Consider the following 60948-nt stretch of genomic DNA (forward strand, 5'->3'; position numbering starts at 1 on the left):
CTTAGACCGAACGAACCGTAAGCCCGTTTGGCAGGGGGCGAAGAAAATCCATTGCAACGCCACCTCGCACCGGGCAGGAATTCCGGAAGGCGGAAGCGTAGGACGCTTAATGTAGGTTCCGCCTTCCAGAGTACCTAAGAGACCTAATTTCACTACCAAACACACACCGCAACAACAGTAGCAACAACAGCAGCAGGTGGCGTTGCATCGATCCCCCTCCCGGGGCTCGGTTTGGAAGCGCTTCGAATCGGGTTGCCCCAAACGCGCCACGCAAGTGTCCAATTAATTGATCAATTCGGCAAATCTGGTGACCGCGAAGCGACCATACTTTTCGGTGATTTCCCTCCCGAACCACCGGATATCGGGGTTCGGGTTTCACGGATAAAAAAGCCGGCCCCTCTGATGGTGGCGCAGTCTAATCAAGCGCAGCTGTCGCGCTTACTGGGCCTTGTTTTGGGCGGCGGATTTAGCACTTTGGTTGTTGCGGTGTGGCCCGTGGTGGCGGAAGCAGCATTAAATGGCATTACACACCCACGCGCGGTTAGGCGATATTGGCAATAATAAAGATAACCCATTTCAACAAGTGCTCCGTGTGGCATTTGGTGGTGCTTTGACGATATAATATCCGGTATGCTGATGATGATGGTGGCCCACCATTGGCAACATTAGCCCTTGTGGGGTGTGAAAACCCGGTTACGTAACCCTGGAGAAGAACCGGACCGAGAGCGCTCGAGAGCGTGTAGTGAAAGGAATTTTTCACCGAACGGAACGGAACGGATTGCCAGTGGCAGTAAATCAAATAATAACATAAATCAAACACCGGCCAGCAGCCAAACGTGCAGTGTTCTGCTGCTGATGCTGCTGTTACTGCCGCTGGCCAGCTTTTCATTCCGTCGAATCGAAATCGGAGATTTTCTTTTTGCCAATTTTCTCCAACACTGCCCCGTTGCATACTACATGCTGGTGCCGCGGACTTTTAATTGCACCCATTTTTGATTGATATTAATTTTGTGCGTTTGTTTGGCCAGCATTGTTGTGTGGGTGTTGGTGTGTGTGTACATAAAATGAAATTGCATATTGCACCATTGTTTTTTGCTTCGCGGACTCGATGGTGGTCGGGCCTTTTTATCATGCCCCGGAGACATACGCTCCGGAGCGGATTAATTAGCGAAATGATTCGTTGAACCGAAGAACGATTCTTTCGACGGCGACGGCCGATCGATTCCGGCCATTAAAATTAGCATAACTTGTACCGTTTCTCCTTATTCAGCTCTCATTACTGGTGCACGGCGGTTCCACAGTTCGGCGATGTTAATTGTTCGATTCTCTTCCCAACGCAGACTCCCTTCGGCACTGCGGGCTGGCATAGGTCTGTTACATTGCAGACCTTCCAAAAAGGTTACGTAAAGAACCCGTTTCAACAATCAGCAATTGAAGCATTAAACCCAGGGCACCCTCCGTCGTACTTCACAGTGGCCGCACTCTAAACACAAGAGGGCCTCGGCGCGTTGTGCAAGAGTCACCGGCTGTTGTCGTTAATGAAGCCTCCTGCTCGATCCGCGTCCGATGGTCATCCACGTTGTTTGAGGCTGCTCCAAAGAGCACCATCGGACTATGCAAAGAGTGTGGGCGCTGCTGACAAAAACGTGTGGAACCGCGAGGAAAACCTGGACCACGGACCACCTGTGAATAATCTCAAATCAACAATAAATTCATTTCCGATGCGTCTCGGCATCGGCAAACCATAAAGCATAACCCGCGGGCGAAGACGCTCGCGGCACTTTCTCCGCATCGTTTTGGGAATAGAGGCCAATTTTTTCGGGTGGGGCTTGTTTTGATTCATCACTTCGGAACCAGATGTTTTCAGACGCGATGCGAGATGCGCATAAGATACCGGTTTTTGTGGTGATATTGGTCCGGACCTCCGAACAATCCACACACCGAATTTTCACGACACCGCTGGGCATCGATTTCCGGTCTCTGGGCTTTCGTAACGCCAAATTGGCCCGCCAGGCCAGGCCAGTCTTTTACAATGGTATCTCGGGCCGAAAAAATCACACACCACCAGAAAAAGGGGATAAGGAGGTTGGCGTAACACTTTCCCAGACGCGCCGGGCCCGGGAGAGTTTTCCAGGCGACCACATCCCAGACCATCATCATTGTTTTCGCTTGTTGTTGTTGGTTGGAGAGGTAGCGGAGAAGATGGCCCGTGAAGATGACTTTACGGGCGATAAATGGCAAGCGCCAAACTTTCCAAAACCCGAGTCGGAAAAGGTTAACCTGGTCCCGGGTTGAGAAACACCGAAAAACAACATGCATATGAGCTGGGCGTGCTGCAGTCGATTGTTTTGCAGGCTTCGCTTCGTCGGTTTCGGATCGGTTCCGGATGGAGTGCACTCGGCGGAAGTGTTTGACCGAGAATGCTTGGCTGGGCCCTTCCCGATGGGAAAGGAAGCTTGAGTCGAACTGTGTCTTTTCCGAGCCCATTTTTCCGACTCCTGTTTCAATTTCACTTCTTCGACCTCACTGAATCTGACTTATTTATTCCATATAACTTGAACCTGTGTTCCAACTTCAACCTGATTTAAATTCGTCCTCGCGGTTTCGGATAACGTTTTGACGGCCTCACAGCCTTTCGCCTAGCAACTGAAAGTAGATTAAATATTGTATCGCAAAACATTCATTCGGGCGTGGTGGTTTGTGCCGACCAAAATCCACCACAGAGAGTCAAACAATTTATTAATATGTTTGGCCCCCGGTTCCCATGCGGTCACGGGAACCAAATACTGGCTTCCCGATCGATCGGTCCTAGACTAGATTTTATTCGGCCCACCACGACGCCACTCATCCAATCAATCTCGGTCCCCTCGGTGGTCAATAAAAAACGGAAATATTTTACCATAACATAGATAACCTCACTCGAAGCCGCGTGTTTCTAAGCCAAAGCCAACCAAGCGGAAAACGCCGAGAGGTCCGCCACGGTCCGAGAGGTCCAAAAATCAATTACAATCAATGTTTGTCCACGCGAACTGTCAAAACTGGAACTGGAAGTGCATTCACCCTTGCACAGCGAGCAACGCACAAAAAAACGCGCTGGCTTGGGCTCGCCCGAGACCGAAATTTAAATGCATAACTGGGAAGGACCATAAAAGCATAAAAAATCAAATTTCGGTAGTGCACTTTTGTGCACCGACCGACGAACGGTGTGCCAGGTTCCCGGGGGCCGGGGCCGAAACCTAACACAAATAAAATCACACTTTTGTCACAACACCCTCAGGTGGCCAAAACATGGGCCCCATAACTCCTGCAACTCCTTTTTCACTCCGCGAATCCCCCAGAAAAAAAGCACTCTGCCCTAATCAATACCCGGCGCAACCGGGGGTCGTTCGGGACGAGCCACAAAAAGGTGGCCGGAAAAGCCCCAGTGGGGTGGGTGTGGAAATTTAACATTTCCGCCCCACAGTGCCGGCCATAAATATAGGCGCGCCGCAGGCAGAAGAAGATGGCATCCCACGGTACACCCGCCTTAACACTGCGGAAACATATTTCAGGTTATGTGACAAAGCCCGCGCCCTCGCAGTCGCCCGGACCACCGTTTAGCCGGAGCCTCTAAACAAACACTCCCACTGCCGGGCGGCGGGTGGACGGAAAACAATGGCCCACAACGCGCGAGGCGATGAATCGCTTCGGAAAATGCGTCAATCAGATCAGACGTCAAGGGCGCACTGCTCCTCCTCGGCCACCTGGGCCACCACCGGGCTGGCCGGCAATGTAACACATTGATAGTGAAAGCCCATTGTGCCGTCGGCCGTCGGCTGACGAGAAGCATCGGGGCAGCTCTCCGAGGATGAGACGTCGCAAAAAAAAAACGGAACGACTCATCGGCCCCAAATGCGTCAGAAAATACGATGTGACGATTCTCGCGAAGGCTGCACGGTGCGGAACAATGGAGTGGAGCCCCACAAGCAAGCAATAGAACAAGAACGAGAGTGAATGTGTGCCAACACACCGCACAGCCTTCACCTTGACAGCGGCGGAGCCATAAATCCGTTCGCGGTGCCGCGGTGGCGGTTGATTGATTTATGGAACCCATTTTTTCGATTTTCTCTCCCTCTCTCTCTCTTTCTGTTGCTTTCTCACCGCACTCTCACCACCTCATAGGGGGGGCTCATTTGCACATACACGCGGCATGGCGCATCGTTTCTTGCGTAGAGCCACATCAAATACAGCGATCAAATTCGCACCACCCGACCGCCCGACGGTTCAGGGCGTTTGGTTCGGCCCCAGAGAGACCCTGAAGAGACCCCGCTGGTGAGGCTAGAAAGAAACAAACATTGGGACGCACCAACAAACAAACCAAAAAAACGGCGGCGGCGGCGGCGAAAGAAAAACAAACCTGAAACCACCCGAACGGCCGTGCGTGCCGTGTCGGGTGCAGGAAAAATGCATCCCAACGCAAAAACAAACATGAATGACGACAGGTTGTTTGTGGGCGGTGTTTTTGCGTCCGCCCTTGTGCCCTGCACCTGCGATGAAACCCGTTCGCCCGCTCGGCTCGGGGAACAATGGAACCGCCGCGGCGATGGCGGCGGTCCTAAGCCCTAAACGTCCGCGTGGGGATTTTTCTCGTCAACCGCGGCGACATTATCGATTGCGAGGGTTTGATCGTCCGCCCGCCCGATCGGCTTTGTGGTGGATTTTTGGCTCGGTCGGGAAAGCGGCGGCAAGATGGCGATGGGGATTCGGGGATCGACCGGGTATTGGATTGACTTTTTCGAACTCTTTGCGATTCCATCATTCACCGTATCCGGTAACTTTTTGAGCAATAGAGTCATCTAAAAATGGAGAACAAACAGACTTTACAGATATTATTATCAAAAACCATCATAAAATTCACCATATTTCAACGAACCATCGACTGAGGCGGACGGCAAACTCTTTGTCACAACTTGTTTGTAGTTGGCAATGGCTACTGAGGTTGGTGAGCGTTGAAGAGCGTATCCTCAGAACGCTGCATCGGCGCTGCCTGGGGAAAAAATTAGAGACAACTTGGAAAGTATTAATTTCACATTGTCAATTTCTTTTAAAAATTGAAATGTAATTAACGAAGAAAAACGTAAATGTCTCTCCAGCTAGTCTATAGTTAGAAAGTATGGGACCTTCTTATATGAAGATCAAAGTTCTCTACAGAAAATGTCAAGATTAGAGGAGTTTGTTGCGTTCATTCGTTGTCCGTTCATCTCAGCAGGCTGTCCTTAGTTCTGATTCAATTTTCACAATGGACAACATCTACCATCTGTGCCTTAAAATATGCGTCAATTTAACCGAATATTCCATTGCTTCAACCTTACCGCCCAATCTATCAGTATTGTTGCCAAAAAGTGATGGGAACCTCTTGTATCTTATTACCTTGGTTTGGTACATTATAAACTATTTCAAAACAGTTCAAACTGCCAACAAAGAAGATTATTTGAGGGTTGTGCGTCGTTTGCGGAATGCTGTCAGTCAATCCAGACCTGATTTGTGGAGAGACGATTCTTGGTTCAACTTCCTCGTGATGCTTTTGCATCACATATTCGTGATCATCTCGACACAAACTTGACCCATATCGTGATGTGACTCCGAGGACACCTTTTACAGTCAGCAGTTGAGAGAGGAGCCTGATCGAAGAATGTGTTGAAGGCGATTCCTAAAAAGAAATGCAGACAGAGATGTATTAAATAGTGTCAGATTTTAAAGGTAATGACATAGATTCCGATACTTTCTGACCGCAGTAGTATATTGCCAAAGTTTGCTTTAAGGAGACTTTCTCCTGTGCCTCTTATGGCTAACGCCAACAATGTGTCAACAATGCCCCATTTTGCACAACAGATCGCTTTGATACTCGTTTTAAAATAGAGCCAACGTTTAGTGTCTTTCCGGGCACGGGTAAGGTAAACTGTCGCCCATAAAGTGTACTCCAAAACGGGGTACCACCCCCCCTCCGGCAAAGGTCGCCTAGTTTGGCCGGATGGTTAAGTGCCGGAAAACGGCGAACACACGCCCGGTGGTAGGGATCGTATGACGGTTTCCCTTTTGTTCGCGGGCTGCATTGTTCCGGAGGCGGCCACAAGCTATGCGTGGCTGGGCTCTCTCATTCCCTTTCGCCCGCGCCCTGTGTGCCGATTTTCCCTAACACCCCAAAAACACCACACCGTCGGCTCCGGCTCACTTACACCGGGTAACGAGCTGCATTTTCCCGACCGGCTGGCTCTTAAACGGTGCGTAACCGTAACATCCCCGAGAGAGACGCTGCTCAGACGCCGCAGCAGACGAGACACTTCCCGGCACTTCGTTTCGGTTTTCCAGCCACCCTGTCAGTTTCGCTTTCTCGTTCAGTCCCAGTCCGTTTCCCGGTTTCATTTCCAATCTGTCCACGGCGTGGGGTGTGTCGCGGGGCCAATCGGGTTTTAAAGGTGTGCTCCGGTTCCGTGCGAAAAGTCCGTCGGCGGATCTTCGCGACGCCACGGCACATTAACACGGCGCGCCCCTCGATCGCAGGTGATTTCCCTCGGTTCCGGCTTTTCCACCGGCTTTATCCATCATCTGGCGTACGAGGTCACAAATTATCACAAAACTCGGCCATTTCGCTCGTTTTGGAGCTGTTCGCCCGTTGATCGTTGGCAGACCCGGCACCCAGCCCAAAAGATGAACCAATTTTCACCAGTTTTTTTTTACTGTTTTGCTGCAAAGAGCCTTCAAACGAGCCTCGGCCAAATCGGCACCGCGGTGGCAGGAGAAAACGGCCGACCGACCGGCAATTGGGTCATGTTTTCTGTGTTAAGTTCGAAGCATCGGAAAAGTGCGTTCCGAGCGCGGCCGCTCTCTCTCTCTCTCTGTTCGCATTCCCGTTCGTCACTCTTGTTTTCGCCATTTTCTTACCCCATCGCCAGAAGTGAACCGCCATCCGTCGAAAATGGTGCACTAAGCGTCAGCCACTTTGCTGCCACCACCGTCGTCGTCTGTCCGTCGAGGGCCACAGTTCTATTTCCGATTGCTTCGTGAGTCGCAGACAGTAAACCGCTGGTCATCTTCACGTGGCGCGCCAGACGACGAGTGTCCCAGCACAACCCATCGCGGCGCCGCGCACCTGAGTGGCGTTGATGAAGATGGTGATAATGGGCCCTCACTTCTGGTCACCGTTGTGTGCCCGAGGCGGGCCGCTAAGGAAAAGAAACGCTAAGAAAATGAAAAACGATCCCATTCTCTTGTCCCAGGATCTCAGAATGAAGTGGACCACGCCGGGGGCCACGAAAATGGGACCCGGAATCGTGTCACCGCCGAGGCGAGCGCAGTTGTTTCGGTGGTAATTGTTCGTACGGTTCGTAAGTAAGTCGCGCTCGGACCCCTCTTTCTGAGGGAGATTTATGAGAGTCAGAGTCCCATTTGGAGCAACCTGCTGTAAGCTTGCTGACTTTAGGATGTGCAATAAAACGCCCCTGTGGAGACTTGCGCCGCCGGGAAGTGTGTGAAAAACGTCGGTCGCCGGTCTGTGGTCCACTTCGAACGAGATTTACACCTGTTACGACCCGAATGCGCCCGGGGTGGACCTTCCGCAACAACGAGCCGAGTTAAGCGTTGTGAGAAAAACCACCGCTGCCGTGTTTCCCCTTGTTCCAGTCGTGATAACCAACTGCCGTAATTGAATGTCACTCCAGTGTCTCTCGCCTCTCGTCCAACGGAAGCTTCGGAGCGCTGGTTTCATAACCCCGTTACGCGATCGCGACATTTGGGAACTCGCCTTTCTGGACGCTGTGGGCAAATGTGGGTCATCGTTAGCATAAAACTCGGCTCTCGGCTCGGAGTTCCGGGGGCTTCCGGGAACGTTTTGCGAAATTCCCCCGGGGGCCAGCCCAGAATTTAAGGCAGTACTTTCTAAACGCCGTGCGCGCTCCACTTTCATTATTACGTCCACAGCTTGCGGCTCACTGGCTTGGCTAATCAAATGTTTTGACAATTGCCTCGTGCCATTTTGGAATGCAGTCGGACTTTGGGTTGGAGTGGTGAAGCAACCCCAAAACAGCTCCACTCCGCAACCGAGCGCTGTGGGAAGGGCCTTTATCAGATTTCTAGTGCAATGGCCCCCGCAGCTGGTGACTCAAGATGGTGGCAACCGCCGGCGAAATATAAACATCTGAAACATTGAACCGCGGGCCACGCAATCGGTGACCAATCATCTCACTCTCTGGCCTGGCTTGGCGTAACCTTATCAGCGAACTCACTGAGCCCGTAACTCGCTGATGATTGATTTGTGTGTAGGATTCGGTTCGGGGCCACCGGATTTAGTGGCCATTCCGACGTCATAATCCGCGTGGCGCTCGATCGCCAGTCGCCAGTTTATCGTAAAGTCGGGCCAATAAATCGGGCCCTAGAATCGAACCGGGCAGTCGAACAGGTTATAACGTAGAATGAGTCACGGAGTGCCCACGATGGCCTCGACCACGTCTAGACATCCGGTGGCTTGTTTTTCTCCCTTCGCCGAAAGTACCGGCGCCCAAGGGTCCAAGATGTTGACGGCTTTCAACGGTTTCAAAATTGATTACTTGTGGTGCGACGCCACTTTAATGAGGTGTTTTATGGTGCTACCGTTTAATTCCGTGAAAAGCTCATTATAAAAAGTTTACCATTTTCCTCAACTCGATCAACCTGAAACACGAGGAAACGATTGTTTGCTTTACCCCAAGGGGTTTCCAACAAGAAGCCTACCCAAAGTGCCTTAGAGTTAAGGTATGCCAGCTAGAATTTCAACCGGGGCACGATCTTAGTAGCCTCAGGCATCCAGCGAAACTGTCGCGCAGCCATCTTAATTACGTTGTTTGTAAGAAGCCAAGCAAACCATGGAATCCTAACGCATCCGTCATCCTGGGGATGTTCTTATTTGTTTTACGAGTGCCGTTTTTAAATAAGTTCCAGGGCTTTCGAATTGCTGTGACCCGCGGCATGAAACGCGTAAATCAGTTTCCAATCAGCAGCCGGCGGAGCGCAACAGCAGAGGAAGCAGCGCCTGTTTCCCATGCCCACAGCTTATCAGCTTGACCACCGTCGTGTGTGGACGGCCATCACACGTTGTCCGTCGACCGTCCAAACATCCGGCCCCGGGAGATCAAACATTGGCCGGGGCTGCCTGGCTGCTCCTGCTGCTCGTTTTGCAATTTTGCAACTCTGCAAACGAGCGCCTGCCTTTCACCCAAACAGGCTGTGTCTGTGGCCGATGTCGTGACCGATGCCATCGCCCTCCGCCGTATGTAAAGTCAACAATTTCTGGTGGGGCTGTTATCTTCAGTAGCCCCTCGGGAGAGGTGACCTAGGCCAGTTATGAGTCTTGTTTTAACTCGTTAACGGTCACCACCCAACAGAAACTTCAGCAACAGCAACTTACTGACTTCGCTGGAACGGCCCCTAGGCAATCACCCCACCGCCCCGTGTTGCTCCATCTTTTCGGTGACCCCGGGGGCCGGGGGCGGGCTACAAAATCTTAAAAATTGTTTTCCCAACACATCATCACCTTGTACACGGCCATCACGAGCCGCCTGTTAATGTCTGTGTGTGTGTGTGTGGAGACATAATTTCCTCCCGGTCCGGGCCCCCCGGTGATGGGGTGGTCTGGGAGGTGTTTTGGTGTTGCCCCTTACGCCACAACCTTTGACTAAGCGAAGCAAAAACTTCCACTCCGAAGTTCCCGCTACTTCCCGGACCAAACGGTTCCTCCGGAGGTTCCCCGATCACGCGGGGCGGGACGGGGCGGCTGCATGAGAATTAGGTATGTGATGGGGTCGCCGGAAAATTGAATCAAAACACTTCCTAGACCCGAGAGCCATTAGAAAGCCGCCGCACCCGCCGATTCGAGGAACTATTTTTCCTAACCACTTAACAACAACCGTCGGCGTCGCGTCGGTGTGTGGCGGTCGGAAGGTTTTGTTTGAAATTTATGTTATTTTTCATGCCGGCCATGCACCCGGTTCGAGCCCCCGAGGCCCAGCGATGCAAACTCGGCGGAAATTGGCCTCCGTCTAGTCAGGGCGGGGCGTGTCCGGTCCAGACCGTGGTGGTTCCTAAAAGAAAAGAACGGAGCGCTCCGTGAGCCTCATCGCGCTTGGGTTGTGGTGATAATTAGACGGTCTTGGTGCAGTGGTTCATCTTACGCTGCGTTGATGGCTGCTGTCGATTGCTCACTGATCTGGTTTACCTGAACCGGGAGCGCGCAGCCAAGGGCGGTCCCTCTGTATCCCGGGTTCAAATCAAATTGTAAAATTACTACGCTCGTAACTGCAGCTCTTCGGTCGGGGTTCCCGAAACCGATCGCGGTCGCTTACGTAAGGCTACCCGCCCGAAGATCGGGGCTAGATCTTCGCGCTCGTTTGCTAGACCCGGTTCCAACCGGCAGATAGACGATCTTTCTCTCTCTCTCTCTCGATCCCTCGTAACAACTGGAGCGAACAATAAAACCATAGGGGTTAGGTGCTCCCTCTTTTCGGTTCGCTGCAGGTGATGCAGGCTGTAAAATGATAAATTTTTCTTCCAAACGATACCGATCGGGACCGGGCCGGGCGTGCTGTGAACCTCCGGTATGTAAATTAACCCCCCGCGGGGGAAAGCGGTCTTTTTGGGGCCAACGGATGTTCTGGGAGATCTTCACCGGGACAACATACTAACCACATTATGCTCGACTTCACCTTTGGATGGAGCCATCCTAAGCCGCTTACTGTCCCGAAGCACACATTACCTAAAAATGGTCCGCAATAGAACAAGATCCAAAACAATCGTTATAATTACCCAACAATTCCCGTGGTGGCGAGGAAACACGGCAACCCGCTGCAACCGCTCCGGTTAATCCGTTAATTAATGGCTCCGTGGTGCTCCGTATGATTACGGCGGGCTTGTTCTAGCGTGTTCCTGTACCCGTTAGTACACACGGGGCTCCTGGGAGCTTTTCGCCCTATTCTCGCACCCTGCAATAAAGATGGATCGATAAGTTTGTGAACTCTCATTTATAGGCCATGCGCACAATCACCGCGCAGAAAGAAAACCGAAACCGCTCAAGAAGCGTTTGATGAGCATCTTCATCTTCGTTCGCTTGTGCCTTCGTTCGTTCGTTCGTTCGTAATGCTTTGGTCCACTGCGCGGCCAAAGGGAACTCTACGATCGGTTCTGATACTCCTCGCATTGCTGGCACTGTAATGATCGTTTCGGCCATCATCATCAGCACCGTCATCGCGATCCCGTCCCGGACCGAAGACTTTCGGTGGCCCCGTGCTTTACAGAAAGTGATCCACTTCTGTGATCTCCTGCGGCCCGTGACGATCGGGCCGTGATTTTTGGGAAGCTCTTCTGCCCGGTTCGGACGCAACAGTATTTATTTGCCTTTTTTTCATGATGCTTAATTTTTCTTCGCTTCGCTTTGAGATTCCCGCCCCGGGCCGTGTTGTGTAATGTGGTCAGCGAAGCCTCCAAGCGCTTCATAGCGGGTTTAATTCGTGGCTCTAACGGCTCACGGGGGGAGCCTAGTGATCACTTCCGATCGACGCGGGATCCGTTACCTAGAATTATTGGGGCTCTTTCGTTTGCTCGATCAGATAACAGCCCCCCGATAAAGCCGAACGGTTAGCGAACCACAAGCGAGCAGCAAATATTTGTACGTTTTCCGCCGTTGTTTACTTCGCATCTCAATTATGAGCTGTTCCGAGCGGGGTCTGCTTCTTTGCACAGCGCCCCCGCCCGGTGTTAAGATCAGATCAATTTTCGCCAAGAAGCTGTTTACCCGGGTTCTGTGTCGCACCCAATGTTTGCCGCCAGACACTTGTGTCGCAACCGGGCTTTCCCTGAACTAATCGGTGGGACAGGGGACGCGGGTCTCCGGGTCTCTGACGTCCGATTCGTTTTGTAGCGACCATTTCCGGCCATTTGCCTCCGGCCTCCCCTATGAGCGCCGTTTCCGTTACAGTTTAAACGACCCCCGCGACTCCGACGGACCGTTTCTAGCATATGTTTGTTTTCTGGTCTCTCTCTCTCTCTCTCTGTCCTTTTATGGGCCTCTCACCCCGTTGGGTATGCACTTCGTGATGATGATCGACAGGGCCGGTGGCCGGATCACCACCCGTGTGTGTGTGTGTGTGTGTTTATTGCAATTGACCGCCCGCGGTTGGTTGCGCATGATTTGCGGTAACCCTGTTGGATGTCAATTTCGGTGAGGTTCCCGTGGTCACGTCGAGCCGAGATCAGTAAATGTGGGTCGTACGGGGTCCGCTTGACATACTGAACTTCGGGTGATGTCTGGACATGTTTTGATGTTTTGAGTCTTAGCGAATGAAGCTTCAACTTTTAGTTTACATTTCATTAAATTGGAGTTCGATGCCGGCTTCCTTCCACTATCCAACCTGAAAAGTGCCAAAAATAATTTAAGGGTCCAATTTAAGAGGCCGGCAGTTTTGAGAACGTCACCTGAGAGTAGCTTCATCCCGGTACTCTTTATTTTTTTAAATAATAGTGTTCTTTATTGAAGAACTAGGTGTGTCCAGTCCCCCGATACACGTTCCTTTTCAGGCAACCCAGGAGGCCTGGACCCTTACGCAAATCCGGTACTCTTTATCGCCAGAGTGTTTTTGCAGCCAACTTCCGTCCGTCGGCCATTTGTGGCGGGCTTAGGAAAGCGATTCCTCGTGCGTCAGTTGCCACCTCTCCCTTTTTGTGTCTGGGAGCAGCATTAGCTGTCATGTTCCGCAGGTTTTTTGTTCCTGTTCTGGATGATTTGATGTTAACATAACTCGCGAGACTGGGTCACACACATGCAGATAGAAATTACAATCACAATCCGAACACACAAATACACGATTCACGGGAGCAGGAGGAAGCCGATCCGAAACGTAATAACCGCAATCAACGAAATGTGGATGCGGAGGGCCCCCAACAACAACAACAACGGCTCGCTCATCACGCACAACAGAGGCCCGCTGCTCCAGGGTCGGTGATAAATAGAGGCATATATGATTTGCTGTGCTGTGCAACAACCGTGTGGTGCTCACGGCAAGCGGGAATCGGGAGCCCGGGAGCCCAAAAAGTGGAAAAAATTAATCCCTTCTCCACGGAGCAGCAGAAAGTGTGTAGTGCTCGAGCTCTTATATGGGTCAACCCGTAATTATCTGCTAACGCGCATCCTAACGCCGCCGAGCACACATTCTCATCATCAGACCCTCCCGTCATTAGCATGATGAAGAACGATACGATCATGCGTGCCCGCGTGTGTGTGTGCTTAGCCTTGTTCTTGTAATCACTCCCTTTCTCTTTCTCCGCTAACGGCACCATCGCTGGCGCCAGGCAGAACGGCACATGATTTTGATTAAATTTCCTTTTCTGCTAATTACAGATTCCACCCACACTAAAAGTAGCACTTGACGAGCGCATCGAGAACTTGCGAAAAGTGAGACAAACGCAGAAAGAGTGAGAGAGGGCCCAGCTTTATCTCACCTGGGCACAGCAGCAGGTGCCTCCGAGCGAGGTGCCGTGCGCTGTGTGTGCGTGTGGTGCGTTCCGACGCACCGGCACTGGCCAGCAGCTGATTCGGCCATACCACGACTAGCGCGCACCTCACAGCATCTCACTCGCAGAGGCCCGAAAAAGAGCCTCGGCCAGAAAACGTCACCAGCGCCGCTTGGGGCTTACGAAGTGCGCCGTGAGCCATCTTCAGCCGCGCATCTCACTCTTTCTCACTCCGTCTCTCTCACGCCCGCGAGAGCGCGCACGAGTGAGCGCGGTGGCCGCGTGCGCCACGGAACATCGGAGCGCAGCCACCGAACGCCGACGGCGCGCCAGTATCGGATCGGGTTTTGCCCGAAACGCGTCGCGCGCGAGATCGCAAACTGTGGCCGCGGAGGAATTTCGGTCCGCACTGAACAAGAGACGATCACAAACGACAACGAGTGTCAAGTGTTTGACGAACCACCACACGAGCTGCTAATTCGCCAACTTTTTGCGTAGTGACGACCCCGCGCACAAGGTTATGTAAATTCGGACTCTCGGAATCGATTCTTATCAAGCTTCATTGCGAAGCGATCGCGCACCGCACGGCATCGGTCGGTCCGTGCGTTGGTGGTCGTCTGCCCGGCTACGTGGTGTACGTGTGTGGTGTGTCTTCTCCGGAGCCGCGGCCGCTGAGTGTGAGTGACGGACGACCCGTGGCTGCTCCGGTGCGGCTGCTGACGGTGCTGGGGCGGTGGTGAAAATGCTGAGTCTGTCGAAAAACAAGCGACCACGCCACTGTAAACAGCTTGCCCGACGGGAGCTAGCGACTAGCGACGAGGTGCTGCAGGAGTTCGCCTCAGTCTCACAGTTTCAGTAGTGCACCGGGCACCGGGACGGTGGAACACTCTCGGTTGGCGACAGCAATCGCAGCGTGTTTTAATCTCCCAACAGCGAATCGTAATCAGCGCGTGAGGATCACCTGAGGGCCGATCGGACGGTGAGATCGATCGATTCCCGGCCCGATCAGTTGCTGGTTCACCGTCGTCGGGCAAGTGACAGGTTTCCTTCCCGCAGGCAATCGTGGCGTCTACCGGCACCGGAAGTGGCACCCGCACCATGTACTGGTTCCGCTCGAAGAAGCTCAAGGAGCGGTTGGCGCTCGGGTTCGGCGCTTCGCTCGTGCTCTTCACGCTGCTCCTCGTGATCGATCTGCAGATGGATTTGGGTGTATCGCGCGGCGAATTTATCCCGTCACACGCCCGGGTGCGGTACGCGAACCAGGAGGACCGGAGCGGGATCTACAACGAGTTCCACCGGAAGTATCTGGCCAAGAGCAATGCATCCGGCTCGAAGGAGTATCTTACGACGAACGCCCACAACACCGCACACCGGGGCCACACGGACACGTCGGGTCCGGGGTTTCCGGCCAAGGCGGCCACAACGGCGCCACCACCACACGATCGGTTTAAGGATCTAACGGCCCTGGTGGTGGCCCCCCGAAACCGGCGGCGCCCGGAGGCGTACGAAAAGATCATCGTGAAGGAGGATCTGTATGCGGCCACGGAGCCGGACGGCGGAGAGTCGAACCCGACGCTCGGCGATGTGCTTGACCTGAAGCCCGGCCCGAACGCGTCCAACCTGGAGCGCTTCCAGTTGCGCATTTCGAAGCGCGAACTGTACCGGAAGGGTGACCAGCTGGTGAACGCCGTCGTGGACGATATGGTGCGGCTCCCGATCCTGCACGTGGTGCAGAAGGAGGGTGGCACGCAGCTGAAACTGATCATCGACTACCCGAACGAAATCCACGCGCTCTTCAAACCGATGCGGTTCCCGCGGGAACAGCAAACGCTGCCGAATCACTTCTACTTCACCGACTACGAGCGGCACACGGCCGAAATCGCGGCATTCCACCTTGACCGGTTGATGGACTTTCGGCGCGCCATGCCCGTGACCGGGCGCATCCTGAACATCACGACCGAGATCTACCAGGTGGGCGATGAGGTGCTGCTGAAGACGTTCTTCGTGTCACCGTCGAACAATCTGTGTTTCCACGGGAAGTGCTCGTACTACTGCGACACGTCGCACGCGATCTGCGGCAGCCCGGACACGCTCGAGGGTTCGTTCGCCGCGTTCCTGCCGACGCAGGACGACACACAGCGGAAGGTGTGGCGCCACCCGTGGCGCCGGTCGTACCACAAGCGCAGGAAGGCCCAGTGGGAGACGGACTCCGATTACTGCACGATGGTGCGCGACATTCCGCCGTACGACGAGGGCCGCCGGTTGCTCGATCTGATGGATATGGCCGTGTTCGACTTCCTGACGGGCAACATGGATCGGCACCACTACGAGACGTTCAAGATCTTCGGCAACGACACGTTCCCGATCCACCTGGACCACGGCCGGGGTTTCGGCCGGCCGTTCCACGATGAGCTCTCGATCCTGGCGCCGGTCCTGCAGTGCTGTCTGCTGCGGGCGTCCACCCTCGAGACGCTGCTCAAGTTCCACAACGGCCCAAAGCCGCTGTCGGAAGCGATGCGCGACTCGATGGCGAGCGATCCGATCGTGCCGGTCCTGTGGGAACCGCATCTGGCGGCGCTCGATCGGCGTGTCGCTGTTGTGCTGCAGGCCATCCGGGATTGTGTGCGAAAGGCGTCGCAGGACGACGGTGACCTGGCCGACCATCACCACGACACGAACGTGCTCGGCGAGGACAGTGGGGCTGCGGCCCGACACGGTTTCTATCGGTCCTAGCGGCGGCAGCCCGAAGCGGAGGATAGTCGTCATCCCCGGCGTCGGATCTTCGACGCACGGGACTTTCGATCGCGCAGTCCCGCACTCAGTAGGCTGCTTGCGGCGAGCCGAACGTTGTACATAGTCAGATAGACACAGATAGGGCAACTCTTAGAGACGGACACGCTGGCCAGAGCTTTAGGGGGGGTGGTGGCGAAAGGATGCCCCGGAGATCGTTTTCAGCCGGGATCAGCCATCTCGCGCGCGTGAATGTGGTGTGAATGATCGGTGCGAGTTTCTGTTGTTAGTGCGACCAAGGTTAAGGTTACGTTAAACGTGCGACACTTCTTGAGGTTCCTAAGACGACCGAACGATGACCGAATCGAGACCGAAGTATAGATTATGATGTGTCCACCCAAACCCAAAGGGGTGGGAATGGGCGCCACGTTGCGCCACAAACGACGCTGGTTGTTGAATAGTGTTAACTCCGGAAAAAGCCGGATCGAATGTGACAAGTGTTGTACAGTGTGTGTGGGCACATAAGTTTACGACTTTTTCGTTAAGTTTCCGTTGTGTCCTTGGTCAGCCGGGGGGGGGCGGGGCGCTAGCAGAGCACCCGCGCCCACCCGTTTTATTCTTTACGCCGTGCACAACACGCGGTAGCTGTGAGGCCAAAGTTTTTCCACATAACCACTAGAGCAACTCGGGAAACTAGTTCCCGACGGCAAGGCGAGACGAGAAAAAGGAACCTTTTCCTTGTGAGTAGGAAGGAAGTGTAAGCGCGGAACCGTTAGCAAGGGACGAGCCTTTCTATTGATCGCCCTACCCGGCCCTATTTCCATTTTTCTAATCTGTTGTTAAGTTTTGTACTTTCGGGCCCCGCCCGGAGTAGCGACCCGGAGTAGCCAACGGTGTAAATTATTGATGTAGAGTTTTTAATATGTAAATTTGGGACCCCTGACCCCACAGCCGTTTTCTCAGCAGCCGTTTTTACCACCACCACACGTTGGACGTTGGACATTCTCTTCCCGCTTCCGATTCCCGACCGGTTGTAACTAGGTTTTAGGAGCAGGGAAAACTGTGCGAAAATAGTTAGCAACGCGAAAGGAATAGATATGTAGCTAAATGGACCCGCGCGATCGCGTACCCTCTACGACTGCGACTCTAACAAAGTAAAGTGATATGATAGACAAGCGGAAAAAACGAGGCAAATAAACGGCAAACCCCCGACAGGGACCGGCGGGCGTAGCCACGCCGCGCTGAAATCAGAAATCGGTTTTTAATCGCACCCCAATTCCTCCCATTAAACCGCCCGAACCGTCGGTGTACCGATATTAATTGTACCCCATCAGGCATGTAACTGGCGCGCGTTGTGTGCGATAGCATAAACAAGTCCCAAGAGCCCTTGACGTGGTGTGTGGCGGGGAGCAGCAATTTCACAAATCACCACCAACAAATATTACATTAAAACCCCAGCTGCTGGGCCGCGGGTGAACTATGCTTCTCCGCCCGCGAGGCAGCAAGTACAAACCGCGTGCGATCGCGCGAGAAAAGGGCCCCTCGGAGGAGAATTGAATGCACACCGCACCGCACCGGGCACCGCAGAGCATAGCTCTTTTCCCAGCACATACGCCCATCTGCTGCTCCCGCGTGAGGCGAGTAGCGTCTAATGAGGTTGCATCAGCATAAGCAATGATGATGCACCACATCGAGTGAGGGGCGCAAACAAAACCGGGTGGGAATGGGCTAAAAACTCACGAAGAAACTCTCACCCAAGCCAACAAAAACAAATGCCGCACAATGAAAGTTACTGTCTGTGAGTGTGTGCGGGCAGTGCAATGGCCAAAAAACCCGATATCGAAACCCGACAAAAATAATCACAAAAAACAAAAATGGTAAATGAAATAATCTTACAACAATAACACGATAATAATGATAGTAGCAAGACGCGAAGCAAGAATATTAAAAATTATAGCAATACAGCCCTCGCGTGTGGGAAGCGAGGCCGCCGCACCCGTTCGCCCCCCGTGTCGTATCCATTCCTTTCCGCATCCGCTAGAATAACAACACCCGGCAACGCGGCCGGTTGTTGAAAACACAGTTCCTCTGCTATCGTTTGTTTGTTGCTCCACGCGAGAGGAGATGCTCCACGAGAGAGGGATCGGTGAATATGATCGATCCGAAAGATGCCAAAAATAAAGCTCAAAAACAAGAAGGAAACAGCATACAAAAGCACCCCAACACAGTCTCTGCAACAGATCATGGAAACTATCTCCCCCCGGGCGCTGCCCAAGGGTATCAGTTACTCGGCTCTCGCCGTTCGGTTGAAGTACTTGGCTGTTGACGGTTATGATCCTCTCACCTTCTGCCTAGAATTTATTTTCGGTCTGGGATCACGCTCTTTTGCGTCACATCTTTCGCGGCGTGGTAATTGGAAGGGCATACAGCGAGCGAGCCCGCAACCAAACCCGAGACGCATAAGCAAATTTGTGGGCTCTTCAAATTTGAGGACCTGTCCGAGGGGGGGATCAGTCACCCGGAAACACGGCGCAGAATCGTGCGAAACGTTTTCGAATACTTTCAAGTACCATCCAACACCACGAGACCTCGCGAGAGGCCACGTTAAAGAGCTCCATCCGGCCGCCGAAACTGCTGTTACATGCGTTCCGGTGCGTGTTTACCATTCGTTATCCGTTTTTCCGTACATACACCTCACCAAAGCCCATTTAGCACCACCACACGTTTCCTGACGGCCAAACGGGGGAATTGAGCAAACACAAGGATAGTGGAGGACGGTATAGAAAAAGTGTCAAACTCTGCACACCACAAGAAAAATGGGGGGGAAACGAAGTGAACAAACTAAATATACTATCCTACTACACACACGATAAACCGTGCATAAGACGAAGAATCGATCAAAAATTAAAAGTCTGTTGTTACTGTTAGAACGAGAAAGAAAGAGAGCAAACCTCTGAAGGAGCGTTAATAGGGTGACGAAAAGTAATATACCATAGGTAATAAACAAACAACTGATCAGCTGTGGTATCGATTATGATTATAAATAATATATATATACAATTATGAAAACTGAATAAACCATGAAATTTGAAATTTAAACACCCAACCGCTAATTGGCCCACTAGTGGAGCATCCGAAGGAGCTTCTAGTTCCAGGTAGGTCCCCCGGGTCGGTTCGGATTTGATTGAGGTTCTAATTATCAACCCAATGGGCGTCTATCATCGGCGTGTTATCATCACGATCAGATCGACCGTACAGGTGATAACTTTTTCGGACAACCCTCGGGACGCCATTGGGCAAGGTTACTGAACTCTCGAATGCCCCCAGACAACGTCACGCGCGTCACGCGTCGTCACGGTTTAGTTGTTAGAAGTAACGTTTCATCAAGGAAAGTACGCCGTTATTACCTTGGCACGCGTTATTTACGCTTTCAGCGCGTCATAACACGGTTCTGCTTTCTGGCGATGGCCACTGGCTGTTCCAAGGTAGTAGCCATGACTAACTGAGCCGAGCAAGCGGATGTGTACTGCTGGGCATCGCTCACCGGGACGTGCCGGCCACCTGCCCGCAAAACCACCATGAAACCTGAGTACGTGCTGGCCGCAGCGGGGTTGCGTTAGGTTAGGGTTCTGTTTGTCTCCGGTGGCCTCATTGTTGGCATTTTTATTATTGTTTCATCGGCCGCTCTGGCGCCATGCTTCGCCCGCTTATCGCTGCCGTCCAGCTATAGACACGCACCGCAACCCGGCGCCCAGTGTCACAATGAGTTTTCCCGAACGCGCCCTGACTCCGCCGGACGACAAAACCGCACCGAGGAAAGTCTTATTAATGAAACTTCTTTATCAGCAGTCCGTCAGCAGCAGCCGCAGCAGCAACAGCACGACAATTTCCGTCACCGGATTCGAGGCGACTAGAATGTGGTGGTTTTCGCAAGGGAACCACCACTTCCGGGGCCGGACCGGTGACCGGTACCGTCACCGGATCCAATTTGTAGACGCCGTGTTTTCGGACACAGCGCGCGACGCGCGCAAAATAAATTCCGGCCCCGGCCCCGATCCAACCCGATTTTAAACCACCCGGCTTCAAGCGAGTCCTGCCCGAGTCCTGTGCCATTGTTTTGTTTATATAAAACCACCACCCCCCCCCGGGGGTTCCCGAGTGCTCCGGGAATTATCTTCTCCTGTTTTTTTTTTTTCGTTTCGTTTTGTTAGTTTCCGGCACTGCTTGTTTTTTGCTTGTTCTTCTTCGGTTGCCTTGTTTTACTATCTGTCACTCGGTAACCTGATAACAGGGCCCGGGGAACCATCCCGACCGACGGCGGTGCGTTGTGGGACCGAAAGGGTAAAACTTTTACAACGACTCGCTGTCAGGAATTGAGAGTTGGAATAAATTTCGTCCCAAAAACTTACTCGGCACGACTCGGCAGGCTGTGCTTGGTCTGTCGGTCGGTCGGTCGGTCGGTCAGTGTTTTGTGAGGGGCTTTGGGGTGTGCGGCGACTCGAGGCGGACGTGGTTTGCGAGAAGTTGGTCCCTCCACGTAACGCATTCCTTCGCCAAAAAGTGGTTTGTTAGGATGGCGAATGGATGAGTTAGTTTTATCTATGATTTATTTCCGTTCGCTGACGCGCATTCGTCGCACAGTTTCCGTGGGTCTGCGTCCCAAGGACACAGTCGCGTGCAGAATAAATGATAATAGTATCGTGGGGCCACTTACCACAGAATGCAGAATGCACTTTTCGGTGCCGTCCTCATTATTATCTAACCGTGTGGTGATGCCTTTTGGAAGATAAATTGGCAAACCGTACATATTATTTAACACCACAATTAACAAACATTCGTCGGATCGGTGAGAACTGAGCCGTCTTGGACCTACTAATTGTTGAGCATTCGCATTGGTTGCGCAAATTTCGGATCCCCGAAATGGGCACTCCGCTGCTCGTCGGTTGCGTTTTTGCCGTCGGAAAAGTTCACCCCTCTTATCAGCACGAGGCCATCTCATTTACGTGCACATCCATCCGAAACAATGGATCCGTCGGATAGTTTTGGGGACAGTGACGGTGACTAGCCTTCGGTGAGGCGCATGTTACGTCGCTGCGCTTCCCAGACTTCTTGGTCGCGAAATTCGAGTCTTTGACAGCGCTCAGGGCTCAGGTTAAGATCTACCGTTCGCAGCATCAGCTGCAGCAAACCATCGACGACGACGACGACGACCGGGCGACGAGCGTTGATTGTGCAATTAACTGAAACTACTTCGCCGCCACCGCCGTTCGCTTCGGCCAGTATCTATGCAAATGGCATGGCGAAAAGATTACTCGCCACCCGAATGGGCACCGACTTTAAGATTCATTACGCTTTCCTCGGCGCCTTAGAACCAGCTGCAACTCGGTTTCCGCTTCTTCTTCTGGCCGAATGGGGCTGAAAATTCTGTAACAAGTTCCGCCGTCCGTAGGAAAATGACACTAATTACCACTCGTTACAACTTGCAAGTGCACCGCGCAATAATTGTAGGAAATGAAAGTCCGCTCAAACAGACGCAGTGTGCTTGGATCTACTTTTTCTGTTACTTTCGGTTCCCTCTTTTAAGGGCTGACGTTTATTAATCGATCAAGAAGCCGATGTTGACAGCAAGCTAACAAGATTCATCTGCAAGGTTTTAAAATATTTGAATTTTTAGTATGATTGGATGAGAAAAAAATACTTCACTTTATTAGATCTATTAAACCTATTAGAATAGAAAGTAATCCACAAACTGTTTACCTATCAAAAAATGAACTGATGGAGCCAACTGTAAAATTACGAGTCCTCTGTACGTCATAGCCGCCGGTCCGCTGTCCTAGCGGTCCTAGCCATATCGATTTGTTGACGAATCTAGAAGCAACGTATTCCGAATTGCTTTTGTGGAGTATTTTACTCTACCAATAATAAAACCGATCTATATTGTTTTGTGCAAAAAGTTAGGCTTGAAAGTAAATGAAAGATTAGACTGTTTGTTTAAATATTTCAGAGACTAAAACCTTGCTTTAACCTAACACAGAACACTGCTTTGCAAACATCGATCACAAATGTTATTTCGCTGGTTATTATCACCATGCTTCTGTGACTATGCTAAACTAATATCAAGATTTGAGAGAAACTATCCATCTTCCGGCGCTTTGGTGAACCTCCCACCAATGACCAATGACCACAAAATCCCACCGACCACCGGAACGCGATCATCCGGCCGTCCGTTGGCCACCTTTACAAATCAGCAGGACCGATAGCGCGCGTCCCAGCGCATAAAAGTGTGCTCTCGCCGAGAGAATTCAATCGCCGGCCGCCCGTACACGGTGCTTTCAGCATTGCATAAATCTTGGCGCCAACACTCGCTAACGAGATAACCGCGGAGCACGACGACGGAGTGAGATTAGACCGACCTTCGCACCTTCACGGAGCAGTTGTGTGGCCACCGCACGGGCGATGGGAGGTGGGGTGCGCCATCCCGTCCTCTAGGTGGCTCGGCCAACTAAATCTTTTAAATCACCTTTCTTGTCGGCCATAATCGTTCAAAGTCGGCGCATCCGGCGGCGGCGGCGGCGGCCTCCCGAATAATCCTCCCGAGTGCGGTGCCGGTCAGCCGTCGGTCGGTCTGGTCGGTCTTGTCGGGCTCTGGTAATCGGTTTGCATTGCGCGTGGAGAAAATTATGAAAATTTATTGCATCGACCCGCTCATCGCCATTCTTCGCGCCCGAGAGTTCCCAAGTGGGCCAGTTATGGCCGGAACGGTGGCGCAGAGATCACATCCCCGTCAGCGTAATTTATTTATTCCCCACTCATCGACAACCCGAAGCGAGCCGGTTGATGGCCTATGCAAAGGCTGCGGGGTAGTCCGCTCTTTGCTTCTCCCTCGGATGGAGGTGGACGCGAAAGATGGCAAAACTTTTGCCCACCACTAACGACGCAAAGCCTGTCCGGCGGTACTATTAAGCAGGGCAGAAACCGCTCGCCGGGCAAATTACGCTCCACGGCCCCCAACGCCACGCCGTAGCCGTGGCGTCACGTACTTCTACTTTACTCGCTGCCGGTCACTATGGCCCGCTGGCTGGCTGGCCAGTCGCCGGGATGGTTTATGGACTTTCGAATAAAAATATCATAAATCTTCGCGCGGGCTGATAAAATTACAAAACTTCGTACCTAATCAATTTGCTTCGCGCTCGGTTCTGGCGGGTAGCCGTTGGGCTAGCAGTAAAGCGATTCGCTCCTTCTCTCTCTCTCTCTCTCTCTCTTCCTGTGGCTGTTAAGGAACCCTCGATGGCACCATAAATGTGTCTTTGTGGAGGCCGTTGTACAAAGATTAATAAAGTGTGTTCCCAACTCGCACTTTCTGCGGACGCATGCACTAGCGACACTTGGGCGTTTGGCAAGGACCGACACCATCTACAGTAAAGATCCTATGAGGGTCCTTTTAAGAGTTGCAAACATAAACTCAGGATGTAGTACATTTTAAGCGTAATTGGAGCGTTGCTCGGTACTGTCCTCACATCATCTTTGATTTTCGTAACATAGGACTAGCAATTGACCAATTGTAGTCAGTGGCTGACAATTAATAAAGAAGCTTCTCTGCTCGTGCGCGTAACTTGTGCCTCGGGGACGATAAAACGCCGTCGTCGCGGTCAGAATTTACTACCTACGCGGGGTTCGGGTTTTTCGCGGCCACAAAGTTTCCGAACAAATAGGTTCCTTGATCTTAATGGCACACGAACTTGAAGGACCTCCTTACCATACCGTATCGCTTCGGAATGGGTTTGTGATCCTAATTGAGACCTTCGCTAAACGGTCACCGAAAACCTCAGGTGAAACTTTTGGGTTGGGGTTAACAACTGTGACAGAAACCAAACAAAGATTTATGACACACCAACGAGTTGGGTCCGTCCGTCCGTCCGTCCGAGACAACGGTTATGAGTGGGTCCTGGTGCCAGATCGAGGTGGTGACCGTAATCGGTTATTAAAATATCGTCACCGACCGTTCCGTGTGTGGGTCGGCATTAATTTATACATAATTGAGTCTAATCATTTGACATTCCGGTCGGCCAGCGGATGGCCGGTTGAAGTGAACTGTATTTGAATAGTTCCGAATGGTGGCGTTCGTTCTGGTTACATTTTCAAATGTGACTTCGCAACGGTAACCTTTGACTTCGAACTGGACGCAGTGTTGATTTGAGTCGCTTTGTGGCAAACGAAGGAAGAAAAAAGGTGCTTGCCACACAAGTTTGATTTATATAATGAATGAAGGACGTGTTTGCCCATTTCGGTCGGTCGGCCAGTGATTTATGAGCCGGCCCGAAAGTGTGTGTGTGTGAGTACTTTATGCGATCGAAAGGATGCGAAAGAGCCGTGCAGATGGGCCGCTTCGATGGAATTGTGGTTGTGACACCACCAACAGTATGATGAATTGCTTCACGCGTCATTGTTTGCATCAATTGTTACGCATCCACGAACTCAAAATTCTGCGTTAACGGTTTTCAGCAAACCGTCGCCCGTTGATTACACTTCGCCGCACCGCCCGCTGGACGCATGGCGAATCCATCAGCCATCACCAGATGCCCTGTGAGAAGATCGGATCCTGGGAGACAGGAACCATCCGTTAGTGAGTCCGACGGTTTGCGAGATGGAACAGGCCGCTTCAGCACAGCTTCCATCATCCCGGTCCAGTCCAGAGTGGTTGTCAATTCCTAATTATCCACCAAAGCCTGGCTAATTGATTCGGATGGCTTCCTCTTGGCGATGCGCTGTTCGTGCGCCTGAAAAGGGCTTCGACTACGACTCCTCGGACCGCCGGCAGACACCGCTTCCGACTATCCGACGGAAAGCGAACATGATTCCGGAACCGGAACCTTCTCCAGACGCGCCATGACGTTGCTCCTGCTGCTGCATGTGTGAGCAATTGAATTCATCTCAATTAGTGTTAATTACTTCAATCTACCACCGGTTACAGCAGGAGCATTCACAAAATTTAATTCATTTTCAGTGTTTCTCCTGATGTGTTGCTGTCGTTTCTTTTTTGGCCCCGTTGCTTTCATTTGCTGCTGAGCTGAGAAAACTCCCGGGAAAACCCCTCCACGGCACACACAACAACGGACGGAGCCCTCTCGGGTTTTAGCGTGACTGAAAAGTACGGACCGGATTAAATCTCCACTCGATCCACTTCGAGTCTTGTTCCACAAAAACGCAAGTGCAAGATAGTTGCTTAGTGCATGCCCGGGAACGCATCTCCCATGGAGCATGGTTTCCTGTTGGGCATTCGGTTCTTTTCCCTGTTCTTTCTGGGTTTGTTGCCGAACATTTCCAGCGTTGCCGGATGTGGTGGTACTTGTACGGTTCATTACACCCGGGGGAAGGAAGGACTCAAGCGTATATACGCAAAGAAACGGAAGCTCGTAAATACATCGGACAGCAACAGGATGAGGACCGAGCATCGAGCAGGAAATTTAACTGGGCAATGGAGGACGCCGCAGCTTTCAGGGAAAATGTTTTTCAACATCCTCGAACGATCCTTGCAGTAGACGAACATTTTTGTTTAAAAATTGCTACAAAGGGTATTTTAATCTCTCATGACCAACAAACCTGACGTTTTCCGAATTTTCCAAGAACGATTATTTTTTTAATCGTTTTGACCTAAAAGCTGTTTGAAATTTCTCACAGTTTTAGTTTCTTTCGAGGCAAAAGCTTTCAAGGAATTGGCCAAAATTTCACTTTAAGCCAAAGGAATTAAAAGTCTTCTAACCAGGATAGGTCTTTCCGGAATGAATATAAACCAAACCATTGGTACATTGATAAGTGAATAACTCACAATTTTTGAATCGGAAAGTCTGGCCAATCGAAATCGAAAAAAATCAAAACATCCATTAAAACATGATGACTTTCGGTAGCAGTTTTCAAGAAGCTTAATCAGGAACAAATCTCGACATTTTCATATGCTTGAAAAAAGTGTTGTTTTCACTTGAATCAGAAAACCTATATTGTAATATTGAACCTATTGAAACCTATCAGACGCGTAATGACAGTACCTGTCAAACACATATTTCATTTAAAAAAATTGTAAAAAATTTGGTGGGTTAATACCATTTATTGTCAACCGCATTAATCGATTCAAAGTCCTGATATAATAATTTAAAAGTAATTCTTTCCAAATACAAATTGCCTGTTGTCGAATTCAGCTATAATGCCTTGTCAAGCATGATAACTCAGCGCAATCGTTTCCAGTGGCAACATATACTAGTGCGCCTCACTAGGTTCCAGCTTCCAGCAATGATGACGGCAATTTATTTGTTGTGTTTTTTGTCCCGATCAAAGATGAATGAAAGCGCCCACACGCCGCGGGGAGAGCTTTTCACCGATGAAGCACCGGTTTTTTCGCCAATTTTTCCGAAACCATCTTCCAGCCTCCCGACCCCGGCTCAAAATGGGTATCCATTTTACGGATCATCACCGCAACGCGAGCCGCAACCACCACCCTGGCAAACATCCAGCCCGCGAGGCGTGCTCGTAATCCTCTAAACGCATCCATCGGAACTAATCGCCGGCTCCGGCTTTATGGGTGCAGCCACCAATCCACTGGCGTTGTTTCCAGCTTTTCCGCGGTGCATGCACAAAACCCATTGAACCAACAAAAAAAAAAAGAAACAAAAAGAATGGAAGCAAAATGGTATCGTTAAAACAAAACTTAACGAGCGCACCGCGACTGCAATTTATTTAAATGTTCTCCCCGGCCGACGCTCGATACTGTGAATTCCGGTTTGCGTAGAAGCCAGGATAAGACAAAAAAAATGCACAGTTCGAACGGCATGTGCATTGATGCGTTAGAAGCCCCGTTTACCGCGGTTACCACCAGCATGCGAAATGATAGTGGAAAATCTTCCAACCCAACAAAAAAGCGGCACGAATCAAACGAACCGGAACGAACAGTCCATCATGGAGCCCCGCCAACCGACCGAAAGCGTTCGGTGGTGGGGCCACGACGAGTCGAATTCCGGAAACGGATCCTTACACTGACGATCCATCGCAAGCACTCCGAAGCCGGTTCGAGTTCGAAAACAGTTCGCCCGCTCGTTGATGAAGCTCTGAATAAAGAAATAAGTTAGTGCAACCGTCAGGAACTCCAGTTTTAAATGTCCTAGCCTTTTTTCCCGCTTATCCGCGGTGCTGCACAACATGCACAACGATACAACAAAACCTTCGCTGAACCGGACGGGTCGTGTGTTGCAGCAAAATAATTAACGCTACCGACCGGCGGGCAACCTGATACCCGGCGTCAGCTCTAACGAGAACCCAGCCCGGCCGGCGAGTCGGAAGCCAGTCTAATGAGCTACGAGAGCCGTGCCGGGAGTAATTTATTTTGCACGGAAAATTCCAGGTGACCATTAAACTAATTAAACGGACACCGAGCGAAGCCGGCGTGACTCGTCTTAACCGCCGCCGCCGCCCAGGAAACCTGCCGCATGCCGAAGGATATCCTTGAGCACAGGGGACGATTTCTTCTGGCTGGCCCAGAACGGACACTCGTTGGGCAGAAGGGCCGACTGGCAGAAAAAAGAGCATCCTGGTTATCCGCATCCACAGCTCTCTACTCGTCGCCCGTGCCACTGCCAAGAAGTGTTGCTTCGCCCGTGAGCTATGTCTTGGTCGAACGTAAAAAATATTGCACCGCATGAAACCATTTAGAGGATGCATCCTGCACACCCTTTTCAGCTTCCTTGACCGTAGCCCCGAAGGCAATTGCCGCGGCGTTCTGCTGCGCGGCAAGTGTCTCTGTTTTTCATTTCACCATTTTCGCCCCCGGGCTCCGAGGGCTGCCGACGGTGGTGCTGGCGGCGGCGGTGCAACACTGTCCTTATAATATTTCTATGAGCAGCAAACAACAGGAGTCGACAGGAGTCGACTCTTGGCGGCCAGCTGGGCTTGCCGTCCGTGTTTTCTTTGCTGTATCCTGTCGTTCCTTTTTAAAACGCTCTTTTCGCAACGCATCCGCACGGCTTATCGTGCCGGTCAGTAGCCTCGCAAGGATCCTCCTTACCGAAGCGGTTACGTTCGGGGGTCGTGGCTGCCAGAAGGGTGCCGCAAGGCGGAACCGAACTTGGCGGCGCCGAAGAGTTATGAGCAAGTTTCGCAAAGGTAACAACGCCGACGGTGGCGGCGGTTTCGGTGCGGCAGTTCTGCTGCTGCTGCTCCGGAGGTGAAATAAAAAATCTCAAATAAATAAACCAAAATGGGCGGGATGTACGTTACTTGATTTACTGCACCGCAACTGTTGGCCAAGTCGCAGGCCGCTCGTGGAACTAGACGTTAAAAATAAAATGAAATGCGACTCGCCGTGCAGAAAAAGAATGCTTTGCAATGCTCTACTATGCTGAAGTATCATTTCACTCTGTGCTGTGCTGTGCGGTGTGTGTATTAATAATTTGCCATTTCGGGTGCCACGAAACACAGACACATAAATTATGTCGTGGCGCTAGTTGTTACAATCCCTGCGCAGCGGATGCCACACCGTTCGGTCGTTGGCACGGATTTTCACACCGGGCCGCACGAATGGAACCGAAGCAACAAAGCACGTGCTATATCAATTAGCACCTAGTGCTGACCGGTGCTGAATTTTGGGGTAATATTTGCGAAGTGACTCGGTCGGCTTCTGCGTCACGATAGCCTTGCGTATTGATCGGTGGGTCTTAGAAATAAATATGCCTTTATTTAATTGCTTTGAACATGGTGATTACTATATCTCCATTTTGACATTTCCATTTCGCATGCAATTGATGCTATTTGTGACAGATTTTCAAACGACCTTGTCATTGTGAATAAGATATTTGAAAACTTTATTTTTATACCAATCTGGAAGACAGCGAAATGTCACATTGAAATGTTACATTTAAACATTGAAAGAATACTTTTCATTACTAATACTTCAAGTTTTTAAGGTAAGGTATTCATTTCCCAATTCAACACTATTAACCTAAATATTGATAAGCAATATTTCCAAGCTAAACGGGTTCCATTGATGCTGATGGTGCGAACATAAAATAAATGATTTACAATCCCATCAGAAGCGACCCCTATTTTGTGACAGTTAACATAATGCTGTTTCTTACACTTGATCCCAGAACCAATCGCTGGTGCTATGGTGGCCCGGGGAGTTCGTTTTCGCTCGCCGCACACCTATCGCATAGTAAACGTCACGTATTTCCGATCCGATCAACCGTTTAGCGGAACACGTTTCTTAACATGTCCGATACGTGCTTGTCCCTTTTTTAATCACATCATCCATCATCGTCCCAGATGAGCCGCACACGCCAGCGTGACCGGCTAGTTCGCGTGACCGGCTCTCCAAGAAGGACGCAACACTTCGCAACGAAATGGAGACGCATGGTGGCCCGTAATCTAGCCATTGGAAAACGAAAAAAATGGTTCCATTTGTTTCAAGAATCTTTATACAAATACTATAGTAGCAACTCTTGCAGTCAACCCTCACGATGACGAAGTAGAATGGAATCGTTTTACCTTCAACCGCGATCCACGCGCCACGAGTTACAGAAATTCAATGGAACCTCAGCGCATGTAGCCACACTAACCGGTGCTACGTTGGGTGTTGGTGGAGGCTTTCGGCGTGTACGGCTTAGGCAAAATTAAAACATTGAAATACTGGAAAATCCCAGTCCCACCCGAAAGGTCCGTGCAGGACTCACGAACAAAACCTCGCTTGAACCTGCCGCAAACATAACGAGGCCGGCCGGTAAAAGGGAAAATCAAAAGATTTTCAAAACACCACCAGCATGAACACGTAGCGGAAGCGGCAGGCGGATGGTAAGACGGATAAACCGTGTACAAAGCCCCCGTAAAATCACGCTACCCACGCTTCCCGAGCGAAACGATGCAGCGCTACCAATTTCATCGGACCGGGCCAGCCGGCCTACCTTGGCGCCCGTCGGTCTTCGGGTACTAAGGACTAAGACTGCCGCCGGTGCTGCCATTGCACAACTGAAAGCAGCACAACAACGTTAGTAATAACGGGGACTGCATAGCGCACGAAACAATGGGGCTGTGGCCCAGCCCGTCAGACAGGCCGAGGCTTCCCGAGAGCGCGCGAGCGGGCAAATATTGGCACTAAAATGCACGCTGCGTCCTGCGACGACACAGCGCTCCCGGAGAGGCCGTCCGAGGGGTCTTGGGCGTCCGGAACTGAAGCGATTAAGAAAATACGTGGTGGGGGGGGCGACACAACGTGAGCCGCTGCCGCCGCTTCCGGAGGGATGCTACATTCATGTCGTGGCAGCGCCAGAACCCATTCCGTCGCTCCATTGTAATGATAATAAAATTACAGTAAATATTTCAATTTCCTTCCCAAACCCACCAGAGGCAGATCCCCGGGTCATTGTTGCTGGGTTGCTGGTCCCTGGGTTTTGCAGACCGTGTGCCATTGTTTGCAACGCATTTGTTTCGTCTCCAGCCACCACCATCACCGGGCTGTGCCGGTGCTTAAGGTGTTGATGTGGGGGCCGTGGGCGGTCTGGTCAGTTATGACATCTATCGGGCGTGTACTTTGGCCATTTTTGTGTTGGCCATTGTTCATCTCTCTCGCCAGATGGTACGATCAGGGGAATGTTCTTGAAACGGTACACAAGCGTAATTGAATGTTTTGCCTAAATGGAAACAATTGCAGGGTTGCAGTTTCTTATAAAACAAGGTTATGTTATGTTTCCGTGTTCAAATTAAAACCCCTGGCAGAAGTAACAGGAGACTGTCCGAAGCGAAGCGACACATTCCGTGCACCTTGTTTGCATACCTTTAGGCGAAATGTGGGGAAAATGTTTCAAACGACCTGTGTGGGTGTGTGTGCAGTGGTGCCTACATTCAGGCGTCAATAGTCTGTCGTCTGTCGTCGAATGTCGGGCATTCCACAGAAGCTTCCGATTTGTACCAGATTAACGGGAATAATGGCACAATGCCATCGCTTTTCGATCATATTTTATGCCACATTTTGTGAGCTACGGTGGGAAAAGTTTAGACTTTGCCTCAAGTTCTTACCGTTTAAATTGTTTTTCAAGATTTTTTTTCTGCATCCGTCCCAAGCAAGGGGTTAAACCGCTGTAAATGGAACGAAAATAATGTAGTGTATTACAAGTCCATTCCATTTGCTTCGTTTATCACTGAGGTGGTACATTTTCTGCCGGTTCCGTCCGAAGAAACCCTTGGAAACTTTTCCAACATTTCGCACGCTTCACTTGCTAGACGCAGTTTAAGTTTTATTAACTTTGCAAAGCTGTTTGCTTCGTTTACCGTCCATTGCACAAACTCCTTCTGCTGCGTGCAATTACTCTATTCATCCATTCAATCCGTAGCAGTCGGTAAGGCGATGTAAACATCGGTATGTCTTCAGCTTCAGGATCCAGGCCAGTCTGTAATCGTTTCAACATATTTCGTTCTGACTCTGACGAACAGAGCACCTGTCCCGATTCCCAACCGAAGCACAACGCAATTAGTCCTTCCATTCTTTACGGTTACAGTAACCCGGAGGAACGGGAACGGGCACCACAAAAACACAACCGGTGAAGCAACTCTCCCAACCAAGCTGACCATCTGGAGGTGTTCCAGTGCCGGTGCCGATGAGTTTTATGGGACACTTTCCTGGCCGCTCACGGGAAGCCCCGATAATGCCCCCAACGCAAAGCGACCCACAATTGCGCCGCACTTAAAGGAAACTGAAGACAAAATGCACCAAAACCCAACTCGGTGCGTTTGCGACGTGAAAAGTTGTTTTCCACCCCGTCGTCGTTTTGTGGAAGGGCGTCGTGGTGGAAATTCGAAGAAGTTGCCACCAGCGTGGCCGTCGCGAAATGAAATACGACATAATAAGCTACAGCACGGTTACCGTAGCGAGCGTTCCCAGAAAGAACGTCCTGTGTCCGAAAAAACCGCGCGATGGCGTAACGGGGGAAAAAACGGGGACAAATCTTCAGCTTGCGCGACACGTTCGTGGGGATAGTTTTATTTACATTCCAAACTTTTCCATTTCCTCCACCGGTCCGATCGCGGTTTCTCCGACACTAAACGTGAGCCGGCGTGGGGACAACTTTCGGTTCCACGGTTCTGTTTCTGGTCGGTGGATTCGCTGCTTTCTTTGGGGGCTTAATGAGAAATGATACTTTTCGCTTTTCACTCGCTCGCTTGCTGGGTGCCTTCGCGGAAAAGTATCAAAGTACAATTTTCCACCTGCACGCGGCACTTCACCGGACCGGACACCTCAACCCCAGCCCCGGGAGCGAATCTTTATTTCATTTCGCGCCCATTGAAACAAATCAACGAAGGGACGGCATTAAAGAGAGAGAAAGCGACAGATAATGAGAGTGAGAGAGAGAATCGGAAGGCAACGAAAGAAAGGCCATTTTCAACGCGCGCCAACGAAAAAGCAAATCAAACTCACCGCAAGAGACGGGCACCTCTGGCAGACTGATCACCGCCACCACCACAGAAGCGGTCCTCGGGATCCTTATCCCAGCGCGCATTCACCGGCTAGAGTGCGGCCGAGCGCGAAGGGCGGAAAATAGTCACACGGGTGGCGGGCGGGCGGTGGGCCACGCGAAAGTTTTCCAATAAATTTTGTTTTTAATTAATTTTAAATTCAGTGGTAATTTTTGTGGCATTAATTTTACTGATTTTCGCAGATGCGCTCCCGCCGAGCCAGGCTTCTGGGAAGTTCTGGGCATGGCCGCTAATTTGGAGCCGCTGCTTGCCGGCGTGGAAGAACCCCGGAACGCGTGTGGTGTCGGGAGCAAACCGCAAAGTGATGGGCGGCCCCCCCCGGGGGCGGCGGAATCGATTTTCCGGCCAGCGGCTATTATGGACCGCGCCGCACGATGGTGGGCGACTTTTGTGATAAAGATTGCGCGTCCGGGGCCAACGAACCGTAATGGCCGTGTCAGCCGGAAAGTGGTTCCGGCTCCCACAAATTCGACCCACACTATTCGGCGGTTGTTTTGCTTCTTATTCGCCGCGCCGACCATAATCGGAGGACACAAAACCTGGATCCTGGAAAACCGCGTGGGGAAGGCGGTGAACAAAACCGCGCCGCGTGTAATAATGAGCCATGTTCCTCCATGGTACAAGGCGGTGGAAAAGAAGCTCCGGCCAAAAAACAATGTAACACTCAACCTGTGCGGCCAATGGGGGAAACGCGAGCCGGAAGTGGAACGGAGGCCGTCCCGTTACGTTAACTTCAATTTCATGATATCATTAAACTCGTGTTTTCACGCCGCCACCAAGTCGCGCTCGCTCGCTAAAGCTAAAATTAACGATGAGGTCCTTCGCCGGGTCCGCCGAATGGAATGTTGGATGGCGAGGCCTCCCTTAAAGGTCGGCCTCGGCGGAGGAAAGCATGAAAACTGTACAAATAAGCATAAGCTGGCGCAGGTTTCCGTAAAGGAACCTTTTATTTTTTCCGCTTCCCCGACAATGTCCCCGAAACGAGTTCATTTGACGCGTAATTTCAATTTGTTGCGCGTTGTGTTGCGCACCAAATGCGCCCGAAGCGACGAAAAGAATCCTCGCCGGACCTTGAGGTGGCGATGAAGGATGATGGTTTCCGGTTGGCGAACATTTGTCTTCGGTTTTGCTGTTGCCCCTGATTCTGTGGAGCGAATAGCTTTTTCGACAGCGAGTTTGGTCCCGATGAGTAAATGGGCCCAAACACGGTTCAAAAGATTTGACTGAGAGCTCGATGAGGGCCCACACGCATTAGAAAGAACAGCATAGACGTCCTTTATTATGAGTGAATTGCTTTGGCTTAGGTTTACTTTTGGAAGAGTTAAAAACAAACGAAATTTATGAACGAGTCTTGAAAGTGAATAAGGACTCTTCGCCTTTAATTAGTACAGCAAAAGGATGGATTGCAGAAGTTAGACTTGGTCATACAAACCTTAAAAACGATCCACGTCAAGGACGTCCAAACACAGCAACAAAAGGTTAAAGAGTAGTGTAAACCTTGTTCTTATGCTCCAAAACTAGTTCGCGTCCAGAAATCGGCCGAGAAGGTGTTGGCATCAGTTTTTTGGGATGCGAAAGGAATTTTGTTTTTGGTAAAATAATAAATTCTGAATATTATTGTAAACTTTTAGACCAACTGAAGAAAAAAATTAGTGAAAAAAGATCAGTGGCAAAAATTCATGAAACAAACCGTATTTACCAGCCTTGGCCCCTAGCGACTTCCATCTGTTTCCAAACCTTAAAAAATTCATGCGGGGAAAGCTTTAAATGATGAGCTCATACTAGATGCTGAAGCGTATTTTGTAGTCCTCCTAGATTCTCCTCTCCAGGCATGGAATTCACAAATTATAATCTTGTTGGCGCAAGTGTATTGATGTTCAGGAAGACTAATCTGAGTCTATTTCGAACCATTAAATTGTGCTTTTCGTATCGAAGCTCAAAACTTATTGAACACCCTGGTATTGTGACAGGCCCACTAGTTCATTGTAACCTCGTAATTGAGTTGTGTAACCTGATATTTTATTGAGTAAACGAGCACTAGGCAGAAGAGCACGTGTTGTCTGCCGATATTCGCCGAATCGACTGACAGACCGACTGTCAAAACCATTGCTGTCACCGTTGGAAGGCCATGCCATCCGCAGATGATGTAACGTTCGACCGGTGATGCCTATAACTGAGCAAATATTTGCCGGAATGCCACCCTTTTTGTTACATTTACCCGCTTGTTAGCCCCCAACTCAGAGTGACAAATTGTTATCTATTTTTAAAAGCAAACACTAATTCTCGAACGCAGATGAACCTCCGATCGCTATTCCTTCGCCGCCGTGTTACATGTGTTGGAATCCAAAAAAAGTCTTCCGCCGCAGGGCAATCCTTTTCTGCGACAAGCGCTCTATCGTGTTCCGCAAATGCCGGAGCCCTACGCGAACGCAAGAAGAGCACCGATTGCCGGTGGCGCGTTTAGTCGCTCGAGTGCTGTGAGTTGAGGGCAATCGGTTTTTTGCCTTTCTTTATCATCATGGCCCCACTTTATGACACCATCCACAACCTGGTGGCTAAGCATCACTGGACCGTGCGCTGACGTTGGCGCTAAACAGAAGCGACAGCGGTAAACAATCCGTGGAAACACTGCACTGCACAAAGACACGGACACGGCAATGCAGCAGCCACCGCCAGCGTCTTGAGAATTGTGTGGTCGCCGACACGGAAAAAAACAATGGCGAACCATGACACATTCCGTTTGTCACCCAGGCGCCTTAAGACTGTCATATTGGAGAGGATATTAAATCGCTCTTGACTTGGGCCACTGGGCCTGGGGCCGGGTTGCAACTTCCGGTGCAATTATAGCCCGCGGCGGAAGCGGAAATAAGGCACCAGCTGCTGCAGGCGCCAGCTTTGATTGCTATCTTCGGGCATCGTTTTTTGTTTTCGGTCCATTCAACATTTCTCAACAAGCTGAAGCTGACACATTTTGTCGTTTCTTATCAGGAACTAATGCTTTAATCATGATTCTGACAAAGGAAGGGCAAAGAATTCTACAAGGCGCATTCGGTTTAAATGTTTACTCTTTATTTGTCTTATGATGTCTTCTTTCGTCTTAGCATACGTACGCAATCTTAAATAATTACAGTTCGGTGTAAAGTGTAACTGATCGTACGGAAGGCGTGTATGAGAAACTGAGAAAATGTCGGATAAAATTTAGCGAAAGTCACCGAAGGGCGGCGAATCGGAACCAGAAACACTCACTCAACGTGTCCGCTCGACGAGGCCGCAAAATTGTTTGATAAATTAAAAACGGTCTCCTTCGGACTGCGGGCGTTCGTTAGTTACACGCACTAAACAGTTACAGCAAACACAGTTTTTCCGGTTTCCGATTTGCTTCGGCGGTGTTTTTTCTCTCTCTCTCGCGCGCGCCCGGAAAAGTTCTCGGAAAATGGGACGACCGGTGTTTGTTTTGCTGTCGCATTCCGCCGAAGCATTCGTGGGCGTTGGCGGCCTGTTTGTGGCAGAGTTTTCACTTGTCGAAATGGCGAAAGCTCCGCGAACGTGTCGGCAGTTGAGAACGGGACAGGAACGGAAGCGGAAGTGTGGCGTGTGCAGCAAGGACGGTGCTGTGGGTGCACTGGTCGAGAAAGTTCCGGCCGCGTGTTGTTGGACAACTCTCGAGCCGGCCGCTGACGTCCGGGCGGCGGCACATGTGTGGCGGCGGGAATGGGAGAGTGCGGAGGTTCGGGTTTAGTTCTTGTTCCGTCCGCCAGAGTGTAGCTTTCCGCCCTGCTGTCCACCGGACCCGGCGCCGCTCAACGAGTGGTGGATGGCGTTGGGATTGCCCTGAAATGGAAAGAAACGATGGATGAAACGATGAGAAAGAAACGGCCGAAAGACTTCGAGGAGGAGAAGGAAAACGTGGCGCAGAGCGGAAGTTCGCTTCCCATTTGCTGCACTAATTCCAAATCAACAATGTCAACCACACACCGAGAAGCGATACATTTTTACGGCACCTCGCGTAGCGTAGACGTACCTTGCCCTGCACCGACTGCTCCTGATCGTACTCAGACGGGGCGGGCGTGGTAGGGATGTCACAGTCGTCGGTCGGTGGCACCACACAGCGCAGACTGCGCCGGTCGAAGACCAGCATGGCCGGACAGCGCTGGAGCCGCGGGTAGCCTCCCTGGCACTGCCAGTAGCGGTTGCACGATTTGCCCAACGGCACGTTACCGTTCGCATCGTCATTGCAGAGTGCTGTCAGAAAAAAGAGGGAAGAAGAATGAGGGGGATTGAAAATGGAGGCTTAGAAGACACTGTCGTAGTAGCCAGTGGATTGTCATTTGCAATGTGGAACACACTTAGATGGGTTGGTTGGAATGAATCCTTCTACAACGCAAATCACTTTTCGTAGCTTTCTGACTGACAGCACTGACAGCTGGCTAACGCAAACGATTCTTTAGCCAATGTTATCCAAGTAACGCATGACGCGATCCAGTGTGTGGGCCATTAAGTAACGTTAGTGCTGCACCTTTAATAATTCCACATATACAGTAGACAGCAAAAAGATGTTTGGCTACTCAACATTTGAACATTATGTGTGAAAAAAGCGTATATCTTCTTTTTGAATAATTATTTTTGAGTCGCTGAATGTTAATTGGGGGTTCTAAGGGCAAAATTATTACGATCAAACCCGGCCATTTGGGGCCATAGGTGAGTTTGAGCACCGCGAAAACAAGTTGGATTTCAGTTGGAAGCTTGAAATTTTCGGTTCTCTAATCAATGTCCTTCGTTTTGCTTGATAATAAAGAAAGTAAAGTAGATGTGGTTGTTTATGAGTAATAAAAACATTTTCATTTTTAAAATGCAAAATTAAGGCTGAGAAACGCATGGTGAAGAATTCACAACACATTTTGCTGTTTGTCAGCTTGTAAGATAGCAAAAATCTTGAAACATTGTAAACTAACCAATGAAGAACGTCAAATGGTCTTTAATATGAACGTGACGCAGCAATCGGTAAAATAATCATAGGTTATGAAAATGAAGGTCACGTTCATCATATTAAAGCTCCTCGTGGGCGCTAGAAATCAACACCAACGAGTTCAAAACGTAGAGTGAATATTTCCTCCAAAAATCCTTTTCAATCCGTCTAAACTATTTGACAAAACCTAAAATCACAGGGCAAAGAGCACAATGCTATGCCCTTTTATTGCAGCTTATTCATTGCTCCGATATTACACAATCATTATTTTCAAATTTCAAAAAATTTCTTTAATTACGAACGTGTTTTGTTATTTGGCTGTTAATCTTATTAATTTTCAACCCACTCGGGGACGAGGGCCAAAATATGGACAGCCATCGCCAGGCAATAATGTTGGTGGTTCGGAAGCGTTTGGTTACATCCGTTAATCACCTAATCCCGCAAAAAATGTAGGAGAACTCTACGTAATCTAGCTGTTGCTCGAATCCATAAACAACCCGCTAAGCATAATGGCAAACCTATCCTAAAGCAGCTAACAAGTATCGCGCAAACAAATCCTATTAATACTTAGTGCTCTCGGATGCTGTGCTGGACATTTTCCTTCTTCCGCTTCGAATCACAAAAAAAAAGTGTTCCATTTGTTCCCCTCTAACAACGAACGAGAGCACAGCAACAAATTAATGATAAACGAGTTCCTTCCTCCTAACGGTCACAATCGGAAACAGGAAACACCTAACCTCGCTTCCGGCTGCTGCCAATCGAGAGCGTGTTGCGGGTTTTTATTTGTTACTTAATTGAATTATTCTCAGCCCCGCGCGCGTGTGTGTGTGTTTGGGTCCCTTAACCGGGTAAGCGCTTAACCGATTTTTCCCCCGGACCGACTTACGGTGCTTCTGGCATCCGTCAACGTTTTCCGGCCAATCGCAGCTGTGCGCGTTCTCGTTGTACAGCAGTCCGCCGATGCAGAGCTGCTCGGTGGCGGTCCCATTCCAGCAGGTCCAGTACCGAGTGCAGGACGTCTCGTGCCCGAAGATGCCGTACAGCCAGTCGCAGTGCTCGGTCGAGATCGGACCGTCTAGCGGGGTGGGAAAGGAAAACAAGAAATTAGAATTAAGCAAACGCTGGCACGCTGCGAAGGACTGCCGGCCCCATTTCCGGTTGCCGACCACCGAAACCCGGAAACGGTTGAACTTTCCTCCGGCCATTAGAGCTTTTTCCGGTTTGCGAAACCAAAAACCCAGTCCCACTCATTTCAACTCGAGTCCGGCCCGCTGGGAGCGCACCCCCGGGGAGGGTGTCCTGCGTCAAGAAGGACTTCAAGGATGAACAAACTTCAGCAGCGGCGATACTGCAACACAATTGCACAATGAACCGGTTTCAAACCCGCTTGCAGCCGCGAGTCCACGAGGCGAACCTCGGGACTCCATTCACTCCTGCACATGGCGCCCATTAAAGCTCATTGTTATGGCCCCGCGAAAGAGTTTGTTGATGAGCGAGACAGGCAGAGGCAGAAGCATGCGATCGTGAACGAGGACGACGGGAGCATCAAACCAACCCGACCCGACTCGATTGAGTTTGCCGACTAAACCGTGGCCGTTATGGCCCGCCGAAGCCCGTGAAACTTCGCCCGGGAAACCCGGACGGGTGGGATGCAGTTCGCTAATTTGACAAGAATCGTCCACGGGCTACGGGTCAGTCGCAGGGCGATCTACCCCGTTGACCGTGCACCTCGGTCCGAGCCGGGTCCGCGGGTTGCAACCTGAGAAATGGGTTAATTTGCTGAAAATACACTCGAAAACTTTGTTGCATTTCGGTTCACCGGCGCTCACCCGATGGCACCCGAGGGCTGCTGATGCTGAAGGACCCCATAAATAAAGGTCGCGTTTGAACGGGTACTTCAAAAGAATCGTGGATCGTGCAAAGGAGCGTGGTTTCGGAGCGCACCAAATTGGGCAACAAGCACACAACAACGACCCCACGCTAGGGGGGTACAAATGTTGGGAAACTTTTGACAAATGGTAATTAATTAGTTTAAAACATGGCTAGTGTCCGTCGACGATAATAATGCGAAGCGATTAGCTGGAGGGACAAACGGAAAACGAGGCACTATCTTTGGAAGCTCTTAGCTCAATCTCATCGATCGTTTGTCGAAGAATAGCTAAATAAGTTGTCTTGCACTTTAACGGCACGTTTTCGGGCTCGCCAATAAAATATCTCCATAAATTAAAGGAAAACACCAGCTAAATTACGCCAGAAGGTATGCAACACATATACACCGACCCAACGCGGGCCACACGGGTACTCACTTGCCAGCTGCTTGCCCTCGCAGTAGTCCGATCGCCACGGATAATCGCAACCCTCGGTGACGCCACGGTGCTTTCCGGCAAACACCAGCCCGTTCGGGCAGTCGTATAGCTCCGGCTGGTTGTTGATGCACTCCCAGTAGCGATCGCAGTACGTCACGTCGCTGACCACCTTCGATTTGGTTTTGCACGGATCCTCCTGGTCCTGCCGCTGCCCGCTGACCAAACCTGGAAGTGCGTGTGAAAGAAAGCGATTCAATTAGACAGCAAACTAACTCTCATCTTCCCTGCTTCAAAACTTGGCCACTATGATAGCACGAGCAAGCCACAAAGTAGTTGTCGATTTGCATTTCCCGCGAAATACCCGAAGAAAAAATAAACAAAACGCACACCGCCATCGAGGTTCGAGTTTGCCATGCCCTCGTTGCCATGGGGACACTTTGCAAGTTTCAGCCACGGCACGGCTCAACTTCGACGTGGAGAAAATGTAAATGCAAATGAAGACACTGTTGCAATCCAGGGGTCCTGTGATTTTTGGGAGCGACACTGGTGGCTGGCGGTGTTTGGAGGATGCTAAACGACGTCCCAAAAGAAAGCACCTGAGTCGGGGATGGGGAGACGAAACACTTTGCCACGGTGATCCGACACCGGGCACCGGGCTGGCTTGCGCCGGCGGGCATAACTTTTAATTACATTCCGATGTAATTGAATACTGTTAGTGGTGCGCGGCCCGCGAGACAGGGGCCAGCGCTTCCGGTGAGCGTTTCCTTCCATCACGCTGAGCTAAAGTTGACAAATTGAGAATAAATTTAATGCCGTTCCGTCACCGGACGGAACTCACGGGTGGACATTAATGGTCGCGAATGTTGATTAAGGATTTTGAGCGTTACAGGGCCACAACTCGCGGCGCGGTGAGCTAAGATCTGTGTTGTGATAAATAAGTGGTAAACGACTGCGGTAACTAACAGAGCACAGAAAATGAAACAAAACGCTCAAAATGGCATCGGAGTATGCATACGAACTCCACCAAATTCGGCTCAGATCGCCATCCAACATGAATGACAAGATAGAAATAAATCGGGATGAAGCATAGACAGATCAAAACCCCTGATCATCAACACAGGGAACCATAAAGCCCAAAACAGGCAGTAAACTCAGTAAGGAACCTCAAGAGAGATAAGGGGCGCATTAGACGGATAAGTGATGCGTATGCACCAAGAGAAAGGGTCGATAATATACTAGAAATGGACAAGGACACGATAGTTTTAAGGAACGACGGAAACCCTCAGTTTCGGCTTGTTCGTGAGTTCGTAGAACCCACTAACTGAGTTCGGATGCTTCTCACGTTAAACGTTGGCGCTGTCTGAGGGTTGTGTACTATATTCGCATATTCGATTGTCCAACATCCTCAGTAGATGATGAAACTCAACCTCCAACGGCATCAATCTGGAAGCACCTCCGGGAGAGGTTAGCATTGGAGAGCTACCGAACGTTGAATTAACACCGAACCCGCCGACGGCTGGAAAATGAACCTCGAACCGACCGCCTTCAAAAACCCGGCCATCGAAAGTAGTCAGTTGCACGCGAACAAATCAAATCGAATCCGTTCGAACGGCTGCCAGAGCTGGAAGCGTGCTTAGCTGCCTTCGAAATGGACAGCCAGGATGGCTGACACGTCGACCGGCCCAGGGACCTCAATGGTCAATGCTCGACTCGGCACAATAAACAATTTGATTGAAAATTTAACCAAATCCTGTTGGCGGCGCTCGTCGCTGAATCACGATAATCACGAACGTGATCGAACGGAGAGCACCGGAGGTCACGTGAACCGACCGATGCCGTGCCGTGCCGTGACACGTGCATTCCCTGTCAGGTGCGCCAGTCGATATAATTGATTCCGAGCGAACGACCGACCGTCCGTGGGACTGCTCCATTCGAGCGCCCAACACGGACGCGCGCGCGCGCCCGCCAGCAAAAGGATTCTTTCACAATCACACTCGTAAGAGGCAGATAATTAATTCCTTAATACTTTAAGCGCTTTAACGGGCGGTTCGCACGCCATTTCCGAATGTCCTCCGTTTGCCACCGGGACACCAGACGGTTCCGGGCACTCCTTCCGACAGGTGGTCGATTCACCCGGGCCCCGGCCATGCCATATGCCCGGGATGGCCGGCCCGGTTGTCGAACGACTGGATAAAATTATACAAAATGGCAACGACCCAAACCGGACGTTGCACTGGCGAACCGGCACACGGCGATCACTTGATACGTATCGTCCTCGCGGGGGCTCCGCTTCCGTCGAGCGTCGAGTGGTTGGCTTGTAATCGAATTAAACATACCGGTGCCGGGTGCGAGAGTGCCTTGCGCGCCCTCGCTCGTTAATTACATTCATTTGAGACGCACATTTTTTGGTAGCGATTTTTGCGCCACGTCTTCTGCGCCCAACGAGCGCCCATTTCGCCGCCCGTGTGAAGTAATTAATTTCGTTATGATGGAAATGTGATTTGATTTGAGATTCCAGTTCCCGTTTTTGGGAACTCCGCGTAGCGCACGGTAAGGTGTTCCGGTTCCGGTGGCCTGGCGTGTCAGGCACGGAACAGAAACACGACACCCGAACCCGGGCCGTGCAGAGACTGATTTTATTCGCCACTCGCCACGCTCTCCCAGCATTCCCAGGTGGCGCATTAACGAACCGACAGGGCTGCTCCGGGCAGGACTCGGAGCGTGCTGTCTTCATAATCCCCCGGTTTTCGGTCCGGTCCTTTCTTTTTTCGGTGCCCCCCTCGCCCCCAGGCTTTCGTGTTGGATAATTAAATTCAATCAAAACCATTTAGACGCCGCCGCTGACGTGTGCCGTTTTGGAAGGGAACTCCCGGAATCCGGGTAACGGGTCCGGAAAAATCCGCCCGGAACGGGACACAAATTAAATCTGAGCTCCAGCGGTGGGGTGGGGCGAGATAAAATGGACTGTAAATTTTATCCCCCCCGGGAGCCCGAATGCCGGAATTTAATGGAATCTGCGAGTCCAGCCTGGAGAAACAAAGCCCGGACCTGACGCCGCCGTCGTCAGGTGCCGCCCCGAGGGGTGCCGTCTTGAGTGAAGGAACCGACCGACCGACCGCCCGCCCGACAACGAGTGCCGTGCGTGCGTGCGTGTGCCCATTGAGACCGATAATTAAATTCATAAATACCACTCTCACTCTCTCTCGAGCGCCTTCCGGGTCCATCCCGAAAACGGAGATGAATCTCTGGCCGAGGTTCCGGATAAGCCGGGCCGAAAAAGGACAAGCCGTCAGGTCGTCTCCCGGGGGGCCGGCCAGAGTTCGGAAAAGGAAAAAGTTATGGGCCACGCACCGGGGCAACCGATTCCGACCACCATTCGTCCACCGTCGGGCGTTATCTGCCGGCCTGTCATGCCGTAAATCCGAAGGGGCGAGTGACCCCCAGGCCACGGCTCGGAATGACGTTTGCGTGCGCATTCCGAATGGAGGCGCCTGGTTGGCCACGCGACCGGCGAGATGGAGGCGCCCGGTGGCGTATCGGATGTAAGATATCGGTAAAGTGTGCCGGGACCGCGGCCGGCCAACGTCCGTAAAAATTCACTGTCCGCCCCCGGGTGGCCACTTTATCTAATTTACCTTTTCCCCGGGATCGTTTGCTGAATGTTAATTACTGCGATTCCTCCTCGGCTGCCCTGACTGGCGTCTTGAGCGAAACGATTTAAATGAGATTCCTATCCGCCCCCCGACCGCCACCGTTGCGCATCGCCGATTACCCCGCGGGGTCACATTAACATTGACCCAACCCGACGCTCCGTTTTGTGTTGCTCGCGTGTGCGTGAAGAACTTCTGCCAAACCGGAACGGACACGGCGCGATAAGCGGCGGTTTTTGTTTTGCAGTCGAAAAAATGTCTTCAATTTCGCTGGGGACACAATAGGGATCGAAACTTTTAGCCTGTTACTCGATCGGCAACAATCGTTGCTGGCCGTTCCGACCGCACGGTGCCTGGCGTACAATAATTATAAATTATGATGAACCGAAATGGCCATCCTGGCGCCGTGCGCGATACAGGAACACAAGGCCATTGTATTGCACCGCAGGTGAGCAGACCAGGCCGGGCCGCCGGCCACTCGGCGGCAGACCACTCCAGGGACCACCGACGTGCTTAGGCGAGTGAAATTGAAATTAAAATAATTATACGAATTATAAGAGCCACTGCGCTGCGTCGGGCTGTCTTCGGGCCGGGGTGGCCAAGTTCTGAACTCGATTGCCCCAAAAATGGTCCCCGAGTGGTGATTGAGGCGAAATTGGCAAACCTTTGTGGGCCCGTGCTGTGTTCTGCTGTCAGCCTTCGGTACCGACGGGCCTTTCCTTCGAACCACGCCATCGGTGCTGGTGGCTCACGATTTCTGTAATTGTAATTACGAAAATTGCTGCCTCTTTGAGATGCTGTTCTAAAGTAAATACTTTGCCAAAGTGATGTGGCACGCTCTGGCGGTACATTAAAGGTCGCCAAACGTAGAGAGCCTCATATAGCGAGCCCCTGATGATAGAGTAAAAAATGTTGAAACTCGAACCGGGTGGACTTTGTTGGCAGAGATATTAAACCGGCTTTTAAGGAGACTAGAAACGTTTAGCAGCACTCCATCAGCCAGTGGGTAAATCACACAACGCACAACTCGCGTTGGTTTGCATACAACAAACAGGCAAAACCCGTTAACAAATTGGGACTACTTCGCTCCGGGATCCCTTCACCGTGCCGACCGGAAACGAGAATCGAGTTCTAGCGCACCGCGCACTTCATAGTCTTCATCACCAAAGTGGCATCTTTTTGTGTGGCCAAACCACCAGCGAACCGGAAGAAAGGAATACTTCCTGCCCACGACGGCAAGGTCTGATTAATTAACCCCTGCCACGATTCCCGTTCCACGCGAAGCGAACCACTTACTCATTACCATCTCCACCACCAGGCGGGCCGCAGTTTGGCCGGCAGAGAAATTGGATGCAACGCGCTGCATCGCACGCCGTCAGCTGCTGCGGAATTAACGGGACGCTCTCGTTGCAACAACGCTAATGAAAACGGCCTGGCCAGGACCAAGCTGAAGTGGTTGCAATCATGGGCGCAACGTTACGCAACGACAAACCCAGCGAAGACAAATACTTAGCCGACGATAAAATGCGAGTGAAAATAGGAAGCTTTAAGCCGTTCCGAAAGTAGCGACGCTTATCCAGGCTCCAGCTTCTCGGGTTATTTTTCCCTAAACAATATTACAGACAGGCTGCCTTCTGTAACGTTTTTGGACTAAGTAAACATACATCTTTGTGGAAATGATGATATGTTTTTCACCGGGCAGTCAATAGATGACAAGTCGCACAACACAAGGCTCGATCAACCGGGATCGTATTCTTAAATCTATTGCTTATCTCATAGCCAGGTAGCAACAGATAGATACTGCAGATACCAAAGGAACTGAAGGACATAGTTAGGAAGGAAGGACATAGTGAGTTTGAAATTGATCTAGTTACCAGAGAAACCAGTTACTAGGCAAAAAATAGACCATTAAGCTGCGAAAAACGCTAATCATTTCAGTTCAGTTCAAAAATAATTCGTAAAAATATATTAATTCGTTGCAGACTTTGAACAGAATTACAATTTGTAAGAAGTGTTCTAAATATTAAGAATTGAAAGTAAAAAAAAACTATAACAATACTCGCTACTACTTTCGGACTGACCCAATCGCTTAGCCGCCGGACGATGCGGCACCCCATTTTATGTCCAACCGCCAGAGATGACTTACACAGGAAACAAAGCGAAAAAAATTGCAAATGAAAATAAATGAAAGCATCTACTACGCCGCGGCGGTCGCGATTCCGTGCGCGACTCGCCCGTCGCGTGGCCGACCGCAATGTCCTTCGCGTGGACTCCACGGCTGCAAACTGCACCACGCCAAAGTAAACGGAAACCCGCGCCGTACGAAACCCACAAAATGGCATCACGGAATGGGCGCCAACGTCCGATGCAACTCGCATTGCATACCGTGCAGGCGCTCACCAAACGGACGCTCTGCTCTGCTGCAGGGAAAATTGAATCTCCCCGCGTCTCGCGTCCAGGACGCTCGGGGGTCCCGCTAACGACCCGAAGGCGGTACTGGGCAACAACACGCGGGGGGGGGCTCTCCGCCTCGTGGATAAGTTTAATCGCACAACTCGAAAGTAGAAAAAACAACAACACAGAATGTCGGTCAATCAAAGTCGGCAACCGTGGCCGGCGGCGTCGGTGGCCATTAATTCAACATTGAAGTTTCGCCGGCAAAGTCGAACGCTGTGGGGTGGTGGTCTTCCTTCCGGGAAGATCGACTTCTGCTGCCCCTCCACTGTGGCTCCGGAATGGCCTACATGCCACACAAACACCGGCTACGGCATGCCAGCCACCGAACTACGCATAACTTTCAAAGATTAAGCGCTTTGATGAGTGTGTCCGAAGCACTACGCCGAACTACCCGCAGGAAACCCTCCAACAGCAACAACGACGGGCGGTTCGATTTCTTCTGCCTTCTGCTGGGACAAGGGAAAAAAACGGAACGGACGAAAGGAAGGCAAAAAGTTTTCTTTTAATTAATTCTGCAATAAATAAGTTTTCACTCACTCACCCTCACAGAAGCCGAAGCCCTTCCCGAAGCAGAGCGCGTGAGCGACCGAGAGGATCCGTTCACTTCGAAGCAGCTAATAAAAGCTGTAATTAATTACACAAAAGGCGAAACTGACCAACCCTGCCCCCTGCGGGTGGCATCACTTAATGGACCGGGGCCCGGTTCGCCTTGATCCGAAGGCCATCAGATTCCCGGCTACCTCGGTGCGGTCACCAGTGTCACCGGTAGTCAGCATGTCACTGACCACCCATTCCCAGCCTTCCTCCCGAGCGCCCGCCCTCGCCGCAGCTGGCTAACTAGCAAAATCTTGAGGTTAACTTATTAAATCTTATTCCGTGAACTTTCTTATCCACACGATCAGCCCTCAGGAGGTCAGCATCGGAGTGCCAGCCACCTTTGATGTGGTTTCGGACAGGCTCCCTCTACCTCCCTTCAGGTCGGGGTCCTCAGCAACCCCCGGTTCTATTCTCGTTGGAGTGCGTTGCGTGCGTTCCGAAGTTTTCTTGAGATGCTTGATAAAGCTGCCAGTTGCGGCGGTTCCTGCGGCGCAGGTGGAGAGGGGTCGGTCTTTGTGTAACCGGCACACTACATCACTACACTGTGCCGGCACGCCGTTGTGCAATGAGATAGTGGCCAAACCACAAAACTCCGGACAAAGTTTTCTGCTTTGGCGCAGCATTATCATTACCTTCGGAAAGGTACTACTCCTTTGGCTCCTTGGCCGATGGATACGACCCATCCGGAGGCGTTTGTATAAAAATGCAATTTAATTAGCAATCAGCCAAACCCTTCTCCTGCTGCTGCAATCACCCACCCAAGCTGCAGAATGTCCTCCTGGCGTCCTGGCATCGACTATTTACTTCTAATAAAGTAACACAAGCCGACAAGCCTCGACAAATCCCAGCCCGGACTACCAGAGCTGACCCTTCGGCCTTCGGCAGGTCGGCCCTGTTTGCCATGCGAATGCGGGCAGATTAAACGAAAACAGACCCACGGCCCACACCGGCCTCACATCCGGCACGCCGGTAGACGACGTAAACTTTCAGCTCGCTCCTTGCCGGTGGGCCTACTCCGGTGGACATTCCACGGCCTCAGCTATTTCTCGAGCGCATCCTACCTTGGTCGCCGAAGTCGCGAAGTGAAAATTGTCAACAACCACAAAAAACAACCAACCCCCCAGCCCAGTTTCTGGGCCACATCTGACCACACATTCGTCCGTCGTCGCCGGCGTCGCTCGTGGCCGTGGTTCATAAATCAGCTAAGCCGAAAACCCGACCCGAAAATCCCTTCCGTGGACAGTGTGTGTGTCAGGCTGCTGACTGGACCGGACTGGACCGCACCGGACCGGACCGGCCCGCACGGCATCCTTTGGCACGGGGGTGTGGGCAGGCCGCGGCCATCGCCAGAATAACACAAATATTTTCCATAGACAGGCAAAGTTTCTTGGCAAATATTTGTACATTATCCAAGATTTTCGCCACGGCACACCGCAACTTTGCCCGGGTCCCCCGGGGGCCGGGTATGTGCAGCATTCTGCGGACCCCGCGTGATCCCCCGGCGCTAGACATTGACATCGTAAGGCAGAAGATTTTATTAGACCATCCCAAAGGCCCGCTGCTGAGGTGGGCTGCCGGGACTCCGGGGACCCGGGCAAGGAGGCCTTTCTAAACAGTGCCCCAGGAGCGCGTTGTCCGCGTCGTCCTAACCTAACATTCGGTCGGCCCCGTCAACTGTCAGGCCCACGTGGACCCAATAAAGGGGTCGCACATGTGGGTGGGTCGGCCAGCACCGGCCGACGTCACCTACTCCACGGATGGGACGTAATAATTTCGGTGAAACTTAATCAAACGCCAACAGGGAGCCCATCCAAGCCAAGGCTGCCACGTGAAACACGCAGTTTGTACACCGAAAACGATAAGTTGCCATGTTTACCGCTGGAAAGCAGACTGGGGCCCGGCAGCAGAGGACGTGACGCTGCTGTAGATGTTGGCCGGGACGGGACGCCCGGCGTACCCAGACACAGACGTTTGTACCCAGACACACGCACACAAACACTTTTTACCTTTCTTTCCTTCCCATCGCAGCAAGCTTAGTTAAATTCTTCGTCAAGCCAAGCCATGTTTGCTTCGTTGTGTTAATATATCTGAGAGGTGTTCCACAGACCGGTACCGGTAACCTGTCATAACTTCTCGACGCCTGCTTGTTCGCCTTAACTCTTCGAACGGCAATAACCGTCACCGTCACCTCACGGAGCCGTCTGACAGGTCAAACAAATTTTCGATAATCGCGACCGTGTTCGTTGGGACCGCAGGAAATCGCTGCACCTTCAGACGGGCCAAGAAATCTTGCCCAGTCGTCGTGACCCAGATAAGTACCTAGGGCGCATCAAGTGTTGCGTAGTGTTCGGTTTCGGTGGCTTCAGTTATGATTTTCCTGAACGATGAAGCCATCGGCGTGTGTTTTTTTGGGTTCGACCAGATTCGAACCAGGCAAAACAGTTGATTAAAGAACTTCTGGCTATCAGTGCTAATGGGCGCAGCGTGTGGACAAGGATTAGCAGGATTATCAGGTTGGCTCAGGTTGGCGTACATTGGCGACTAACTTGGGTTCTGGTGAAGCTGGTGAGTAACTTCGTTAAAACTCGACTCATCGTGGTCTCATCTTCGGAGATCACATTTAAGGTTGAGTGTGATGCGATCATTTAGTGGGTTGCCAGCAAGATAGTTCTTTCTAAGCGCGATAATTACGCCGTAGTTTCGTCAACTTACTTTCTTCCACTCCAGAAGTTGTGGCTCAGAATTTAATGTTGCCGTGAATTCCCTTTAGCGCACAGCAACAATCAACGGTATAATCCGCGGTGGTAAAACAAACGTTGAATTTCAAACTTTGATTAGTTGCTACACCCATTTCCGGCAGTGTCAACCGAATGGTCCCAAACATCCTCGTCCCCGGGGGCTTTGTAATCTTGAGCCCCCTGAATCCCGGGTGAACGCGTACCCGGAATGCTCGGGCAAACACGGCCGAGTAAAAATAAGCAAAAATCTCATTTGACCACCGACCAACTTTGTTAATTAAAATCTACCGAATCCGGCGAGTGGACTGATTTTCGGTGTGATTCGGGTGACTCCCAAACGACGCTTTCGCGTTCGCCGTAGATTGAAATAAGTTGCTGTTGGTCTCGGACAACAGGACGCCAGCCCGATCCTTGTTAGCCCGGTCTGCTGTTTCTGGACTCCCGAGAATGACAATAATTGTTACGATATTTTGCAAATGTCGCGCACAACGCAGTGGCCCCCGTTTTTTATGGCTCACCAATTCATCATCACCGAGAGCCGCAAATGATTATAAAACTTTCGCCTAATGGCGAACCCCCGTCGTCGGTGACATATTGGCCGAAGAAAACGGTGGCCAAAAACGAAGCGATTCCGGGGCGTCGTTTCTGTCGGACTCCGAAAAGCTTGCGTCACTTGCGCCGGCACCAGAAAGTGCTCTTTAATTAGCCAAACTGACGGCTTGAAGTATCGATAAAACGGGAAAATCACAATAAGCCTTAAAGAAGTGCTCGCGAGTCAGCCGAGCGAACGAACGCGGCCCGAAGTTGACCTTTCGAGCTTTTAATGAGGCTCTCGGGCACCAGAAGACTCCCGGTTCACGGTTCCCGGTTCGGTTTTGCCATCTTGTGCCCCCCCAACCACGGAGTCGTGCTGTTGTTTTCGCGTCTCGCCACCACCCTCAAAACATTGCTGCTGCTGGGGAGGGACTCTGTTTTTGCTCTTTTAACTTTTTAAGCAGATTTAAGCATCACGAACACTCTCTCTTGCACGCCGGCGCCCTGGCCAGCCAGCTAGCTAGCTTTTAATTTCCGCACCACGAAAAGATCAATGGCCCTTCACCGGGCCGGACCGGGCCAGGCAGCTCCGGCTTAATCTTGCTGTGTGTGCAACGGGAGCAAACTCCATCATCATTTCCATTACCGGTTCCGGTGAAATTTGGTGGCCACTCAAACGATCGGCCCGTCACTATCAGCGATTCCAGCGACCGGCGCACCGGCACCAAAGTCCTGCGAAGCTGCCCAACCCGACGGCTGCTGCTTCTGGAAGGGCCCGTCAGCTGATAAACCGCCGGAGCGCCGGGCAATTGAAGTTCGGTTCAACACCACCAAACAATGACTAATTATCATATCTCCGAGCCAGTGGGCCAGGTCCATTCCGACACGGACACGGCCACGGTATCCATTAGGCGGCGGCGGCGGCGGCCCACCGACCTAGAACCCGACTCGTGTTCCGGAAGGAAACGAATTTAAATTAGATTTGCCTTCTCGCCCGAGGGCCACCTCCTGCGCGCCAGTGAGACAGTGAGTGAGGTTGGAGTTACACCGTGCCACCCGGGGGTGACCACCCAGTGGGGGGTGCCCACGGGGATCTATTTATGTTAATAAGACAAACTTCAATAAATTTCAATAACTTTCACAATTATGAAATGTATCCAGTGGCCGAGAAGTTTCGCTTCCCCGTTTGGGCTGGGCCACCTCCAAATCCCCGGGTTCGCGGCGAGGCGTGAAACTACCGGAAGTGGAACGGGTTGAACCGGAAGGGCGCACACACACATACGCTCCGAAGGAAGGTAGAAGCTGGTGAGTTGTGGGTTTTAGATGTATGACCAGCAAGACCTCCGGAGGAAGTCCAGCATTTACAGTGGAATGGCGTGGGCTGAAAGGGCTCGGTCTTCCCAAAAACCGAGCTCACCACAAAACCTGCTGCTGCCTGTGGCTCCGAGGCCGATTGGCTTGGCGACCGTCGCCGGTGTTGGCCGTCGCCGGTCCACCTTCCGTGCGTAGCGTCCGCCCTCGGCATCGTTAAGCCGATTTCGTGGTTGCGGTTCCTGCGTGCGGTATCAATTTAAATTAAGACACGACATTTAAATTATCCACGCACCTCCCCGCGGTCGCCGCGCCGCGCCGCCGAAGGACACGGTCTCCAGGAGCAGGCTTTAACCGCAGCCGGGCAACCGACTACGCTGATGGCATTATCTTCCGGGAGGCCGGACACCGTCGAGCAGCCGGCAGCTTCGGCTTTTCTTAGGCCTATGCTGGGCCGGGTCGATGGTCGGCCTGCAAATCCGCACGAACCAGCTCCGCCGGCTTCAAAGTTTAGGGATTAAACGGACAACGGCGCTTCGTGTCACGGACCGTTCCGTGTGCTCGGCCTTTGGCAGGGCTCCCTCTTTCGGTTGAGCGTTGATTGGCCAGCAGCAACACTTTGTCCTCCTGAGCAAATGCAAATTTGATCGAAGGATCGTTGCCTTTGTGCTGCTTTAACGCCTGAAGGTAGACAATCGCAATGCAGCCTTCGGATTCTCGATCGCATCCAAGCGGTTTAAAGCGGAAGGGATATTGTAGCAGCCACGATCAGTTTCTGGTCCTCAAAACGAACGGGCTGAAGGGTTCGCATTTCAACACATTACGTTCCAAGGAAATATTGGTCAAGTTGTTGATTTTTTCAGGAGTTTTTAACTGGGCCATTACTCTTATCTAGTAATTTAAAAAAAATGTAATTTCCGAGAAATATTCACTCGAAAGGAGCGCACAATGTCCACATAAATTGGCACTGCCATAAAAATGTCCAACAAAACAGGAGAAGGCACCCACAGACACTGGAACGGATCGTCTACAATCGGTCTCCTCATTTTAAAATGGAGGTCAATGTTTGGGCTATCGTTCCGGCACCAAACGATGCCACATCTCCCTCAGAGATAATTAATTAAACTATTTCAAAGTGTAGTTTAATGGTACACCACTCGTTAAAGTGCGTCGTAAAGAAGCAAAACCACCATCGCGCGTGAAAGCCAAACCGCGCCAAGGATACTCGGGGACGTCAAACCAAGCCACAAGACTTCGTTTAAAAATCAGTGCTCCAAACAGTGGGGCCTCCATCGGGGGCCTCGAAAGAAAGGTACTTGGTACTTGCGGCACTCTGGCGTTTTTATTATCGCGTTCGCGGCGTTAATATACCGACTCGAATCAAGGATCAAGCCTGCAGAGTTTTGCTTTCGCCTCTTCGCTCCGCAAGTCCTCGATTACGGAGTAGGATGACCGTACCGTCTCCGCGCTCCACTTCTTCTTTATTGTAATTCCACCGTCTCTCGAGTACGATGGCCATAGCATGTGTTTTTTTGTTTCGCTCTTCTGTTTGGTCGCGTTTCGGATGCTCCGAGAGCCACCCCATCGCAGCATAAGCATCGCCATCGAAAGCTGCGTCGGGAACGATCGACCGTAAGGAGCCGCCAGCGAGCGGAATGAACCGTTTTGAATGAACGCTAATGAAAATGGTACTCGGTAAATAAAAACGGCCATAGTCTTGAATAAACAAAAAGCCACAAACCAACCGCCAGCGCCCGATTTGTTTCAGCACTTCTTACGCACTGTTTGCCCCCCGCGGGTTGTGGCGCACTGAGTATCCTGAGTAGGCAACGCAGAAAAAAAACAAGGACCGACCCGGGTGGAAGTTAATCCGCGGCCAATCCGGTCCGTGTCCAATATAAGTTCGGGATGAGGCACTCCAACATCAGGGAACCGTTAAACAACGCCCCAAAACGCGCACAGGATCAAACGATTCGCCACTCTGCTCCGAGGGGCCCATTTCAGTTTTGCGTTGGCCAAATAAAACCACCACAATTGCAACCCCCACCCCTCCCCAGCCCAGCCCAGCAGAATGATAGCGATGTCGAGGAAGACCGACAACAATCGTCAGGAAGAGGCGCGCAGCACCGAGCGCAGTGGGTATGTTTAATAAGCAAAGAAAAGATTAAGACAGTGCGAGATAATCGCATTTCCGGAGAATTATGGCCTCCCGGGCCAGCCGGGGCGCGCTCGGCTTGTTTGTGCTTCGTCGTTCCGCGAAAAGCACGGCTGGCAGAGCATCCGGGCTGGGCTGGGCTGGCTGTTAACTGACTCGCTGACTGACGCCGGAGTAAACCGGAACGAGCGACTGATTGCTCGCTTTGGTTTGCATAAAAAGAGTCCGGAAAGCGCAAAGTACAAATGGACTGCTCAAGCACGGTGCTTCACGGTGCAGCGCGTTCGCTTTGTGTGTACTGTTCGTCCCCGCGGGTGACGCGCATTAACTCCGCCTGCCCGCCACAGCGTGTAATCTGTGTTGCCTACCTTGCAGGCGCTGCGGCACCTGGCTGCCGAGACTGCCTTCTGAGCGATGGAATAGTAGAAAAAAGGCCAAGTACGCCTTCGCTCGGTACGCTCGTTATTAAATCTAGAAATTAGTTTTGATTTAAACTTCACCAAACGATGAGGGCTCCGCTTAAAGTGGCTCAGGAGATGCTCGAACCGCGGGACGCCCGCAGGTAATTGAGATGACTTTAAAGGTCCTCCACCACCAGGAGGAGGACGGGGCTTTGTTCCTGCCTTGCTGCGACAGCTTTTGCCGCTTGACGTGTTTCGCGAATGACACGCCAACGCGCGACCCCTCGCCGACGGCACCGTCGCCGCCCGGGGCCAGGGATCAAAGTGAAAATGCGTAAAACATCGCCCACCGCCCAGGCACCGTGGAAGTTAAAGAGAGAGAGAGAGTGAGAGCGAGACCTGGAAAACTCCTTTGAAGACTCCTTTGGAGCGCGCCTGAAGGCGCCGGAACAGCGCGCCTTCGTGACAGCTGCTGCTGCTGCTGGCTCGTGGTTACACATCATCGCGAAACCTGCCCCACTTTATGATGTTCACTTCACGCGGGGATAGACTCCGGGACCTTTTTTTTTCGGGGCGAGTCCTTTACTGGGAGATTACTATCGTGCGCGCACCGTTTATGTGCGCATCATCAGATGCTTGGCGGAAAACTCGCCCCATACGTGGCGGTTCACCCCGTTCTCGGCGAAATTGGATTTTGCTGGGGCCGACGCAAGTGTCCCTGACGGAGACGAAAACTCCACTCCAGATCCCACGTAGACACCACGACGATGCCTCCCATTTTCTTCTCGCCCGTCCTTCTCCGGGCGGATCAAATCCTGTGGCCGGCAAACCTACGGCGAACAATAACGACCACAACAAAGTGAGCGCCAGCAATTTGGGCGAAAATCAATTTTCAACCACTTTTCCAGGTGCCGGCGGATCGCGGAAAACGCGAACTCGAGGCGGGGCTTCCCAAATTGTGGGAACAAATTACTTAAACTTTACGTAAACATGTTTACGTCGGCGCCAGAGCCACCTGGCAGAGGTGTATGCGAGGCGTCGCGTATGTGTGCTATTTACCACTTGTTCGATGGTATTTATTTAATGTCTTATGTTTGGCGCAATCTTCCCAACCCATAATCGAAACTAATGAAAATGGGGCCCGCCACCGTGCGTGAAATTGGATCTTGGCGAGCGCAATGGCACGCCCGATATTGCGCCCACTTACTTACTGCTCAAGCCGCTTTTGGAAACGAGCACCGCGTCTAATCGTTGAATCCATAGCAGATTCCATTACATTCTAATTAATCTATTTGATTTGCGGTGATTTTATGATCGAAATTTATAAATATGAAACTCGTAACGGAAGCTGACAGCGCGCAGCGCAAAAGTGCCTCGGAATGAAAGGAAAGTATTCATGTTTGACACTAATAGATCCCGCCATATATTGTGTCGCTGTATGGCACGTAGCGCCGTCCTGATGAAACAAAATGTCGTCCAAGTTTTCAGCTTTAATGTCACCGAAGAACCAACCGAGGTGGAAAGGAGCTTAAATTAAATGAGCTTTTCAAATTTCGTACAATCTGAGTTGAAGACTTACAGCCTTGGAAATAAATTTTTCATATTTTCCAATGTTCTGCAAACGTCCCATTTAGTTAATGTCAAAGGTTTCACTAAATGTTTACAATTTCCTGAATGGAGTTTGACGTTTTAAAAGTCAATTATTCAGTAGTTTAAAATCCAAACACTTGATGGATCACCTACCCATATTAGCAGATTACTGTGATTCTAAGCATTTGTTAGAAAATCCTACGGGTCTACGGAGACTGTCCAAGATATTGCATTCACGGCCCAAAAACGGTATTTATAAACTGTTGGAATTTGATCACGTACTCTAATTTTGATATTATTGGCAACCGCAGGAAGTGGCAAATCATTGGATGCTAGTTTAGGGACAAGCGTTGCCGTCTTGAAACACTTCTTCTGACTTTGTGTGTGTCACTTCATCTAGCAACCGGTGTGGCATGGGGTAACCATGGCATTGTAGCTTCATGATGATGCGGTTGCGGATGGTTGCGGTTCAAATTTAGGGCAAATAATTAAAATGGTAATTCGAGGGGCATGTGACAGAATGCTGAACTTTAGCCGGCTCCTTATCTCAAAACAAAACCGCACGGTCTGCCCTTTAACCGGTCCGAAGTAAAATAGTACATTTTGAGTAAGTAATCCTAATCAAGATGAATGCGTCTATAGTTCCTTTAAGCCACCTCCGACAGCGCTGAACTCCGAAGCCAAGAGTTGCCAAGAGTGACCACCTCAAACAGTGCTAATTTCGCGACCACGACCGAGCCCCAGGAAATGGAACTCGCATGCGGTGCATCGTTCGTGTCAAAGCAAGCGCAAAGACTGCAGACTCGAACCCCTTCCAGGACCCACACCAGGACGTATCCCGCAAGACTGGCCCCCTTTTTCTCGGTGGGAGTTTCAAAACTTGCCCTACTTCGTCCGCGTGGCCAAGCGGTACTTCGCCGGCAGGAACCGTGTAATCGTGATCATCGCCTTCATTTATCTTCCCGCTGGCCGCTCGAGTACCGCCGGAGAAGTAACCTTTGGCAGTAACATAATTACTGATAATAATACTTGGACCCACGGCGTGGGGTCCGACCACACTCCGGTCGTCTCCCCCGGGACACAGAAGTCACGCCAGAAGTTGTCCAGAAACTTTCCAACCATCCGCCAGTGGGCCAACACTCTCGGCGGACACTTTTGCCAGCATCCGCCCTGGCCAGGCTGACCTGCCGGTGGAATGGGACCACGACGCACCACGATGAGGTCCCCCTGGTAATGGACGTAAGTAAGGTGACCAGTTTTGCGCCTGCAGTTGTGCCCCATTAACCGAGTCGTCGTCGTCGCTGCGGCGCTTTAAAACCTCTGTCCTCGAACACAGATCCGACACAGACAGCGGACGGGGTCCAACAAATGGTGTCACGAGTCCCATATATTTTGCTATTTTCGTGCTCAATTCTCACCTCATTCAACCGGGGGTTTCTTGGGAAAACTTCAACCGGCCTGGCACCGAGCGGGCGCAAAGAAACTCCATCAACAAAGCCGGCTCCACCAGCGGCTATGAATGTGGACGCGCCCGACCCATCATGTGCTTGGCGAGGCTTTCAAACACCCAGCCGCGGGGGAAGGACACTTTGCCACCTCGAGCCAACGGCGCGCATCCTGTCTGCCTGCCTGTCGGAGCACGTACAATAAAAATATGGCATCCTTGTGTTGTTCGGGGCGACTGAAAATATGCATTTTTCGTTCGTTTCGTTCCCCACCAAGCGGGCGATGCATCCTTTCATCGCGCAACGCATTCAGCCGCAATCCGCAAAGTGCACTCCCGCCGACGACGACGACGACGACGACTCGGCAGCGCAGTCACGTAGGACCGTCGGTTCCCAAAACTGCATTTAGCTTCAGCTAAATGGCACGACCCGGTACCGCGCTGTCTCGCGGGGCCACGTCCTAGAGCCGGGCCATCCGTTTAGAGAGTCAACCAAAGAGGCGACACCAAAAAAATGGGGAAAATGGCGGGTTGCAGCACAACAAACGGCAAAAAAAAAATGTGCCCGTCTGCCAGTCGACAACAACAACAATACTGGCAACGGACAATGATGATAAAAACCAAAGTTTCATTCCCATTCCGGCGAGACTCCGGGCACCGGCAGGTTAGCACCGGGTGTGTTTCGGGATGGCTCCAAAACCACCGATGTAACCCATCCTTCCAAATCCACCGCCAACGAGCCCGCTTTCCAATGGACCAATTAAACCATTCCTGGCGAATGTAACCTGGCAGACAATTCCAGAAGAATTTGTCAGAAGTTTAATGTTTGTAATGTGTTTGCCAATTAAAGACTATTCGAGGGACATTTTAATCTAAACTCTGGGCGTTAAGTGACTTCAGACTTCGCGACAGTCCCCTAAGGGCAGCCTCGGATTTGACAGCGCAACTATTGGAAAAGTTTGGCAACGAGTTGCCACTGATGATGTCTGGGACACGACGATCAGAAGTGATGACTTTTACTTTACGCCCTTTCGCTAGGAAGTGTGAACGGGAATCGCTGTGCAAAAAACCGCGTCCAGAACTCCGGCGAAACTTCGATCCGTGATTTTTCAGCAAAACTTTCGTTCATTTATCGCGCACAGGACGCGGATTACGGTGAGGCCACCGTGTTAACTTTCGTCGTTAACTGAGAGAAGTAGCCGAAACGAATTGCATCGAATTCGGGTAGGTCAATTTGCATGTTGCCGCGCAGGAGAGACCGCGACGCGGCAAACTTTATCGTCACTTTCAATTATTCAAACGCTGGAAGTTGTTCATTATGATTTTTGCCGAACGCGCCATCGCGTGAAGGCTCGGCGGGAAATGCGGTTCGCGGTCCTCACGCGTTCCGACACGCGTTTCCGGGAGCCGGACCAAACGGCGAACTAGTTACAAAAGATAAAGACCAGCGCCGCACGGGGCCCGGTTTTGAGGGAAAAGTTTTATTTACGCCACCGTCGACGTCGACGAAGGGGATAAATTTGTTCATTTTTCAAACCCCAACGGCCGGTCCCGAGGCGCACTCGAAAGTCAACCAGCAACTTGTGCCGGGCCCAGCATTCGGCGAGATGAATGGCGGGCCCTTCCATCTGGATGGGTCGAATTGCATTTCCGAAAGTTAAATCCTGTTCCAGAGTTTGCGCAGGGCGCGCGCGGCTTTCTTTCCACTGCCACTGTACACTACACTACTGGGCCATAGCCGCGGCAGCTCCCCAGGATCGAAGGACGACGGCTTCGCGGAAATGAACTATTTATAACCAACACGCGTCCAACCCCGGCGTGGGGCGCAAAAATTTCCATATTTGTAAAATAAATATCTAATTTTCTTTCCCGCCGGAAGGGGGGGGGGCGTCCCTGGCCCGCGCCCGGTAGATGCAAATGCAATGCACCAGGGTCCGGGGGACGCAAAAAAGTCCGTACCCGAAACAAATCGTTTCTCGCCGACAGAGAGAGAGAGAATGCGAATTTGTTTAAACGGTTTTTGCGCACGGCCCGAGTTCCATCATTTCCAGCTTAGGTTAGGTGTGTCCCCCGTGCACACACACACACACACTCAGAGAGAGCTAGCTAGTCCTTGTTGGTGCTCGAAAAACTAATTCGTTTACTGTTGTGCTCCGCTTTTTTCGGGCACAACACAATTTCGCAAACATTAACGACCGGCGAGCTCGGTGGCCATTGTGCACTGCACTCACACACATACACACCGAGCTGGTATGTTAATTCTGGACTGCAAAACTCCATCATGTTGCATCTATGCACTCCCCGGTGCATTTGGGCCCAGAGACTGCATAAATTTTGGGCGATATAGAGTGGGTCGTCGTCGTCGTTTAAAACTTTACTGGAGTCTCACGGTTTCGCGATACGCGATACGCAAGATATTGAATATTGTTTTGAGAACAACATTTTTCACCGTAAAAACAGGTGGACCAGCGCCACGTGCGCGCCACCGTCACGGAAGCACCAAACGGACTGCAGCTCCGAGTTTGGAAATATTTGCAATTTTATAGATGGGCAAACACTTTGCATACCAAGTGGCGGCCGGTGGCGGGCGGCTAGGTGAAGATGAAGTCGATACCGGGGACGATGTGCCGCACACGGACGTGCCGGTGTTTGCTTTTCGTACAATCTGCTCCTGTGCTGGCTGCCACGCCGGAAACATTCGGCAAAACATATGAATCGTGAACAGGATGGTCGTATCGGTTGGAAGGTCGGAAAATGAATTACAATGCCGATCGGAGCCGTCGGAGTGCAGCTCTCTTCGCTGGAACGCTGGTGGCCATCGATCCATCGAATCATCGGGTTTAACAGACCATCAATTAGACAGCGTAATGTTCGAAAATTGTGTGGAAAACCATGGCCTTACCCGGGCGATAAAACCTGTTTATCGCCTAATTTCACTATCGTTTACACTTTCACCAGTCGTAACCGATTGCCGGTGACCGCAATGTTCACCATCGGGCGAAGCGATTGAATTTTAAACGATATCCCCCCAAAAAGGATTCACGAAACCCGGCGCGGGAGTGGCGCGGTTCGGGAAGCACCGCAAGCTACCGGCTTTGCTGGCGCCGCCGTTGAATTCATAATCCTTTCCCTTAAGGTATGTTGATTTAATGAAAATTTAATTAGACCCTTAGGTGACCACCGACACCTTTCGCCGGCGTTTGATGGGGCTGATGCTTCGGGTTAGTTTAAAGTCTTTCAACCGGTTAACCGGAACCGGTTGAAACGGATTTCGGTGCATATTTCGCACCGATTGTCAGCGAGTTCTGTTTGGGATCACGAGCTCGTATGAAATGTGGCCTCCGCCCAAAAGGGGAATGTGTTTGAAAAACTGTAGATTTCCACTAAATTTACTTCAAACGACGCGAGGATGTTACGCTCTCGAAAAATTATGCTCTTCCACTCCGGTATTTGATAATGAGCCTCAAGACCTCAAGCAGAACGTACCGGTTCGGTTTCCCGCGGTGACTACTTTATTGCCACGGCGACCGCGACAAGCGGATCCTGTACCACATGTGCCACTCCCGGGAGTTGGGTGTACTTTAAAGCCCCGCATGAAACAATTTAAAGAATGCCTGCCGCACGTGGGAAGCGATTTTAAAGCCGCTTTGGCGGGCCATTTTAGGGCTCTCGACTGTCGGCTCGATTGTTTGTAAAAGTCCACCAATTAAAGTCCCTGGCGCCATTATGTCAAACCGGCGGACGTCGAGATTGCTTTCCCACCGCAATTCGGGGACTGTGGGCCCCAAAACTAAGTGCCCCATTCAACTGGCACTGGTTCCATTAATTGCACCGTGACCGTAATGAAAACCATTGCGAGCACCACTTGAAAGGTGTGCGCTCCCATTCTTTTTCCCCGAGTGCTCCGCCTAAATGGAGCGCCAGACCAGGTTAAATATCAGTAAATATAATAAAACCAATTATTGGCTATCCACTTCGGGTGGGCGACTGAATCGCTGGCGCTAGTGCATCTGGCGGTGCACGTGATAAAAGGTTCCGAGCCGGGCCGCGT

General features: G+C 51.3%; 2 protein-coding genes across 2 annotated transcripts; one reads left to right on the forward strand and one right to left on the reverse strand.

Annotated features, from left to right (window-relative positions):
* Nucleotides 1-14610: 14610 nt before the first annotated feature.
* On the forward strand, nt 14611-17111 carry LOC128271610 (extracellular serine/threonine protein CG31145). Its single transcript, XM_053009201.1, has one exon. It carries the CDS (start codon nt 14611-14613, stop codon nt 16243-16245), a length of 1635 nt encoding a protein of 544 aa, XP_052865161.1. The 3' UTR covers nt 16246-17111.
* Nucleotides 17112-36386: 19275 nt separating this feature from the next.
* On the reverse strand, nt 36387-59891 carry LOC128275153 (protein obstructor-E-like). The gene is made up of 6 exons (XM_053013558.1): nt 59845-59891; nt 41233-41255; nt 40021-40245; nt 38601-38789; nt 36770-36990; nt 36387-36579 (listed from the first exon to the last, which is right to left on the reverse strand). The coding sequence occupies exons 1-6, from the start codon at nt 59889-59891 to the stop codon at nt 36484-36486; spliced, it is 801 nt and encodes a 266-aa protein (XP_052869518.1). The 3' UTR covers nt 36387-36483.
* Nucleotides 59892-60948: the final 1057 nt, after the last annotated feature.

Source organism: Anopheles cruzii, chromosome 3 (assembly GCF_943734635.1).
Source record: "Anopheles cruzii chromosome 3, idAnoCruzAS_RS32_06, whole genome shotgun sequence".
Classification (NCBI taxonomy): domain Eukaryota; kingdom Metazoa; phylum Arthropoda; class Insecta; order Diptera; family Culicidae; genus Anopheles; species Anopheles cruzii.

Excerpts from the sequence above, each read along its gene's own strand:
- LOC128271610 (XM_053009201.1), top strand. The coding sequence starts at position 14,611 with ATGTACTGGTTCCGCTCGAAGAAGCTCAAGGAGCGGTTGGCGCTCGGG.
- LOC128275153 (XM_053013558.1), bottom strand. The coding sequence starts at position 59,891 with ATGGTGAACATTGCGGTCACCGGCAATCGGTTACGACTGGTGAAAGT. Across the intron at positions 38,790-40,020 it reads CGAGGGCAAGCAGCTGGCAA|ACGGTCCGATCTCGACCGAG; the intron begins GTGAGTACCCGT and ends CCACCCCGCTAG. Across the intron at positions 36,580-36,769 it reads AGCAGTCGGTGCAGGGCAAG|GGCAATCCCAACGCCATCCA; the intron begins GTACGTCTACGC and ends TTTCCATTTCAG.